Genomic DNA, 72,089 nt, shown 5'->3' with positions numbered 1-72,089 from the left:
AGTCAGCTGCAGACACCACACCATACGGTGACTGCCCCACAATTCACATTGAGTCTACCACCACCTACTTCTTGAAAATTGCCTGTGTCAGTGGCCCCAAAAAGAGTAAAATCTAGGCTACTGTTATGGGCATGTTTTGGGAGAAGGGGGCCCTATGTCCACAATCACTCAACAGCATGTATGTGCAGTGGGATGCTGGCACAAATGTTAGCACTGGGTCTTCTCACTTTTCCCGTTGTGGAAAGAGTGAGATTCATAGAATTTGTGGCAGCCATCTGCCCGAAATGGAAGGCTCCAATTTGGATCTATTTTGCCAGAGTTGCTGTTCCAGCACTGCATCACGATGTGCTGCAATTGGCTGGACAAGCTTTGCAGAAAAGTGATGTCCACACTATCCACTAGATGAGCTACATGTGGACCAGTTCTTAGGTGACTGATTACATGTGCATCACTGCACACTAGATCTCTTTTGCAGGGGTAAAGCAAAAGCTATCTTCAGGTCTTGGCCATTAAGAAGTTTTTAGGAGCATTCAGCGGAAACCCAATAGGAGTCATGTTCACCATGGAGAAATCATATACAGCTGCAAACACCTTAGACAAATTTAATAGCAACGTGTCAGAATGGTTGTAGCCCGGAGGTCTCCAAATTGAATTTTTTGCCACAGACAATGCCAGTGACATTGTCAAGGCCATGTCAGACGGTGGCTATTTCAAAGTCCTGTGTTTGGGGCACTGCATCAACCTAGTTTTTCAAGAGTTTCTCAAGAAAGAGGACATAGTCAGCAACATACGGACCACCTGCAGCTGAATCTGCACTCATTTCAGCCATTCTTTTAAAGCCCCGAAGCAGTTGCAGATTATTCAGCATGCTAATAAAGTAGCAGTTAAAGCCCTGATACAAGTGGTGCCAACACATTGGAACTCAAACTATTATATGTTGCAACATCTGTCTGGGCAGTACAGACAGACCAACCACTGTCATTCAAAGAGGAGGGGATGCAATTGAGAAAGCTATGACCGTGGGTACAGACAAATGGGGCCTAGTCAAATGCCTGACAAATATGCTGCTCCCTTTTGAGGGAAGGAGGACAGTATGATGGACCAAGCTATCCTGTTGTTGCATCTGCTACAGGACCAGCTAAAGAAGGTGTCTGAAAGGTTCACATTCAGAGTTGTACAAGAAAACCCAGAAGTGCATGCCTTGGTTGAGAGCCTTAGCCATCACTTGACTTGTAATGCAAAGATGTAAAATGACATTATCAAGTTCAAAGAGTACATCTTTGCCACCCGACTTGATCCATGCTACAAAACATTCTTCCCAATTTAATTACTTTTTCTGAAGGGGATGTTTCAAAATACAAGAGGTGATTGTTGAGCATGCAGGAGAACTGGAAGAAGAACGACTGGAACTTAGAGTCCCACTTCACAGTTCTAGAGTGCACCTTCAACTTCCAGGACCTGATTCACAAAGGTAAACTTAAACCAAAAGTCTAACTTTACTTTTAGTAAAGTTAGACTTTTGATCTAAACTTAGACTTTACTCATGAGACTTTTGGTCTAAATTTAGATCAAAAGTCTAAACTTAGACCAAAAGTCTAACCTTACTCTAAGTAAAGTTAGACTTTAGGTTTACACTTAGACCTTTGGTCTTAACTTATAGTTTTGGTCTAAGATAACCTTTGTGAATCAGACCCCTCAAAAGGGCAGTCTTATTTCATAGCAGCCCACAGCAGCAACAAAATACCTGGCAACAACCGCAACAGAATAATCTGACCCAACCTCTGCATTGGCTTGGTTTTAAGTGCCAGGTCTTAAGTCCAGTGCAGAGGCAAAGGCAAAAGAGGTTGAGCAAGTTGCAGCATCAATGACCATTCAGAGGATGGTCCAGGAGTGTCTGGATGACCCAAAAGAGGTGTGTGTGGATCAAAACCCATTGGTTCCATGAGTATCTAGATGACCCAAAAGAGGTGTATGTAGATTAAAACCCATTGGTGTATTGGTATGGGAAGATGTGCCAATGGTTAGAGCTCAGCAGACTGGCAATAAAGTATTTGTCTTGTCCTGTAGCCAGCTATCTGGGGAACATGTGTTCAGTGCAGCTCGCACCCTTGTTACAGTGAGAAAGACCAGTCTCTCACCTCAAGAGAATAACTATGATCAAAATGAACCAGAATTTTATACCAACTGATTACACCTGTCATGAAATACCACATTAGGAGGAATAAGAATATTGGTCAGAATCAACTCTGATCAACGTCTGGGTGAACCACTTGAGTTTGAGGACAAACTCTACTTCCCGGACTGATTTTGCCAGTGCCACCATAGAACCTTTTAATTATTTATTATTTTACTTCTTTCTATCTTTTTTTGAAAAAAAATACCTAGAGGAACATTATGTTTGTGTTGGAGTTATACTGCCTTACAATTTTTTTAGTCCCACTCACATATATGGATGGATTGGAGTTGGACCCATGTGCAGTTAAAAAGCCCTCCACATTCCCTTCATGACAATGGAGACAATGCCTGACTCCCTCACATGCCATTTTCTGTCTTTTTTTTACATCACCTAGCAGGGCTGCCCCTGAAGGTCATTGATTAAAAGACTACCAGTGACAATGCCAAATTCCAATCTGTTGCGACCATCAAAGAGGAGATATTATTTTGTATCAACCACCATGCTTGGATTGGAAGAGGTAACTATTAACTATTGCACCAATACGTGGTGATATATTGAGTGATTGTGAGTGATGATTGATGATGTATTTGGTGGCTGACAGTGAGGGGGGAGTTCAACAAATTTGTAATCTTGATTTTGATGATTTGCAGTGTTTGGGGGCTGATGGGTGATCAATTTTTTCCTGAAAGTGATTGGCCTTTTAAGCTTAGGGAAATTTACCTGCAGTGTCCACTCCTTTTTTCTGGTTCCACTCAGACCAGACCAGTCACTTTAGTTAACAAACATAAAAGTACACAAAATACTCTTTCTGTTTCTCTATTTGTTCTTCAACAACAGTGCACTACACAGGTCTACCTCGCTCAGTTTGGGACTGGGCGGAGCTACTCAGAATCAGGAGGAGGAGAGTGGAAGGACTCAGGGTGGGACTACCTCAACAGCTAGAAGGAGAAAGTTATTGACTTCAAAGAGAAACCATGATGATGGCAAAGACTCTGAGACCTAGTACTCACTCAGCTCTGTCGCCTGGACAGAGGTGCATTGATTTGGGAAATTCTGCTTAGTGTGTGTTTGTTGCATTGCTGGCTCAAATATGAAACTCCTCTTTATGTTCTTGCTCTGCCTCTAAGTCTTTGGGTACACTCCTAATGAAGCTTATCTTGCTTCCTTTTGTCCTTCTCCTTAACTCTATAATGCAGTTACTGTTTTTCAATATGCAGGCCTTCTCCTAGAAGGAATTTCCTAAGTTTAGTTTTCATTAAATACTACCTCCCCATTGCTCAGAAGAAGTTTATATTGCTAGTTCTTAGTACCATATCAAGTATTCTTTGTTGTGTGTCAAATACTGTCATTGTGGTAGCCTGGTGTCAGTCTTCCTAAAGCTATGACATAATATATGACCCACAAACTCTCTATTTTCTTTCAATCTAGCCGACAGTGATGGATAACCCTTAGATTCATTCTGCAGTTGGAGTTTACATAGGTGAGAGTGGCACCCTGTGTCTTCCTTTTTAGAACGCTAGCCTTCCCTTCTGATACTACTACTACTACTACTACTAATACCACCCTCTTAAGAACAAATGCCAGCTTGGGAAACCCTGCAGTAAGAAGGCTGAGGTATCAGCTCTTGTTTCTTCTATTCAGGTAAGAGAAGAACTGTGGATTGCAGTGAACTTGTTTAGTTAGTAATTAACTTCTCTTGACGAAGATGTTGTTTGTGTGTATCTAGGTTTTTGTAGGCAAAATAGGCAATGGCAATATAGTTACACAGGACAGTAGGACAAGTGTATAAGTAAATGACATACACTTGTTTAGTAGATTTAAAAAATAGCCTAAACTAAAAGACAGCAGTGCAAACTAAAATACCAAAACAAACATTTGAGGCATAAATGAAGAAAATTGTCCCCTTTTACTTTTTGACAAATTGTAAATCCACCCTTTCCAACCACAACAGGCCCCGTCCCCCAAAAGTTCAACAAAAGTCCAAAGTGAAAATAACTTACTCCGAAATCCCTTCCTACCCTCTCACCAAAACAAAAAATTAAAAAAGGGCTCAGAAGAGGGCACTGTCTTTTTGGGTCCAAATCTGGTCCAAGCTCTACTCTATCCTGCCGAGCCAGCTTTCCTTACTGTCCATCCACTGCAGGATGTGGTTCAGCAATGGCCTGTCAGAGAGGGAGGGGGACAGCAGTTGTAGTCAGGGCCCCTGACAGGGTGGCTGGGGACTGAGGCTGGTGTGCTGAACTGGGGCCTCGGTCTGAGGCTGCTATTCCTGCCTCTTCATCCTCCTGGACTACCAGCCACCAATATCTTGTCTGGATGACCTCCTGCCCCGCTGCCACAGATCAGCCGCTATCTCTTGCCTGGTGGGTGGTGCTGGTGGACCAGCAGGAGTAGCTATAGTGAGAAAAAAAAAAAAAAGACAAATTCTAAAAAATGCTGTGTACAAACAGTTGTTTAAAATTGTAGTAGGTGGCACAGTAGCAGTACATTACTAGTCCCAGAGGGACAATGGAATTTGATGTGATTATGATTAGGAGAGTCACAGGGCCAATTTTATTTGTTTACCCACACGTCTCACATAAAAAGCACTGACTGTCTGGCAGAAAACAATTAAGGCAGAATAACACCAGATTAAAAAACAGAATTTGATTTGTTTCTTTTAAATGCTTTTCTAGTAACTAAACACACTTTGAGTGGAAAAATAAAAATAAATGACCTCTCATTTATGAGCAAGGCATTATGCACTATGTTGTACACTTTTTTTGCTAAATTAATGGAGGCATGGTAGCAAGCGCTTCAGGTACTTTGCTACTGTCTGCAACTGGGGCAGCTATAGTTTACGATCATCTATTTTTACTTCCAATGGCCCTGATCTTCTCCAAATGCCTTTCACTTTCTACCCTGACTCCAGAGAGTCAGATGAATAATCAATAAGTTACTACATCACACACGTCACATATAAAATGGGGATCACATATAAAATGGGGATATAATTATCCTGTCTGCTGTAAGTAGATTGTGGGGAAAGCGATGCACTGCACTACAGGGAAAGGAAAGAGCTATATAGATTGTATTTGGAACGTTTGTCACAGAGTATCCCTTATGCCAAACTTGAAATCACATCAGGCACTTAGGGGCTCATTCTGAGCCCGGCGGGCGGCGGGAGCCGCCCGCCTGGAGGGAGCCGCCAAATGGCCGCTCTGCGGTCGAAAGACCGCGGAGGCCATTCTGGCTTTCCCGCTGGGCTGGCGGGCGACCGCCAGAGGGCCGCCCACCAGCCCAGCGGGAAACCCCTCCCCACGAGGAAGCCGGCTCCGAATGGAGCCGGCGGAGTGGGTATGTGCGACGGGTGCAGTGGCACCCGTCGCGTATTTCAGTGTCTGCAAAGCAGACACTGAAATACAAAGTGGGGCCCTCTTACGGGGGCCCCTGCAGTGCCCATGCCAGTGGCATGGGCACTGCAGGGGCCCCCAGGGGCCCCACGACACCCCTCACCGCCATCCTGTTCCTGGCGGTCGGAGCCGCCAGGAACAGGATGGCGGTGAGGGGGTCAGAATCCCCCATGGGGGATTCCCAGGGCAGCGGAAAACCGGCGGGAGACCGCCGGTTTTCCTTGTCTGACCGCGGCCAAACCGCCGCGGTCAGAATGCCCTGCGGGGCACCGCCAGCCTGTTGGCGGTGCTCCCGCATCCCCGGCCCCGGCGGTCTTTGACCGCCGGGGTCGGAATGACCCCCTTAGTCCTACTTTACTCACGGGCCTCGCTGACCACCACAAATTATTCCCAACAAATTCATTCACTGGGCAGTAAGGAAAGGAACCTTGACTTACTCTACTGCAGGGTGAGGTAGAGGGATTAGGCGGGTAGGTAGAGCTTTTGCTATGGAATAGAGTGGTATCACTGCTCACCGATTTGCCATGTGCATAAGCTTTGGCTAATTCAGTCACCATAATAAACAAAAGTTAAGAGGAAAAAATCTGAAGAGGCGCAAAATAAATGTGTTATGGAAAACCATTAAATATATTTTGGAATCACTTCACGTTGCCATAAAAATGTTGCACATGCGCAGAATGCATTTTTTGCTTTTTTTGGTAGGCTGGGTTGAAATAATTTAGGAAAGAATAAAGGAGTGAAGTACTAAGAGGTGACTAAGTGGGCAAAAGGAAACAAACCTTGTGCGTTCGGTTTGCAATGCATTGAAAACTTTGTAAATGCTGTTTTATTATGAAGCAGACGCACATTGCACAGCCAACACTGCAGTCACGAATTGAACCATACTGCACTTCGGTCATGAGTGGTGAAATGCCATGGGCAGGGAGGATGTTGATGAATGATGATGGGTGTTATACATATCAGCCTTGCTTAACAAATAAAATTAGTTAAGGGATTAGAACAAAAATTAAAATGCCTCCACTTTGAACCATAGCTTTGATAACCATAAAACAAAGTAATTGAAGAAAGTGAGCAGCATGACCCTCTACAGAAGAGCTCCCTTGTTTATTCATCCAAGCAATTATTCAATTATCCTTTCATTCTTTCTATTACAGTCACCCATAGCCACCATGATTTAAGCTTTACTTTCTCTCATCCAGTCTTTCACCAAAATATCCAATCCATCATTCATCCATTTAGTATCCACCCTTTCTTTCAATCATCCTTTCACCCATCCATCCATTTACACAATACCTACCCATGCATCCTTTCACCCATCCACACATCCTTTCCTTTCACTCATTTCACCCATTCTTTCTCTTAATCTTCTGTTCTTTCCCATTTCAGTCATCATTTCTAGGGTACGTTATGTGAGCTTTTGCTGAGTGCAGATAGAAGAGGCCATAACTCAGCCACCGCTGTAGCTGGTGAAACTGGGGGTTCACGATCACGAGTCACGACGACGCTCTTGTAGCTAATGAGTATAATAGTAATTGTCAATAAGCATGCATTGTGATTTACTACCGCCTGTCCCTGCAGCTGCTTCTCCTTCTCCAACTGAATCTCCACTTGCAGCGGCACTTGAACCAGTGGCACTGTGTGTGGCTAGAAGAAAATTACACATTTTTTAAATGCCAGATACACCGCCTCTTAATTGTTTTGATTTAAAAAAAACACAACCACAATGTGTCCCTATAGCTCGGTTAGCACTGCAGTATCTTCTATCAAAAATATCACACTGGGCATTTTGTTGATTCACAATGTTAGAAATGGCAGTTAGACAAGCCTACCAAAACCTTTCTGTAATTGAGGGGCAGAGCTATAGCCTTTGATGATGATGACTCTAACTCATTGAAGGTCAATGAAGCTTTGTAATAATAATTGTCAGTGAAAGACATATAGTGCAGGTTGCAATTGCAATGGGGCCTCATACTTTCCAGCCATGCTGCACTGTCATTGAAACTGCTGGCATACTGTATAAATAAATTACACAGCACAGCATAGAGAGCTGGGGGTGGTCCATGACCATGGACACTCTCTTGTTAACTGTTAGAGCATGAGCAAGAAAAAGAAAGCCTTCTCAACAAACATTCATGTTGAATATTCTTTATAATACTAGCTTACTTGGGTCTGCAATCTTCACAGTAGACAGTTGAGTACCAAAAGTCTGTTACAGATTATAGACCGGAAAAAGTCAGCTACCAAATAAAAACATGATAAAGGAAAAATAAATGCAGGGATAACAGGAATTAAACAAAAATTTGATAAAGGAAGTTAGAAAAAAAGGAGACAGCATAAAATAAATTAAATAAGGCAAAATTAAAAGTAGTATAACAGTGGGCAGAAGGTAAAGTTAGGGAAATAATAAGAGGACTTACTGGGGTGGGAATAGCCCCCAGCAGTGGCTTTGGTGGTCGGCACCTCCTCCCCAGCCCTTCCCAGACCCTCGTCAGCGCTGCCCCCTTTTTGCCCTTGGGTGCTAATGTAAGAAATACAGAAGATAAAAAAATAGATCAGTGGTACAGTTAATCTCCACAAAATTATTAGAACAGGCTAACACAGAAACATTGTATTTATCTAAATCAGATCGCCTATGGTACCAGTATAGATTATCATTGAGTTGGCTATACTAATCCTAAAATCCTTATTTCAAATGTCCTTAACAGAAAGTACATTAGGAACTCATGCAATGCAATATCCCCCTTGATGGACCAGCTCAGTCTCGTTTATTGCAATGCATAGATGCATAATAGTACTACACATTATTGTGAAATTGCTTGGGACTGTAAGAGCTACCTGAAGAAAGTCACAGAGAATGCTGACTCACTGATATCACTAATTCACTATGGTGACAGGAGCACAGAGGAGACTGCAATGACTTCTTAAATAATCAGCTAAAGCAAGCGCTGATGAGCATGATTAGGAAAACCCGAGCATCTGCCTAGCTTAAACTGTATCACATCATAATATTCTAAATATAAACTCAATGTAACTTATCTCTGAGTGTGAGCAGCATGCTATTCCAAAAAAAAGTTAGCATTGTAGAACACAAACACAGCAAATAATATAATGAATACTGAGCAAGTCCCAGAACCTCGACACCTAGCAGGTTGAGCAGGCCCTGCTCTAGGTCTAGGATGTCCTCCCAGGGGTGGCTCAGCTGCAAGGTAGTGCACTGGACCTGGCTGGGGCACCACACACATCTGTGCACCTTCCCCTAATGCAGCTGACGCTCCAGCAAGGGGTACCCACTGTTAGGCCTGCCACCTGCTGCCAACATGAAGGGGAGGTGGTGCTGCACATAAAAAAACAGTGATGCCACCTCACAAAACATTGGCCGGGTCTGCACCCCTTTGAGGCGTCACCATCCACAAGGTAGGTGGCTGCTGGCTGTTTGGGGGGTCCTGATGCTGCCGCTCTCCTGGTCGCTACCCTGCTCTGCCATGGCGCTGGGTGGGGTAAAGAAAAGAAATGGAAGAAGGATGGAAGGATAGAAGGGTGATATAAGGAAGTAATTGTAAAAATAAACAAAAATACAAAAAGCCACAAAAAATGAAAAAAATGTAAAATACACAAACGCAAAAACACACACTAATACAATAAATAAAAGTGAGAGGTAGATTAATTAGAAGGGCAGAGAAATGAAAACTGCAACTGTATGGTGATTTGTGAGCCCAGGTAGTTCAGAAATAGAGAAAATGTATTCACTTATGAGCCATTGACCTCTACACGCATATCAAATCCAACTACACTGACAAGTCGGACAGGAATTACTCCTGAAGTGAGGTTTCCTCAGAGATCCTCACCATATTTTGAGCCCAGACCAGAGCATACCCTGAAAATTGGTTGTAGAACTCCACATAAGAGGTTACCCTTTAACACTCCAGAAGATATTTCAATTGCGAAAAACCTAGATCAAGTAGTTGCAGGTTCTTCAATGAGAGAAGCATTGTCAAATACTACAATACGTTTGCGAGTTTGCAAGGTTTTACTGCTCAGCAATTGAATGATAGGCTGAATGATTTGAGTCTTGCAGGTGCAATAGGAGGAACGAGTTGCAGTACAAGAGCATGAACACCTCAGAGAGAGATAGACCACTAGCTATACCTATATTGAAACTAGAATTAAATAGGAAAATGCTGGGAAATGTAGATGTTCAATTAGATGTTTGCACTGAAGATGAACTGTGGTTTATGTGCAAACATATTACAACACACGCAGTTCAAGCTTATGACAGACTAGTTGAAATTTCCCAGAGATATGATGTTGATTTAGAGAAATCAAAACCGTTGGAGAGAAATTGCAGAGTAGACTTTAATGACAAGGATATATTGAACATGAGACCTCCTGGAATGAGACTGCAGATTAGAGAATTGATTTGCTAGATTCAGAAATGGGGAGCTTTAGGCAAGCAGGAAGGAAGATGAGCAAAGAAAAGAGATCAAAGGAAAGCGAAAACAAATTTGTCTCTATCTGGAGAAAGTCAAGCTGAAGGAAATGTGAAGATGCTTCCTAAGAGAGAAACTCTTGATGGTGGATTTGCACATGTACCTTGGAGTAGGAGTGACATATTGTCCTTTACAAATGATTACCCGAAATTGAGAAAGAAATCAGTGTAGTGGTATAGGCAGATAGAACGATTTGTAAAGCTTTCGAAATACCTATGGGAAGATGTGAATATATTGTTTGACAGTGTGGTTCCGAATGATTTGTGGGCTGAGTGTGAAGTTGCTGTTGATTGGCTTGATAGTGAACCTCCAAAAGATCCAGTGAAAAATGTGCCTTCTGAAGAGGTGATGAAAAGGTATCAGAAAATAATTCGCTTTTTGAAAGACAAAGGGCCTGATTACGACCTTGGCGAATAGGAGAATCCATCCCAAATGCAAGTGATATCCCGTCCCCCATATTACAAGTTCCATTATATCCTATGAAACTTGTAAAAAGGTCTTAATCAGGCCCTTAGTGTCCCCTCAAGACATTGATTGGCTGAGAATTGACAGAACAACTCAGGAAACTAAACTAAGGAGTCAATTCATTCCTATTATGAGAGATTGTTGCAGGCTTTCAAGCATTTCCGTGGTACTGAGACCATAGAGGATAAAGATATGGATCATTTTTAGGGGTGGGTGGTAAGCTCCGCTCAGCTGGCAAAGTTAACTGAGTTTTTGGCACTCTGCGCTCCACTTGGAGCATGGAGTTCAGCCAAACACTCCACTAGCCCAGCAGTGGAGCTGAACCCATTGGCATGCGCACCGCGCTTGCGCTGTGTGGCCAATAACCCGGCTGCATTTTACACTAGGCCCAAAATGAAGACAACCTTTGCCCTACCACAAGCAAGGAGACCCCGAGCTAAAGCTTTGCTTTCTGCCAGACGGCGTGGAGCTGCTGCTGAGGGACTCCACCAATGCCAGCTTCTGATCTAGGCCCCCCTCCTTTCACTGTCCTCAGCAGCCCAGGCGCAGAAGGCAGAGGGAGGCAGACAGCCAGGCCCTTGGCAATGGTGACCCTGGACCCAGAGAGAATTCAGGTCAGACCCTTGTTTTGCTTTCTCTTCTATGTGCACAAGGGTGCAAGCACTGGGCATGGACAGTAGTTGCATGTGAGGGGGGTTTGTGCTTGGAATAAAGGAAACTTGTATTCAGCGCTCCACTTGGAAAGAACCTGTCTCACCAGCAGGGGTGTAACAAAGGCCCCCAAGCCCACTGAGGTGCAGGTGGGCCCCCAAGGTGGGCCCCCGAGCTCCAGGGGCCCCCTCAGCACAGTACACTGTGCACAAGTGGCAGGCCCCTCACTGGGTCCAGGTGAGAGGGGACCCCTCAAGATACTTTGCAGGGGGCCCCCTCAGGTTTTGTTAGTCCACTGCTTCCCAGAGTCCCTGGGAAAGGAAGTGGAGTTATGGGGTAAGGTGCTGAGGCCAGCAGGGAGAGTTGGAGACCAGGGAGCATCAGCTGCTGAGTGGTAGTTCGGCAGCCCTTGCCATATAGAGATGTGTGTGGCCTGAGAGAGTGCCTTAGAGCCCAGTGGCAATCAAGGCTATGCACTTTGTGAAAATGCCAGGCTGCTGATAGTGAGCTGGTTTGCTGCTGCTAGTGCTAAAGAAAGGGAAGTCTGAGGCTGTGTGTAAGTGCAGAGGAAGCAAATGCAAGGATGGTGCAAGACAGTGGGTGTGATTGACCCCACGTAGCAAGTTTGTGAAGGAGGGCAATTGGTGAAGGGAAGTGTGTAGGTGTGGTTGAGAGTAGCAGGCTCCAGACCGGTGGGCTGTGTCAGAAAAAGAGCCACCCTGAATGTACCCGATCTTGGAAGCACTAAGCAGGGTCATGCCTTAGTACTAGGGCAGGTGGCATTCCATTGACCGCAGAACTCTGCTGAATTTCACAGAGTTTTTAGCTAACTCTGCGGAATTCCACAGAGTAGAACTCCGTGAGCTCTGCCTACCCTCAGTCATTTTGTGTTCAAATTTGCACAGGGATTGAAGACAGGCATAAGTAACAAGATTCAGCAGCATTTGATTTATTGGCAGAACAAACCAATTGATGAGATCCTGCGGTAAGCAAAACACTGTAGTGAGGAAGTGGAATTAAAGCAGAAAAAGTTGAAGGAGAAGGTACTTATGATGCAATTGAAAGCTGCCCAGAAAGCTAGTCAGAATCCACAATTTGTAGGGAATATTGGTAGAATGAAAGGAGTTCATCAACAGGGAGGTATTGATTTCCAGCATCAAGGTAGAGGACGTGGTATTCCTTCAGATCAGAATGGAGTTGTGGATGTGGCGACTTTGAAAAGAACTAACCCATGTCACAGGTGTGGCCAGTTGAGCAATTAGATGAGGGACAGCCCCCTTAATGGTACAAATAATCATATGCAGAATGATGGAATGATACTAGTGCAAGACAATAATCAGGTTCAAATGCAAAGAATACAGAAACCCCAAATGCAAAATTCAAATGTGTCCCAGAGACAACAGAAGCAGGTTCTACAAGCTAGGATATGCCAACAACAGACAAATGTTTACTGACAAAATATAAATCAGGTGACTAGTGTAGATGCAAATTGAGTGATGAGGAGTTTTCAGACATTTTTCAGTTAAGATGCCCCAAAGTAGAAGAGGAGTGCATGCTTGGTGCTTCCTTTGATGTGGATCAGTGTGGTCCATATATAAATGGTAATGTTAATAATCCCCAGGTGTCTTTCTAGTTGGTACAGATGCCACACGCTCTACTGCAAGAACAGCAGCCGTACTGAACTAGCCACTTTCAGGAACGAGAATTAAAGTTGTAGGAGTTTCAACTAAGCAATTGTTCCGCCCAGTAACAGAAGCTGTCCCCGTAAAAATTGGTTTCTTTGAGGATGAGCACCAATTTTTGGTGTGTGATTTGAGTCCTATAAGTCTGCTTGGATGTAACTTGCTATGCAAGTTGAATTGTTTCATTGGTTATATAACACGTGGTATTGATATCCATATGAATGATGAAGATGCACCATTAAAATTGTAAATCAAACCCTGAGTATCTCATTGTGTCCAATGTTGACTTGTAATGATTTACCCGAGGATTTAAAAGATATTGGGGGTCATTCTGACCCCGGCGGGCGGCGGGAGCTGCCCGCCTGGAGGGAACCGCCAGAATACCGCTGCACGGTCAAAAGACCGCCGCGGGTATTCTGGGTTTCCCACTAGGCTGGCGGGCGACCGCCAAAAGGCCGCCCGCCAGCCCAGTGGGAAACACCCCTCCATGAGGATGCCGGCTCCGAATGGAGCCGGCGGAGTGGAGGATGTGCGACGGGTGAATTTCAGTGTCTGCTGAGCAGACACTGAAATTCAAAGTGGGGCCCTCTTACGGGGGCCCCTGCAGTGCCCATGCCATTGGCATGGGCACTGCAGGGGCCCCCAGGGGCCCCACGACACCCCTCACCGCCATCCTGTTCCTGGCGGTCGGAACCGCCAGGAACAGGATGGCGGTGAGGGGGTCGGAATCCCCATGGCGGCGCAGCAAGCTGCGCCACCATGGCGGATTCCCATGGGCAGCGGAAAGTCGGCGGTACACCGCCGACTTTCTGTTTCTGGCCGCGGCTGTACCGCTGCGGTCAGAATGCCCGGCGGAGCACCGCCAGCCTGTTGGCGGTGCTACCGCCGACCCCGGCCCCGGCGGTCCTTGACCGCCGGGGTCAGAATGACCCCCATTGTGTCCCATGGAGTTTGGGGTTTTTCAGGAAAGGAGATAGGACTCATCAAAGGTGTTGAGCCTATTAAGATAACTGTGAAACCAAATACTGTATACCTGAAAATACCTCCATATAACATGACACCGGAAACAATTGCAGGACTCATCCCAATGATTGATTCATTGATACAGCAAGGAATTTTAAGAGAGATAATGGGAAGTCCATGTAGTTATCCCATTATGGGACTGCAAAAGCCCAGTGGAAAATATTGCATAGTTCAGGACCTAAGAAGAATAAATGAAATTGTTGTTCCATGTTGTCCCATAGTACTGAATCCAGCAGTCATTTTAGTCCAAATTCCATGTGAAGCAGAGTGATTCACCATGATTGACTTGTACCAAACATTTTTTTTCATACCGTTGCATGAGGAGAGCCAGATTCTCTTTGCATTTTGGTTTGGCAGTCGTATTTTGGCATGGTGCCCACTCCCACATGGGTATACCAAGAGTCTGTCCATTTTTAGGAAGATCATGAAAAAGAATCTGGTGTCGCTTTAAATGTCCTACTATTCAGTCCTAGTTCAATACTTTGATGACTTACTACAAATACCGAGAAAGCTTGCAGGAGAGACATGATTGTCTTGTTGAGCCACTTAGCTGAGAATGGACATACGGTTTCCCTATCTAAATTGCAATACTGTAGGAAAGCAGTCTTGTACTTAGGACACCATATTGAGAAAGGTGCAAGGAAGATGTCACAAGAAAGACTCTCAGCAATTCTGAAAATGAATCCCCCAAAGACGCAGAAAGAAGTCAGGATGTTTTTGGGAATGGTTGGTGACTGTTGCCAGAGGATTCCAAACTTTTCTCTTTTGGCTAAGCCTTTACAGAGGCTGACACACAAAGATGTGTCTGATCAAGTACCAGTACAATTGCAAACTTGCCTTCACAGAGCTTAGAGAAAATCTCTGCAGTGCCCCTGCTCTGGAAATGCCTGATTATAATAAATGTTTTACCTGGTACTGCTGTGAGAGGGAAGGATGCGCTCCCTCAGTTTTGACTCAAATGGATGGAAATGGCAACAGATCTATGGCATAGTTTTCTGCAACCCTTGATCCTGTGGCTTTGCCCAATTGCCTTAAAGCCATAGCAGCTGTGAGCATCAGCACTGAACAGCAAAAGCATTGTTAAGGGTCACTCTTTGAATGTTTTTGTTCCCTACTCCATAGAACTTTTGTTAATCTATACATAGACACAGCAAATGACTAGTGCTCCTCTTACATGCAATGAGCAGGTCATACTAGCTGGTCAGAAAGTCTCTCTTGAATGTTGTAATACTTTGAATTGAGCAAATCTTTTGCCCTAGCCTGTGACCAATAAACGTGTAAATTATATTGATGAAATTAAGCATGACAGTCTAGATGTCACTAAATTATGCATCAAGCATGATATTCAAGATATTCCACTTTCGAATCTGATTATGCGATGTTTGTTGATGGCTCTTGTTTAAGAGACAATGATGGTACCCTGAGAATTGGTATTGCAGTTTGCACAGTCTCAGGTGTAGTTGAAGTCTCCTGGCTTCAAGGAGTCTTTTCTGCCCAGGTATCTGAATTAGTTCCTCTTACAAGAGCATGCTGTGTTTCTGAACAGCTGAACGTGACAATTTTCACTGATGGTCAGTATGTCTATGGCATTGTTCATGATTTCAGACAGTTGTGATCCCTGAGAGGTTTTATGACCTCTTCTTGATCACCTATTCAGAATGGAGACAAAGGGCCTTATTTTGAGTTTGGCAGATGGGAAATACCATCCTCAAACTCCAGACAGGGTAGCCACCGCCTTCGTGGTGACAACTTTGCCGGACCTTTTAGGAGATTCCTGCTGGGCCAGCAGGCAAAATCCTCAGTTTCCGCCCACCAACCAAGCAGTAAACAGGCTATAGGATTGTCTCTGGCTCCTAATCGAGCTGGTGGAAGTGTTTAGCCCGCATGGTGCACCAGCACCCTCGCAATGTTCACTGCCTGCAAAAAAAGATATTGCATTGTACTGCCTTTAATGGAGAGTACTCTAATGAGTCAAATGATGAGACATGTCACAATCTTTTGTTAACTGCTACAGATACCTAGGAGGAAGTTAGGAGTTTGCAGGAAGAAGTGTCAGAGGAAGAACAGCAAAGTAGTGTTAGAGCAGGTTGTGTCAAAAGAGATGAAGATGATGTTTGGTTTTCAAGTGATTAATGGGTTGCGATGCCTAATAGTTTGTAATCACCTATGGCTAGGTATTACCATGGTCCAGCTCATGTTGGCTGTGATACCATAGTTAGGACATTCAGGCAAACCTGGTTTACCCCCAGGTTCAGATTGATGGCAGAGGCTCTATATCACACATGTATTACATGCCATCAGACGAATGTAGGCAACTGTACAGCAGTAACACTGTGTCACATAGTCAGGTCAGGAGGGCCTTTCAACAGAATGCAGCTTGATTTTGCTGTAATGAACTGAAATAAATCTTGGTCATTGTATGTGTTTTCTCTCGTTGGGTTGAGGCTTACTCCACAAGGAGAAATGACAGTTTCACAGTTGCAAAACTGTTACTTAAGGAGTTGATAACTAGGTTTGGTTTCCAGAGTTCTCTAAAGTCAGACTGAGGGACACACTTCAACAGTGAGGTCCTGAAATTATGACGTGTGGCATTACAAGTTGAGCAAAGGCTACATTGCAGTTACAGGCCCAAGGCTTCCAGACTGGTGTAGCAGGTTAAAGGAACTTTGAACTCCAGATTGGTGAAAGTGTGTGCTTGCACCTCAGTGAAATGGCCTGATGCATTGCCTCTTGTTCTGATGAGTTTGTACAGTACTCCAGACAGAAAAACTGGCCTGTCCCCACATGAGATTATCATGGGGAGAGCTGTACAATTGAGAGCTCTACCTTCAAATGAGCTAGTGAACATCACAGATGACGTGGTACTGGATTATCGCAAAGGACTAGCTGACGTGGGTCATTCTGTGTCTCATCAGTTTGGAGAAGTTATCATCCAGTCGCAGCAAGATCCCTGCCATGACTTGTGTCCATGTCATGGTGAAGAGACATGAATGGAAGTCCTGCTTAGAACCGCATTGGAAGGGGCCACACCAGGTTGTGCTTGTGACTATGACAGCTGTGAAGCGTGCTGGTCTCTCTAATTAGGTACATGCAAGTCATACTCACAAAGTGGCAGGTTCCCTTGATGATACAGCACCTGTCCCTAAGGAGTCTGTTATAATGAGTCTAAGGGAACATTTTAGTTAAGCTGTTGTGAATGCACAAGTAACTGGTACAGCACAATTATGGTCTGAGGGGAGTCTGAGTGAGTCAACAGCAGCAGTTGGTACAAAAGGGTTAAAACAGAAACAGTTGACACAGAAAAGCTCTGATGTTGACGAATGACCTAGTGCTGTAGCAAAAAGAGTGGTATCCAGAGACAAATGGCTAAATGAACAAACTGTGCCAGTAGTGCAAGTGCTCCCACCTGTTCTAAAAGGAACATAAGAGTCTGGTCAGAGTGATAGTGATACATACAAACACAGAGATCAAAGAGTAAGAGTGTTCTTTGTCAAATTTACACAGCACTTTAATGGACATATTTTGCATCAAGTGACTGGAAGAAGGAATTTGCAACTTCTTGCTTTAACAATAGGTATCCAGTTGAACCTTCTTGAGTTCATTTTGTGGCGAAGCTGAACTTTGAAATTTCATTGCCACCTGAGAGACTAAGATATACTTTGTATTTGATTATTAGTGATTTTGATAAGTGCAAATTATTAGAGACATTTGAACTTTTAATAGAAGCATTTGAAAGACGTTGTAGCAATCTGAAGATGTTTGCGAATTTAATACCTAAAGTTTGGGAAAAATAGTTTTATTTTTCTTGAAATTTGCTTTGTTCACAAATAAAAAAAGACTTAAAGAGACAGTTGATATTTTTGCTGCCCCAATTTGCATTTTTGATTTTTGATCCTTGGTCTGAAATTAGAGAACTCATGGAGTCTAATAGAAATAAGAGTAGAAAGCTTAAATACTTATGTGTATGAGTGATCGTTGTGACAGTTATAATGACAGCATTGTTGCTTATGGGATTGAGTTTGCCCACACCAATTGAGTCTGAAAAGGGTAAATCCACAAGTGCTCTGAGTTTTGCAAGTCCTACAGGAAATAAAAAGTCATTGTTTAATGAGAAAGATTTACATGTAGATGGGTCCAGAGGTGATTTGTCTGCAAATGTAGATTATAAATTGTTATACAAATATGTATAGATACAATGAAAGTTAAAAATTGCTATGTCTGCATCCAGTTGTCTTCATCGGTTATTGAGGGAACTACTTATCACAGCATCCCCTAGACTTATGGAATCTCCTGTAGTTTGTTGCTGACTCTTTTGTATCAGCAAGAGTATTTCCAATATTATTATTCAAACTATGATCTGGTTTCCTCAATTGCTCCCATCATGAAACACTTGAGCGGCATTGCCAAAGCTAAAAACATTGACACAGTGGAAGGTTTCTTTGAACCTACATTGCCATTTGTTACAGTCTATGCTCATAGAACCAACCTGACCTATATTCTCATCCCAGGAGAAAAGGAATTTATAGAACAAGTCGAAGACAGTAGAAAAGCAATAAAAGCTAAGATTGAGAAAGGAGTGTTGCTACAGAGTTGGGGTAAAGACGAAGAAGACCATTCACTAGCAGGATGCCTGGCCTTAGATTGGCAACATATAGGGAAGCTGTGTTTATATAGACCTGTGTCAAAACCTGACACATAATTTGTAGGGACTAGTGAATGTAGGCATGTGTTGTTGTTTAAGAGTGTTTGGACATTCATATTAGCTGTACGAAACCCCACCATACCAGGAGTTTATATCATCTGTGGAACAAATGCTTTTTATAAAGGATGGTATGCAACATATTATCTAGGAGAGGTCTTTCCAAAGATTTATCATGTGAAGCATTTCAATGATCCTGTTTGGGGTGAGAAGTCATACACCCCAGTCGATTCGATTTGAAAACTTTATTCAGTACATACAAAATATGACCATGAAAGCACATAAAATAACACTAAACCAAATGTGCAACAAACCCACCCGAACGATGTTGATGGAGGGGTTTCTTCCCTTCACAAATGTGACGGATATCCCATCTGCAGTATTAGGTTCTTCATTGAATATAATAGGATCGTATAAGTCACATTTGGTAATGAGAAAACCCCTCAGTTCAAGTCGTAATAAGGCCCATAGTGTTATCATATACGATTTGTGCTTCGTTCTAAGCTTGGCAGCAAATCTAAAAATAGCCTCATTATTCCTGATCATGTTAGTAACAATGATCTCTTTATGCATTTTCCAATCCCCTTTGTCTGAAATTCTATGGTCAAGGTAAATAAATTGCTTAGTGCTTGAAATCCTTCCTCTCCCTAAATAAAAGGGATAAGATCTCCCTTTTTTGGTAGTGCATAACATTGTAAAAGTCTTGCCCTGATTAATCTTCAAGTCCATTCCTTTCATAAAATCACTAAAAGAATTAATAAGCGCTTGGAGGCTGGCTGGAATTAAGGCTAGAAGTACAGCATCATCTGTCTATTACAAAATTGGAACCGATCCATCCCCTGCTATGGGGGCATCTATGCCATTATTATGGATCGCAAAAAGAACCGGGGCCAAACACACCTCTGTCTTACTCCTCTGCTTATGTAAATGGAGTCAGTGACTTCTCCCTGTGTACTAGATCGAATCCTGGAAGAAACATTTCTGTACATGTGAGCGAGTAGTGCAATGATCTCTTTTGGGGCCCCCAAATCAGAGATACACCTTCATAGCTTACTGTGGTTCACCAGATTGAAAGCACTAGTTAAATCCATGAAACACATATATAAATTACTAGAACTCGCATTAAGATATTTCCCTAATAAAAGACTTCAATTAAGGCATTGATTGGTCATACCTAGGCCCCTTCTAAAGCCATACTGTGAGCTTGAGAGTATGCTATCGGACTCAGCCCATTCCTCCAGTCTCTAATAAAACTCTTCCTGGTAATTTTACTGAGACGTCCAACAGTGAAATAGGGCTATAATATTTGTGGTCCTGTTTTGAGCTTTTTTTAAATATGGGGATGATGATTGACTTGGACAAGGTGGATAGTATATATTCCTTTCCAGATGCACAACACACCTGAGTTAAACAGGGCATCCAAAAGTCAGGGAGTTGTATGTATGCATCTGACGGTACTCCAACGGATCCAGGAGCCTTCCCTTGTGCAAATTTTCATGATCCTCTCTTAATCTCCTCCATATTAAATGTAATGTCAAAATCTATGATATTTGATGGTGGACAGACCACCCCTGAACTGTCAGTTGTGGATGCAAACATGGTGGAAAGTGATCTACCCATGCCTCTGCCCCTAAAGAGTTTACTGCTCTCCAGAAGAGATTATTGTCTTTGGTGCCTGTTGCATGAGTCAGATTAGCCTAGACCATGTCCTGTAAGTTCTGTTTTCTTAGCAGTATGGCCTGTTTATATCTAGTTCCATTCTCTATGGTGGCATAAGATCAATGGCTTTGCAAAATAGACTTGCTTTAGAATGCTTTGTGCGAAACAGGGAGGAGTTTGCAAGATGTTGCAGGTTGAACAATGTTGTACATACATACCAGACAATAATAAGGAGCTCAGAAAGTATATTGCGAACATGACAAACCTGAGAAAAGGCCTGAAGGAGTTAGAGATGACAGATGTCTGGGAATCAATAGTGAATGTGCAGTTGGAAAGTGGTTTGGAAGTTTAGGAAGAGGAATTGTTGGCAGTATCCTGAGACATATACTTTTAATAGCTTTGTGTGCCTTAGTTATATTTGGTTTCTATAAATGTATACAAGAAGCTGAAAGTGAAGAGAGCAGGGAAATGGAGAAAAAAGGAAGAAATTGAACTGGAGGCTAGAGGTTTTATCTATTAAAATGACATAAAGCAGTTAGAGGAGTACAAAAGCTTGTTCCTGGATTGAACTCAAAGATTATAACCTGATGTGATGGCTTGACTCACCATCAGAGGGGGGATTATTGTAGCGGAAATGTGATTGCTACCTTTGATGTCACAGTAGTCATCTATATGTGACATTCATTGCATTATGTTATTTGAAGTCCTAACATATTAATTGTAAAGTGGTAACCCAAAAGACTATAGTAATATGCATTCACTGTAGAATAGTGTTAGACCTGACAGCCTCAGGTTAGTCATCCCCAAACTTTTTACCTGCCTCCCTCCACTTTTCAGACACTGTTTTGTGGTTTTAGGACTCTGCACACTTTACCACTGCTAACCAGTGCTAAAGTGCATATGCTCTCTTCCTTAAACATGGTAACAATGGTTATTTCCCAATTGGCATATTGGATGTACTTGTAAGTCCCTAGTAAAGTGCAATACAAGTGCCCAGGGCCTGTCAATTGAATGCTACTAGTGGGCCTGTAGCACTGGTTGTGCCACCCATATAAGTAGCCCCTTAACTATGTCTCAGGCCTGCCATTGCAAGGCCTGTGTGTGCAGTTTCACTGCCACTTCGACTTGGCAATTAAAAGTACTTGCCAAGCCTTAAGCCCCCTTTTTCTATATATGTCACCCCTACGATAGCCCCTAGGTAACCGATAGGGCAGGGTGCTATGAAGGTAAAAGGCAGGAGAGGTACATGTGTGTTTTATCTTTCCTGGTAGTGGAAAACTCCTATATTTGTTTCCACTGCTGTGAGGCTTGCTCCTTTCATTGCATAACATTAGGCCTACCCTCACATACTGTTTGAGTGATAGATTCTGATCAGAAAGGGGTAACCAGGTCATATGTAGTATGGCCAGAATGGTAATAGAAAAGCCTGCTTATTGGTGAGGTTGGATTTTATAGTACTATTTTTGAAATGCCACTTTTAGAGAGTGAGCATTTCTGCACTTAAAATCCATTTGTGCCCTACTGCCTGTCTCCAATCAATGTCTGGGCTGGGCTCGTGAACAATTTCCTTGTGCATTTCACCCAGACAACCACAAACACAGAAGACTCAGTCACACCTGCACTCATCTGCATACTGAATGGGTCTTCCTGGGCTGGAAGGGTGGAGGGCCTGACACTTACATTTCAGAGGCTAGTAGCCTGCCCTCACACGATGGACTGCCAAACCCCCTACTGTGACCCTGGCAGACAGACCTGTACTGAAAGAGGAACTTGTGCACTTCAAAATCATTCTTTGAAGTCTCCCCCACTTCAAAGGTATTTATGGGTATATAAACTGGGTCCCTGACCCCACCAGATTAGATACTTCTGGACCTGAACCTGCAACCTGTCAAGAGGAACTGCCTGACGGCCCAAAGGATTCATCTGGACTGCTTTGCTGAGAAGGACTACTGCCATCTGACTTTGATGAGAAGTGCTCTTCAAGGGCTTGGATTGAGCTTGGCTCCTGTTTTCTGAAGTCTCAGGGCCAAAAAGACTTCATCTCTTCAAGGAACTCCTTGTACGCTGAAAATCGACGCACAGTTTGCTGGATATGACACACAGCCAGCCTTACAACGAGAACATTTCCATACAATCAAACTGGAACGACTCGGCCTGTTAGAAATGGGGTCTTTGGTTCACAGTCAGGTTACCCCCTGTTCAAGCAAGGACCCTCACTCTAGTCTGGGTAAAAGAGAATCACCCTCAGCTAACCCCTACTTACCCCCTTGGCAGCTTGGCAGAGGAGTAGGCTTAACTTCAGAGTGCTAGGTGTAAAGTATTTGTACCATCACACACAGTAACTTAATGAAAACACTACAAAATGACACAACACATGTTTAGAAAATAGGAAATATTTATCTAAACAAAACAAGACCAAAACTACAAAAATCCACAATACACAAGTCGAGTTATCAATTAAAAGGCAAAAAGAGTCTTTATGTAGTTTACAACACACACTAACACTGTTAATGTGAAAATGTAGTTTGGGTGCATCAAAAATAGCCCTGCATGGGCGAGTATGCATCAAAAAAGTGCTTGTGATGCGTCCATTTCACTCACGAGCGAGACACTGCGTTGTTTCTCCTTTCGTCGGGTCGGGCACGTCGTTTCTTCTCTCTGCAAGAGAGCGATGCGTCGATCCGGTCAGCACTCTCGGGTCTAGGCAGGCCTTGCGTTGTTTCTACACGCCCAGCGGTGCTTGCATCGGAAATCCAGCCGCACGATGATTCAAAAACCATGCAGCACGGGTTTCAATCTCCGACTCTGTCAGCCATGCTGTGCCTCGTTTCTCCAGTTCCGTGTGTCGACCCTTCATTCACATTTACGCCGAGCACTGATTTTCACCTGCAGAGCCGGCGGTGCTTCGTTTCTTCAGCCGCAGATCGGAGTTGCATCGATCTTTTCCCCGCACGGCACTCTGTGCGTGGATTTCTTCCTCTTAGGATGCCAGCTTCTCCTTTCAGGGTCCCAGGAACTGGATGGCCACCACTTGGCAGAGAGAAGTCATTGCTGTCCCTGAGACTTCAAACAACAGGAGGCAAGCTCTAAATCAAGGCACACAAAGTCCAGTCTTTGCCCTCTTACTCTGGCAGAAGCAGCAACTGCAGGATAGCTCCACAAAGCACAGTCACAGGCAGGGCAGCTCTTCTGTAGGAAAGTACCATCTTGCCTGGCATGTTGCTCTTCCTCAGCTATTCAGCTTTTCTCCAGGCAAAGGTTCCTCTGGTTTCCAGAAGTGTTCTACAGTCTGTGGTTTTGTGTGCCCTTCTTATACCCAATTTATCCTTTGAAGTAGGCCTACTTCAAAGTAAAGTCTCTTTTGAATGTGAAATCCTGCCTTGCCCAGGCCAGGCCCCAGATACTCACCCGGTGGTCGGAGACTGCATTGTCTGAGGGCATGCACAGCCCTTCAGGTGTGAGTGACCACTCCTCCCCTCCCTCTTAGCACAGATGGCTCATCAGGATATGCAGGCTACACCCCAGCTCCCTTTGTGTCACTGTCTAGTGTTAGGTGCAACCAGCCCAATTGTCAAACTGACCCAGATAGGGAATCCACAAACAGGCAGAGTCACAGAAATAGTATAAGCAAGAAAATGCTCACTTTCTAAAATGTGGCATTTTTAAACACACAATCTCAAAATCAACTTTACTAAAAGGAGTATTTTTAAATTGTGAGCTCAGAGACCCCAATCTCCACATGTCCATCTGCTCCCAAGGGGAATCTACACTTTAATTAGATTTAAATGTAGCCCCCATGTTAACTATGAGAGGGAAAGGCCTTGCAACAGTGAAAAACAAATTTAGCACTACTTCACTGTCAGGACATATAAAACACATTACTATATGTTGTACCTTAAGTATACACTGAACCCTGCCCTCGGGCTACCTAGGGCCTCCCTTAGGGGTGTCTTACATGTAAGAAAAGGGAAGCTTGAGGCCTGGCAAGTGGGTACACTTGCCAAGTCGAATTTACAGTTAAAACTGCACACACAGACACTGCAATGGCAGGTTTGAGACATGATTACAGAGCTACTTATGTGGGTGGCACAACCAGTGCTGCAGGCCCGCTAATAGCATTTGATTTACAGGCCCTGGGCACCTCTAGTGCACTGTACAAGGGATTTACTAATAAACCAAATATGCCAATCATGGATAAACCAATTACATGCACATTTTGTAAAGGAGCACTTGCACTTTAGCACTGGTTAGCAGTGATAAAGTGCCCAGAGTAACAAAACAGCAAAACCAGAGTCCAGCACACATCAACAACCTGGGGAACAGAAACAAAAAGTTAAGGAAGACCAGGCCAAGGATGAAAAGTCTAACACAGCCCGACTTCCCAAGTGAAGATTTGATGCAGCGCCTGCCTTGCGACCGGAAATTCAACGCACAGCCCTACCGGATCAACTCACAGCTGAACCCTATTGACACACAGCTGACCCGGAACGACGCAGCCTGACTTCTCGAGTAAAGAATCGACGCAGGACCTGCCATGCGACAGAAAATTCGATGCACTGATATACCAAATCGGCACAACACCTGTGGCTTCATCCCACACACCTAGAATTTCCACGCATCGTCCCTGGGCATCAAAAAGATCACTGCATCGCAGTAGGGAACCAAGACTGCATGCCGGAAATCAATGCAAAGCTCCTTGCAGCATGGAAAAAAACGATTCAATGCCTGTGCCATCCCGGAAATTCCACCGCACACACTAATTTTCCACGCATGTCCTCCTCTGCGGTCTCCTTGCATGTTATTTTTGACGGAGACCAGGTACTTTGTGAAACCAAGAGACAACTGTTGATTTCTAAGATTTAAGACCCTTTTTAATCTTGCAAAAGTAATATCTCAACTTGTGCTTAATGAATCTTTTTCGTTTTGACCTTAATTTAGCCAGATAAATATCCTATATTTTTCTAAATCTGTGCGGTGTATTTTTGTGGTGTTTTCACTGTGTTACTGCATGATTTATTGCACAAATACTTTACACATTGCCTTCTAAGTTAAGCCTGACTGCTCAGTGCCAAGCTACCAGAGGGTGAACACAAGATAATTTAGATTGTGTGTGACTTACCCTGACTATGATTGTGGTCCCTAATTGGACAATGGTATATTCGTCTGTCAACTAGAGACCTCATTTCTAACAAATAGCAATTTAAGTGATGTGGCATAGCCCTAGAAATTAATGTATAGCTAATTAATTTGATTTCATATGTTTCTTTATGATGTTAATTAATGGTTTTCACTAAAATGACAATGAGTTTCTAAAGAGAAGTGTTTTAAATCTTACATGGAAATGTGACAAATGCACTTCTGCATTATAGCTAATGAAATATATTAACATAGTTATTTTGTTTTAAATCTACTGTAACATGAACACTGACAAGATTTAATAATAATTTGATCATTTTGAATGTTAAATGTGCCTTACTTGATTTAAATGAATGTGCCATTTTAATTCACATTAGTTAGCCTATGTGAGGATCTGTTTCATAAAATGTGATAATAGTGTTGTTCTTGATAACGTGTCATTCTTTTCAGACTTTGATCCCATGAAATGTTAGCTTGGAAATAGATGTTCTATGGTTTTACACATAGTAAGTCTGAGAAAGTAATCTTCAAGCTGGTACATTGAGGAAATGTGGAAATTGACTGTGTACAATTGTTTTAACTCATAAAGATGAGCTAAGATGGATGCCTTTCCCATGTCGGTAATGGAAATCTTTTGTAATGTTTCAAATGAGTGTTGCATGATGGACTTTGATTGGACAGTTACACCTGATTCATGTGGAATGATGGATGAGTGAATCATCTTGCACTTTGGACTTTAATATGCCCTTTCCCAGTTGGATAAGCAGTATTCCTCTTTCCTTTCCCTTTAGGAGCAGATTCCCTTGAACTCTAAGAAGTACAGCCCTCTCTGCCCTTACCCTTTATTTCCAATGCTTTGCTGAGACTTAGAATGTTTCCCCTGACACAATGAGAAGACTCTTGACTGAGCTCCTTAAATGCTGACCCCTTCCCTTTTTACTAACTTTTTGCCAAGCCTGGTTAGTCTTCTTTTGCCCCACATGTCGTTTTTCCAAAAAAAAAAATTATATTTTCGCTTTTTTTTTGTCCCTATGTGTTTTAGCCCAGCACATGCTAATTTGAAACCTAATAACTTGTAGGGTTTTCCCATTGTTCTAGCCTGCTAAGATGATTTAAAATTGCCTTAACGCTTTAAATAACTTAACAGTTTGTTTTCTAGTCATCAAATTATTCTATTGATGTTTTGTATCGCTGTTGTTGAATGTTAAGTCAGTTTGATGTTAGTTCGCATGAATCTTTTCCGTCGCCTTGGTCAACCCATGGTGATTTAGTATCTTTAGAATTTTGTTCTGAGAATCACTTACATAAAGTTGAGCCTGAATCTGTAATAAAACCCTTAACTTTATTTCAGAATGGAGTTTTCTTTGTATGGCCAAATGGGTCATACTGTCATTTTGAATAGGTTGTTTGAGTTTTATGCCTCATATTTTATTTCCACTTATGTTGGGTGAAAAGACTCACTGACCTTGTTAGAAGCATAACCTGAGAGAGATGCTTTAACACCCTCACCACAATTCCAAAGTGAAGCATGGCACAAAGTAAGTCTTCCAGGCAGTTGACATCTTGCACACGAGTGAGGAACATGCAAATTACACACTTTATGACCTTCCCTTAGAATGAGCAGGACCACTGGAATTATTCCCCAGAAGATTAACAATTTATGTACCAAAGTTAAAGTACACTGCAAGAAAAGAAAAATTATGCTGCATAATGCAGAACATTTTGTGGTGATAATACTTCATTCTTTGGTGTTTTTCACAATGTTAGCACTACTCAGGCAGAGGTTGACCCTAATAATTTTCATGTTACCACCTAAATTCAGTGATCAAAATATCAATGTGACCTGTCACTCCATGATAAAGGGCCTGTCATTGAGTGGCAATATTTGTGGCAGCGATTTTGGTAACTTTTGAAGTGCTTGATCTAGAAATATTTTTAGTTAAAATCTAAAAATTAGGCAGAAGATGATGGATGATTTTGGTACCGTGACAAATTGAAAATTATGCAGAAAATGTCACAGCTCCGGAACCACATACTTCCAGTGGCCCTGAAAAAGAGGCAGATTGGTTTCAAATGCGCCCGTTTACGCATAAAAGGAGGCCAGAGATAGGAAACTGTGGTTCTTCCTGTCTACCTAGCTTAGCCGAATGGTGTTCGTTGAAGGCACGTCAAATGACATAAACATAGGGGGCAAAGACTCTAAAATGGCTTTCATCAATTTTTATTCAAGATATTTACACTTGTTATTATAAAAATATAAAATGATGTTACTTATTTGTACATTTACAATCTCAGATATACATTACACTCGTAGAGACTGTTTCACGTCACTGTAATTTGAGCTTAAAACATAACCGCTTGGCAAAATCTTGAAAATTCCCTGTAAAGCTTTAAACAAGAGGTACATTACATCAAGATGACGACCGAAATATTCATAAATATGAAACATGCTAGAGCACATGGTCGTTGTTTAGGGATAAGGAGAAGAGGAGGGAAAAGGGGAAGTGGAGGATGACTGATTGATGGCTGCTGTGGGAAAAAGGAAATTCTGCCAATAAACGACTTACAAAATAACTTAAAATGGCATTGAGTGAATAGCAAGGGACGTGTTCCACCGTGTGCGGCGTTCCGTTGTAGTCTGCAATAGCATCCGATTTGTTACCTCAAAGTCATAAAAAAGTGGACACTTCTCAGCTTTATAGTGCTTTCAGAAAATGTTAAGCGTTTAACATCGCTAATGTCGCACGCAATTAACACATCTGTTTGACGAGCAGTCCGAGAGCCCAGCCGTGGAACCTAAGACGAGGAGGCTGGGATTGAAAGTCCATGCACGAGGTTGATGGCTTCCTGCGTTTTCATAATTGAACCGGAAGATTTTCTGTTCATTGCTAATGCTGGAGAGAAGAAAATAGAGAGTCAGACATGGGCAACAACAGCACGCAAACAGAAACAGAAGCACATAGGGAGGCCTGCGTTCACTGGAACAGGGACAGTGCACGTGTTCTGCGAGGCCTGGAAACATTTTGGACAACAAAGCCTCTGTTTTTTCTTCTGTACAGAATTAAACGCGCGTGTAAGAACCACGCATATTGGCACAATAACGACGTTTTTATGCCCAATCGGCTCTCTTAATAGATACCTGATTACATCTGTGTTCTTTGAAACCTGAGCATGTTACACTGAGGCCGGGAGCCAACGGGGAGTAGTTCACTACTGCTTAGCTATCATGAAACAAACGCAAAGCAAGAATACATTGAACAACAGCCATTGTAATTAATGGTGACTTATTTCTGAGGATTGCACATGTATGGTACATTTTGAACGTGAAACTAATTGCGTAAAGTGGCGTAATTTGGGGGGGTTTGTGTAACAAGCATTCCACGAAATTCCTGAAATATCAGAAAGTTCGCTACTGTAATTTAATATTTGCACAGGAGTAATAAACTTCCAAAACAAATTCACATATGGTTTGCTGCTATCTCCTAACACGCTGATAGCACAATATTAGGCGCTATTGATGGCAATCAGAATTTGACGTTGGCAGGATGAACAAAGCTTTCTGGCAGAGGAAATCATCCAACCAGCTGCTATTTTATTAGTGCTTCAGAACGAATGCATCGCTGATAGGGCTGGATCGACAAGACCCTCGTTTAAAACTGGCAACAAAACCAAAATCATTAGGAAACTGGGTACAAAGCAAATTTTAAGTCTTGCTTACAGACAGCTTTAGTTATAAGTTAATACGACCTATCGTGACTAATACATTAAAATATATACATATAGTGGGCTTTGGGTCAGTGCGTTACTCCTAATTGGAAAGCTCTCTTGTCTATATTACTTTCTTGCTTCTTATTTAGTGACTTTGCTCCCTGTTGTTTGTCCTTAACTGGCGCATTTCTTCATTACTCTGATCTGTTTGGCTCACTAGAAACTTTTCACTGCTTGCATTCAAGGAAATATTTTTTCTATTACTATCAGCACTCAGTGAGTGCATGTGTTTTCTTAATCTCTTCCATTTGTGCTTTCTCCTCAAATATCTGCCCTCACACACCCTGTGTTGTTCCCTATTTTCACTCCCAGCTTGGAAGTTGTATTCCTTACTCCTCCATGCCTAGCTTTTTTTGTCTCTTCCCTCCCCACTTCAAGTTCTTCTGTTGCCCTCATCTCCTTTTCACAAAATGCGCTTTCATGTACATTTGTCATATTTTTTACATTTATTGCTCAAAGACTGGTGGTTGCCACCTTACAACATCAAATGTAAAAAAATGGCTGCATGGTGATAAACGCATGCCTATAAATCATCAAGATGGGCCTCCACAGGGTCCTGACATACATGTCCATGCATTATGATGCATGTGTTCGTACAAGTCATTGCACTTTTCATTTTTGCTGATGCTGCACAGCATTGGCAACAAGTATTTATTTTCTCTTTTTGCTGGTGCTGAACAGCACTGGAATTTTTTTTTTTACAAAGGCGATATGCCAATGCTAATTCGTAATGCAGTATTTACAAACTTGCAGTAATTACCAAGTGGTGTAACAGTATTGGTGTATGGGGCAGATTTTTGAAAAGTGGTGTTGCAACTAGTGCAGTGCCACTTTTCTTGCACCCCTTAGCGCCCCCCTAATGCCACCATGTGTGTGCCGTATTTGAGATTCGGCACACCATGGCGGTAGTTAGGGAACTAGCGTCATGATTTTTGACACTAGTTCGGCGCTTTGCAGGATTAGAATTACTAATTACTACATTACTATTTGCAGCGCCGTCCATACCACGCCGAAAGAAACGCTTGGAGACATCTGAGGCTTACCATGGTCCTCTAGCCTCTTCTTACTCGACCTCCTTCTCAAAACATAAGACATCAATTTGTCTCTGGTACTTTGGAATATTGAGCTATTTATCTGCATCATAGCCTTGATAAAGTCTACCCAGACGAAACACGTGTCGGCTGTTGTCTATTTGGGCTGATGTTCATTTGAAAAAGATTTCTGTTGTCATCTCTTGACTCTGGCTCCAAGATGTTACACCTTGGGCCACAGATTATTGTTTCATCTAAAGACATCACGAGGAATAAACTGGAACATTATAACCGCTTGGGATGTGCCGTGGTTTTTCTTCTTTGCATATCATAACTGCAACCCTCTCTTGGGGCAACAGTTTCCGCACTCTGTGGCTGGGTGCATACCACTTCGAGCACTCCCCCCATCGTTCTACGTCATCATGGACTTTGTAAACAAACAATAGCTTATATTTGGAAAGTGCGCTCTCTCCTTTACACAGCCACCTTTTTTCTTATTAGAATAAAAAATGTTGACATTAATCCTACAAAGCAACAAGAGGCCCACTGAAAACAATGGGAGCCTCTTTTTAACCTCAGCTCTGAGCAGGCGTTAAAAATGGCAATAAAAGTGACGCAAAGAAATCTCTTAGATTTCTGTGCACTATTTTTTCGGCCCCCCTAATGGGGAACACCCCTCCCTTGCATACATTATGCCTGGTGCAGACATAATGTGGCGCAAGGGGATACAAAGTGGCGCAATGCAAGCACTGTGCCACTTTGTAAATATGGTGCCGTGTTTTTGGCCATCTCACTCCATACTAGTGTAAAAAAAATGACGCTAATGTGTTGTTAGGATGGTGTTAGGCCCTCTTAAATCTATGTCTCCTAGTAATTATCACAAATGAGTCTAGCAGGTAAAGTCTGCAATAAGGAAGCAGTAGGTTATGCTCCAGTTTTAGAGTCATCATCAAAATACGTCGATCAGGTTGTGAGTGATGTAAAACCATCAAAGGCCTTCATTCCGAGTGGTCATTTAATTTAAATGGGGCCAAAACCAGTAGTCAGTCCCACTGGAACTAATGGATCTGCAGCAGCACCACAGATCTGTTCACTTTTATACGGAGATTTCACCTGCTGAAAGCAGCCAAAATCTTCAGGCGAAAATGAGGAATTATTTGTGGAATAAGATGCAGAATACCGATTGCCCCCAGTAGTTGCTCAATTTTTAGTGGAACCTCAGAGTCCAACTCAAGATGAACCAGATTTTCCCACCCCAGAGTTACTAGTATCTCTTGGTGAAGTAACTCATATGGTCGGGAAAAAACAGCTCATTTCCAGGGTCACTTTAGTAAGAGCCTAAGCCATTACCAGTGTATGTACTGATAGGTTCCTAAGGAGAGTCCAAGAATGCATTGGCATCAATCCAATTTGAACTGACATATGTGCTGCCATGCAAGTGAAAATGTGGCATTTCCTTATCCTTCCCCAAAGTCCGGGACAAAAGAAGTTAAAAATGGTTAAAAAAAATACAAAAAAATAAATCACAGTCAAATCAAAAGATATGTCAAATATGTACATGAAAGTGTGCAAAAAGTAATAACACTAGGAGCAGAGTGCACCGAAAGAAATAGGAGTAGGAGAAGAGTGCAGAGGATGAGAGGGGAGTGCCAGAATTTAGGTATAACAGGACAAAGAACAAGAATGGGCACATGAGAGTATGGGAGTAAGGATGACAAAGTGTTAGGATGGAAGTCAAACGACAACCCGAGGGTGTCGAACAAAATAGGCATGGAGAAGCAAGAGGAGGATGGACCATGAATTAATGTAAATGTGGAACAAAGAATATCAACAATATCACAAAAGCGAAAGGGAGCCATTGAGGGAGCAAAGGAAGGAGATATGTAAGCAGTGGGAGTGAGACAAAAGGGAAGACGAAAACAGAACTGAAAATAGACTGCAGAGGAGCTCAAGTTTGTGTGGGGAGTAAAGATGGGTAGCAAACCTTTATAGGGGTGGAGTGTAAATACTTTCTTTGATTTTGACTGAGTGAGCAAGTGAAGTGAATGAGCCCACTTCCCTTTAGGAGGGATCAGTGAGTACTACCCCAAATTGTTTTGAAAAAAAAACAGTCATATTGTGCATTTTACATTAACATTCATAAATTGACAAAGAATATCCAGAAGTAATGGAGGGGCACAAATACAATACTTCTATACTGTTGTTATCTGCCAGGCAAACACGTCAAGGGTCCTGGGATTCACTAAGAATTATTGGAATACCTATGCATTTACAGCCCCATACTCCCGCTTGTTATTTTCACTAAGCATTCACATTTATCCATTCATTAATCATATATAGACACAATGTGCCGTTCAAACAGAATCTCTCTCTCCATCGCACTCTCTGTCTCTCTTTCTCAAGTGCCTTCACACACCCCCCTCTATCCCCATCCTCCTCCCTACTAATCAGGACAATACATTCTTTGGAATGCACTGACAACACATAGATACACCGTAAGGCTTAAGAAGAATAAAGCCAGCATGGTCAATTAAATCAGTTTAAATTCCCAGATTTGGGCATGGCCCTCCTGCCAACATACAATCTGAGGCAGACCATCTATTCCTTAAATAGGAACGGAGAATGATGGGTAGTGGTGGTTCGACTGGGTGCCCTTCCCAAATCTGGTATGTGTACAGTCAATAATAGTTCATGTTGATGGGAGCTGTGGTGAAATGCAGTGAAATAAGCTCCACTACCCCAGAGCGTAATGGTGTTCGAATGAAACACCAAGCAAGTTTTATCCCAGACACTGCAGCACTCGAGAGAAAGTTCATAAATAAACAAGTCCTCTAGTTAAGTTTAGTTGTAGTGGGTTCTTTAAATGGAAGACATGGACATCATATACATAGGATGGTCGGCGTTCCATAATCACAGCCATCATGGTCATAAGATGAGCATTATTCCATACACACAGCCAACACGTGTTTCGTCACAACATGTGACTTTTTCAAGGCTCTAGAAGTAAATACAGTGTAAGTAGTGCCAAAAAGTATCAAAAGTAGGAGCAGTATGGGTGAGGGTATGTGGGGTCACTAACTTATAATAGGGTGCAAAGAGGACCCTATTGTATGAGACATTTTCCCTCAATGGTATACATTGTTCATACTATGTATGTGGTGTACGCCCAGCCCTTGCCTGATGTACAGATGTATGAAATAAAAACTTTTGAATAACAAATATTTTTCAGCAGGGGTAAGCATTAACTCCCTGCCTACACCCTCCCCATCCCTCCCTGGCCTGGTCACCTCCATTAAAGTGGTACTGGCATGTCCAATGAGGACAATCCATCACTGTAAACCTCTCTACTCTTCACCGTCCCTGCCTCCCTTGGGCCAAGGGCAACATGAACTGGGTATTGAATAATAAGCTAAAACTAAAAGCAGCCTAATGAAAATCTTTTTTGTACAACAACACTAAAAACACCTTACAGGAAGATAGAAAGTGAGGCATCCAAAAAATCATTTCTGCAAGGCTGCTAAAAATGAGTGCAAAGGCCTACAACTTAGTAGGGCCAGTTGGCGCCTCACATCAGGGATTTTAAAAAAAGTGCAATTGACCTTCTTTGCCTAAATCAGACAAAATAAACGGGTTACTTATTAGGTCCACTAGCATTTCACTTTACCAATTTTGTATCTGAACATGTATTATTTAACAGGTAAAGTATCCTGAGATTCTGTTTAAGGGGTGATTTCATTTTGAGTCGTCAGCGTGCAGATTGTAAGTGGCCTGTTCTTGGCTCACGTCAATCACAATTGAGTTGGTTTTATAAGGTAATTACCAGCAGCAAAATCATGCTTTCTCACAGAACATGCACCATCAATAGCTGCCCACAATTACCTTCACTTTACCTAAATTGTCTCCTAGTTTTTTTTCATGCTTTCTTGTTCAACTTGATGTGTACTTTGGAATACGACAGGCGTTTCAGACCCTAGGCCCACATGTAAGAAGCTTTTGAGGTTGCAAATGGCCCAATTCACAGATTTGGGCTGGTTGTGACTGCAAAAATGTTTTTTTTGATGTACAAATACCAAACTGCGACTGTACAGAATTACAATTTCTGTTTGTGATTTCGTATTTGGAAGGGGCGTGTGTAGGGTGTCCCTTCCAAATACCAAATTGTAGTGGCATGTATTAATGTTTTGCAACCAAAAAGTAGTAGTAAAACATTAATATTTTACCAACTCAAAGTAGGAGGTGGTAACTTTTCTCAAATGAGCAGTCACCAAAGGGTGCCTTCCCCTTTGAGAATGCAAAAGAAATATATTTTTAAGAGTAGGCAGTGGTTCCATGGACCACTGCCTTATCTTAAAAAATGAATTTTAAAATTTTATTTTTTTTATTTGAAAAACATCCCTTTTTCCTTTAAGAAAAATGGGTTGCATTTAAAAACATTTAAAAAAGAGTACTTTATTTAAAAGCAATCCCAGTCATGGTCTGTAATGTCTCCCATTGCTATTGGATTGCAAACTGCGACCTTCCTTATTAATATTGCTGAGGTAGGTCGATTTGCAAGCCACTAGGAATTGTAATTATAAAAATAAAAGATTGATACATTGGTAATAGCGATTTCCTCATAGCGATTTGGAAACAATATCACTATTGGAAATCGTTATTCTAAATGTTCGTACATCTGTTCGCAAACTGGTTAAAATTAAAGGGTGGCAAGATGGCTTGCTTTCAAACTGCATAGACGCATTCCTATGTTGAAATACGTTGAAAATATAATTTATCTGGGGAAGTTAATTTTGGCATGAGCTTGTATGCTCTTCCTCTCCCAGACAGCATACTAGAACCAAGTCAGGAGGTTCTACTCAATCATAAGCTGGCCTAGGAATACAAGATGACCCTTCTTCTCTATTCCGGATTATGCTAGAGCATAAGGTGCATGAATAACAAGCCCACAAGGTCCTTGCAAGACAAGCTGAACTGGCTGAGGCTAGTGTAGCATATAATCGATTTGTTGTAAATGTGTGAGGCCAGAATGCACACCCATCATCTACACACATGCACAATACAGTCAGTAGAGCCCGCTTCTGCTATTAAGGTGGTAGTACAGCAATTACATGCAAACAAATGATTGATGAGATTGTTGTATTCATGTAAAAGCAGTAACATGTCAAGCAATTAGGTGCCCAGTTGGCATTACATGTTGCATCCTGGCGCCTGCTATGGACAAGATGCCAATAGTGGGGTTAAGGTGAGGATAGTAATCTTTCTAGCAGGGGTAGTTAGTAAATGGCACATTTTGTGGATGTCATGATGCTCATATCAGCATATGTGATGATAAGTGGCATGGCTAAGAAAGAAATGGAAGTCTTTAAGTGAATGCCAAGATTGTGAGAGAAATAGAAAGAGGCCAGGAAGCAGGAAGGAAATGCTATGGATACGGGTGTAAGGCAGGTGAGAGAGGAGGAGGATGAAGGAAGGAAAAAGGATTCTGTCCTATAAAACTTCAGCTAGAATGTGATGACAAGAGAAGATAAAGAAGTAATGACCTGGGAGTCAAATGTGAATAGCAAAGATCTTCAAAATATGGGGGGCGTCCCATGGGGGTCCATTCCCAAGGAGGCATAAATAGGCCTACAATCACTTTGAAATGAAGACAGCCTGGAAGAGCTACTTTCGTGTTCCCAGGTTATCTTCATTTACATGCAGTAGCTGAAGTGCATAAAAAAGTGTGGGAACTGTAATACCAACTGGCAGGGGGTGGGGCAGTGAGTATGGAGTCGGGGTCAAAGACAAGGCTAAAAAGCATAAAATGTTCTGCATCTTGTTGTTTCTTTCACTTTCAAGTAACTGCACATAAACAAATGAAAAATAAATGCATGTTAAACTAACCTGTAGGATGTCCTCCTTTATGTTATGAAACCTGGATTGGCTAACGTGATCAATGCAGGTGTCTGGGTGTGTGTGTATGTAAACAAGGAGTCATGTAATTAAACCCTGATTGGTGCAGTGAGAAATAGTGACTTCTATATTTATAGTGCTACGAGGTCCAGACTGTGATAGAAAGCACATGAATATGTCATTATTTTAAAACTGTATTACACCATATAAAATAGGCTGCCGAAACATGACGTAGTGTTTAAGATCAAACAAGCACTCTGAAAATATAAATTTTTGTAATTAGTAACCAGACTGTGTTTAAAGCAAATATTTTTGCAAGTGTACATTAGAAGGACATAATCCAGAACTCGGCTGATACCAACCTTATTTTACCACTCAGAAAGAATACATTGTTGTCACTATGAAGCTTCAAGGGTGCTTTTGTGTAAAGATGAGTCAAGGTAGGGGCAGGGAGAAGGCAAGCAGGGTTGCATTCAGGTTCGTTTATCCTCCTGACCCTTAGAGACTCAACATAATGGCGCAGGAGAAAAAGGACAAGAGGGAGATCCAATGATTATACCCAAGATATGGTACATTGGAAGGAGCACTATGTAGAGCCTCATTTTTTGTTTAGAAATGGACGGTGATAGCTTCCTCAAAGAACTGCACCTGGGAAAGAAGATGACAAATAGGGCTCTTTTTATTTTTTAAAGGGTAATCACTACCATTAGTTGCGCAGGTGCTGTATCATTGGTGTCAGTCGTGTAATTTGTCACTAGGAACCTGTTATGGCTGTCCTACCATAAAAATGGGTTTTCCTTGCTAGCATTAGGGCCCAGTCACCCTTGCTGCGCACACAAGAGGGACAAGCAATAGGGGAGAGAGCTAGACTTTTTTAAAGCAAAGTATCAGAACGCCTGCTTTGGGCACTAGGCCCAGGAATGATATCCCTGTGGAATAGTCAGAGTAGACAACCTACTTCGCAGATCTGTACATTTTGGAGCTGCAGCTGCGAGATTATGACAGTTTTGCTATCCTTCCTTTCTTTCATTAGGGGACCAGTGCATACTTGTTGTGGAGTTTTGCTTTGGACTTCCGAGCAATGACCATGAGAGGGGAAAATATAAGCAGAAGCGACACCTTGGTTTATGCATCAGAGAGATGGAAGGGAGGGGGATGGATTGAGATGGGAGCTCATGTCATTAAGAAAGGGCAGAGGAGGCAACCTGCGTCACACGACAGTAGCTATCATTAGCAAAGCAGGTGCAGTGGCACTGGGGGGACCAGGAGCCCAAAGGGCCCAGAGGGCCCATGCCATTAAAATTATAAATGTCCTACTGCATGGGGGCTCATTTTCCTTGCTAGTAATATGACAAAGGGCACGTTGCAGAAGAAATGGAGTAAGGGGAAAGATGCAGGAGCTTATTTTCTCTAAAAAGGACAGAGCTTCTTTCAAACTTGAACTGATGGTCAGGAATGGTGGGGAAGGGTTCAAAGAAGAAGATGAGCTGGCCTGCTTCCCAGGGCTGTAGCTATCACTAGTGCATCAGGTGCAGTTGCACTCGGCCCTAGGAATGCAAGTGGCCCACAGCAGCACCCCAACTTTGGGAAATAGTGTTTAGGGCTATTCTATTTTGTCTGATACATTTGTTCTTTTATAAACTCCGCATCTACTGTGATTTATGAGATACACAAAAGCACACCTGAAATTATCTCAAAGTGCCTGCCCCCTGAGATTAGCCACGTCCCCTTCGTTTCCCAAACCTTGCTGTAAAGTTTTGGAGGGGAGCCCGATATTCAAATCATTTTGCTTACTGGGCCTCGGTGTAAAGCAGTACGAAAACCTCTGGTATAGAGCGAGAGGATAGACCAAACAGGGACACAATGAGGTCAAGAGCATTGAAAATAGAGAAAATTCCACATATACACGAATTTGAAAGTATATTTTGCACTGGTTAGCCTGTCCAAGTATCTATGCAAATCTATGTAACTGAAACCACAACACGTATGTGCCTGGGGCACACCTTTACTTTTAGTGATACCTGTTACTTGTGACATTTGGGTGTAGACCCATTAGCTTTGCAAATGTTTTTGTTCCCAGACTGTCGTTGTGTGTGTGCATGCACAGATAGCCATCCTGTGATAGTTCTCCATAAAGTTTAAGCATCCCAAAATGGCTGCAGAGGAGCACACACATGCTCATGCATGCACACATATGTGGGCCAAGAAGGAATGCTTTTATTTATGCGTGTCTGAAACACCATTCCAAGGTGTCTGCTATTTGTGCGTTCACACAGGTGGTGATCTAAGAATTGTTTTAAAGCATTCAAAATTGCTGCCTGTTTATGCACATGCATAGCAGGAATGGCGTTTCATAAAGCATATGAAAAAACATTATTTGCGCATGTGCACGTCTGCCTGAAAGATCATGCTATGGTTGCTAAAAAATGCAAAAATTACTGCCCACCATTGCACTAGTGGTGGTCAGCAGCAGACTATGCTGGAGTAAGCAGGTACTCACAGCAACTATTTATTTCCGGTTGCATTGAAAAATATTTAAAAATACTGAAGTTAGCCTGAAGTTAGCCTATCACATGTCATGCTTTCCATCCACTGGTCATTGCCTCTCATATGACATCACAGATGGCATCAAAAATTGCATGATCATAGCTATTTATGATTACATCTCATATAACCTCTCTGATTAGATCTGTGACGTCACAGATGCTATCAATATCACCAGAAATTACAAAAGTGGCTTCTTCTGGAAAAACATATGATCATAGCAAAGAAATATACTGTTATTTAGAAAAATATTATCAAATGACTTTTGGACTGAATATTTATAAGGCGTAATAGCCAACATACTGTATCCACCGACAAAGTTCACAAAGTTTGATGCCACCATGAATATCATTATTTTCATAGCACCTCCTTCCAGGTTTGGCATGAGTGCATACTAAGGGGGTCATTCCGACCCTGGCGGCCGGCGGTATGTTGGCGGTAACACCGCCAACAGGCTGGCGGTGTTCCGCCAGCAATTCTGACCGTGATGGAAAAGCCACGGTCAGACCGCCGGTCCCTCCACTTTCCCGCCAGGCTTCCGCCTGGCGGGCATAATCCCCAGGGCAGCGGTGCAAGCACCGCTGCCCTGGGGATTATGAGTCCCCGACCGCCAGCCTGTCCGTGGCGGTAAACACCGCCATTGAAAGGCTGGCGGTAAGGGGACTGGGAGTGCCCCTGGGGGCCCCTGCACTGCCCATGCACTTGGCATGGGCAGTGCAGGGGCCCCCAGGCATAGCCCCATCGCGCATTTCACTGCCCGAATTTCGGGCAGTGAAATGCACGACGGGTGCTACTGCACCCGCTGCACATCAACATTGCCGCCGGCTCTATTACGAGCTGGCGGCAATGTTGATGTACCATTTCCGCTGGGCCAGCGGAAATGTCGGAATAGGGAGGAATGAATACCGCTGGCAATGGTGGTATTCTGTCTCCCCCGGCCTCGGCGGTCTGAAGAAAAGACCACCGAGGTCGGAATGACCCCCTAAGTCTTTTAACCGTGTGTTTAGAACAAACAAATACACTATAAAGTATAACTTGAATGGTTCAAAGGCACATGAAAACTTATTTTGACTGTGGCATACAGCAGAGGTGCACACCAATACACTTTATAACATACTTATTTTTGTAGAGCGGTGCGACTTATATGTTAGCAAAAAAGATCTATTGACATCAACGAGCCCAAAATGATGGATGTAAAAGAGCGTTTACAGTTAAGGAATCATATTTTGAAATTGCCTGATTTCTAAATGTACACGTTTGCCTAAACAGAGAAAAAATACCTTCATAACCACTTATTGTACAAAAAGGTAATGGTATGAAATTATTTACTTTGGGTTCTATAGGCACTTTTCTGACACACATTTAGATTTTACAGCGTAAAATATGTATCCCCAAAACAGAAAGCAACAATATGTTTTACTATTTATAAAGCTTTACTTACATTTCAAACCCATCTATATCAAGCACACATTTAAACTCATAACTCAATAAATAGTTCAGAAAATGTTAATAGACAACAGTACAAAAGAACTACAAATGCGTTGCTCGCCAGATTTTGCAAGTAATCATAGAAAACCACTGCATGTGCTGTCTTTCGGTGGATCTTAGTGATATTATAAATTCTGTATGGGTAATGTGGAAAGACCCTTGTTGTGGAACACAATGTGTGTTAAACAGCCTGATGTCTTCATAAAACTGCCATGTTTAGATTCCATAAGGAATTTTCCCCACCTATTGCCCACGACACATGCCCAAATCATGTTCATATAAAATATTTCCTCTTTTCAGGATCACTGTTTGGGTCACATATTGCAAGAGAATACTTATTGTTGCATGACACTGAAATGTGGCAGGCTTTCAATTCAAAGTGAGCAAATTGTCTCTGAAGGATAACTTCAGTTATCTCCTGGAAGGTGAACTAAGCAATATCTGATTACCCATTGCATCACTAACACACAATTGTAATTCACAGTCTTCAGCCAGACATTCCAAATACCAAAATATTGGGAGCATGGACCAATTTTCAATTTACTAAGTTTGACTTTCCTTCAAATTTCTATTGTATCAGGTGAAAAGAAAATGGCCAAATGTTACCTTCAAGTCATATACACAGCTAATACCCAACTCGACACAAAATTATTTGGGATTGCTTTAACTTTGTTTGGGATATCTGTCCTTGTTCCCAACAACTGCAGCATTCTGAGACTTTGAAAGGGTTGTTCACTTTTGTAAATGCTGGGAAGCATATTAGGGATCTGGAGAATATTGTTGGCATAAATTAGGTGGTATGAACTTTAAACAACAGCCTATATGAGCACCCACCATATCTCTTGTGTAATCTATAGAGTGCATTGGATTGTGCAGTAAAGATTAATTTCTACAATCAGAAAGTGAGACCAATAATGACTTTCAATTGAATGAGATTCCTCGATATCTATTTTTAGCCACCAAATTCAGGCAGATTTATCAAGTGATCAACAACCTTAAAATAATGTTTTTCCACACATGATCATCTGGCTTTTCTCAAAATTGCTTTTCAACTTATTTTCATTAACTTTCCAGGCAATGGTGGAGCTTCTCATACTTTTGCACAACTGGCAGTGAAAGATGGCACCACTGCATTGTATTCCATGAGAAGCCATTTCTAAAGCATCTCTGGGATTAATGATATTATTGCTGTCCAAGCAGTCGGATAATTTTTCAAGGAGAAACAGCCAATATTTTCAGTGGGTGACTTAGTATAGAAAAGAGGCAACAGGTGGCTGGGTTTAATTTTGTGTTCTTCTTATAGATTGGTACTATTCTAGTTCTTGAGCCCTTCTACATGTTCAAGATTACCCCAGATGCAAGTGTCTATTGGAATTGGTGCTCAAAAGTCATGCCCACTCATGAGCTTCCTGCTTAAGAACATTGGTCCACCATTCGCTTGGGTCAATAGCATTAGAGAATCTCTCAGAAGTCTACTCATGTAAACATTTCTGGCTTATGAGGTGTTAACTTTAAGGTCTTCAATATATGAGACCTTCAATACGAGATGAAATTAATTATCTTATAAAAGTCAGCTAAAAAACGACCAGAAATTAATTACCTTATAAAAGTCAGCTAAAAAATAACCAGGTAACTGTGTCAATTTGAATCTTTCTAACTTTACCGCCTGTGATTGTTTGAGTGAATGACCTTCTGTATTTTTACATAGTGATTAAAATAGACACATCCAGCACTGAACAACATTGAGGCTTCGGGCGAACTGTACTTAAATGGCATCCTTCCTTCCTTGCAGAACGGCATCTTCAGGTAAAAATTGGAGACTAGACATCTACTCCTAGCAGAGTACCGTGTGTAGTGCCCCATATTTCGATCCAAGCTCAAACTCTCTTCAACATTTACACAGAGCTTTCTAGTTTAGTAATGAAAACCTACACCAATTTGCTCATGATATTCAACTGTTTCAAAAAAACATCGAACACAGCCTCAACACCCTAAGACTCTGCTTCCTTCATTCCAATCATAGATGAAAAATTATTTCCTCCTCTTAAACACAGAAAAGAACAACATTCCTCCTTCTTTCTTCCTCAGCAAAAATGATGGACCTGACACTTTTGAACCTACTAAATTTGAACAGCTTCACCACAACTTCTGTGTTACAGTCAAACTGCTGGGTTTTACCTGTGATCCTTTCATACACAATCAGATTAAAGCTAAAAAAAAGTGCATATTATTCTATGTATGTTAAAGAAAATGCAGGCACCTAATTCCTTCTAACTTTCTAAAGACAATTATAATATACAGATTAGACTTTGATAATACCTTATGAAATGAGGTTCCCCAAACACACCTGGTGCTAATCAAAGTTGTCTTTCAAGCGGCTGTCAGACCTGTACATGAAGTCATTCTCTGTGACCTCTACTGGCTTCTTTCACAAGCAAGAATCTGCTTCAAGTTATCTTTTCTTGTTCATAAGGTCATTCACGAAAAAAGCTCACCTTACCTTGCACAGAACCTCGCCATCTCAGGAGGATCTAGATAGCTCAGTAGAAAGGACTCTCTGCTGCATGAAGTCACAAAATGTAAGTTCTATTTAGATAGGAAACAGTCCTTCTCTGGGACATCAGTAGTTGTATGGAACGCTGTACCTAATAGCTATATAAAGCTCAAGCCTTGTTTTGCTTACAGAACATAGCTCAAAGTACAATTGTTTAAACTATTTCTATCCCAATTCTACCATACCCATGAAGGCTACCATCTCCCAGCAGAATCGTTGACTCTACTCTACAATTTTCCATTCATTAGTTACAGTCAACTTATCTGCCTCATTATCCCTCCAGGAGAAAACCACCGCACTCATACAGCGTATTGCTCATTTATAATCAATATGAATATTGCATGTCGTAGAGGGTAGGTGTCCCTGGTGGTGTACACAGGCGTGTAAAACCTCAGGCTCAGGAAGAGGGGCAGACCCTGGTAAGTCCGAGGGAAAGGAATGTTCAATAGTCAGTCAGTCCTGTGTAGCACCTACCCTTTTACCTACGGTTCGTCCGAAGACTCGGATATACACTTGACATTATTCACTACAGCCTTCCCCGGATACGTTTCACACGTACTCCTGGGAGTTACCGCTTAATTTACAGATTCTATAGCCTTGATAAAGTCACAGGTGTGATGAAACGTGTTGGCTGTACCTATTTGGACTGTACTGGCTGTACCTATTTGAATTTTACTGTGGATCGACGACTACAGTCCTATTAAAAGATCTACTCGAACTTAATGAAGGACTCTGTATTACTTGCTTTTGGATCTACGACATGCAATATTCATATTGATTGTAACTGAGCAATACGCTGTATGAGTGCGGTGGTTTTCTTTGTTCATTTCATGTTGTGTACTTGATACACTATATAGTGCCTTTTTGGCAGTAGGGCACCTGAACACACGCACCAACCATTTCTCCCATCTTTACAACTCACCACTGTGGACACCGTTCTTGATGTGCAATCGATTCCATTTACTACCTCCCTTTGTATTAATTATCCCTCCAGGAGGGTTCCCCAGCTTAGCCACATGCTGGACTGAAAGGTCACCATTATATTGGTTAGTTATGCTTTTATTATTATTGATTTTTCCATGTTTCATGTTTATTGATTAAATGTAAGCATATGTCTACGTGGTTGCACTATGTAATGTAAATGTTGAAATAAAATAAATAAATACAAGTTATTTGTTATCCGGTTCAAATATACATTACTATCCTCTTACACTCTGGAATTGTTAAATGTTTATTGACTGCATGAACTGCTTATACTCCTCACTTGATGCAAGCACTGCCACAAAATGTTTTACTAGTTCTTTAATGTGCAAAACTAACTTAAACCTTTATGGATTGCGGTCGCTTCGTGCATGGTGCTTGTATTGTAATCAATACAATATGCAAAGAACCCATCAGCTATGAGGTGCAATGCGTTAGGTATTACGATTTACCACTCCAACATAAAGAGCTGGCAATCTAATGGAAGGGAATCTACCAGTAAAATTGAGTTGATTCATACAAAGAGTGCACTTCAGCAAGCAAACAGCTTGTTTGTCTATCTCACTACACTGAACATCGGGTCGAAGACATACAATCATATGTCACTCTGGGAGATGACCTAATTTAAGTACTTTTTTGCCTTATGAGTCGCCATTAAAACGTTCAGGCAGGACAAAGCAAATGTCATGTTTTTTAGGACTATATATTTCATACATTCTGTGGTGATCCTTATTGAAAATTCAATCAGTTAAGCTGTCTGGAGAAAAATATCTATTCATGAGTAAATGAGGGGTTGTTTTTTCATGTTTATTGAAGAGTGAGGCGTCTGACTACTAGGGAAGTGGGAGTGTGATACAGCAATCCACATTAGGACTTTGCTCCACAATCACAAACAGGCATCATCGAAGCACTAGTACTTGCAGGACTGACAAATATTGTATACTCAAATAAATTAATTTTGATATATCTAGGACAATCCCCTCTTAAACCCAGAAAAACAGAACTCCTTCTTTCTTCATCAGCTAAAAACATAAGACCTGATGTTTCTGAACCTTCCAAATATCAGCGACTTTGCCGTAAATCCTGTGTCACCAAATAGTTGTGATTCGCCTGTGATCTTATAAGAACATTCCAGTACAGGGTATACAACTGGAACTACACCTATGCATACGACAGGACCATCAGAGCTGTGGCTTAATGGCCATATTATTTGTATATTGACTCCACTCCTGATTCTTGGAGATTTCATGTTCATCATGTATGATATTCAAATAATGGCTTAAAGCTAGATGCTATAAAAAACACGTAGCTTCACAGCAACTTGTTTAAATTCAGTTGAGAATCCGATAAAGGCCATATTGCAGTAATGTCCTATTTTTTAGTATATCAGCGGAGTAGCTGTGTAGAATAAATTACAGACATCTGGAACTACTTCCAGAGGATTGATTGAGGACGTTTTATTCCAGTCTGCGTAGTGGGAGGTTACATTTGAAAAGTGTAAAAGGGATTTGGCAAGATTTAAGTAGTTCTACTTGAATTTGTGATGTATGCAACTCAAGGGTATAAAATGTTCAGCATGGATTATTTGTTTGTCGAACTTTGACTTACGCACATAGGCGGCATTTAAAACTTATGTTTTCGAGATTTGTTGAGTTTATGAAAAAAGCTTTTAATTATATTTTAGCGACCGTACTTTTGCTAAGTGCTACAACATATTTAAATATTTTATAGGGGTATAATCTATTGACTGTAATTTTTCCTGTACAACTTAATTTTGCTTATATGTTATTTTTGTATGGATTTGTAGAGCTCAAATGAAAGTCCATGTCAAATTATTAAAAGTTGTATATACTTTTATAAATGCATAAAAAATGACATTCATTGAAGCACAAGATGCAGTGATGCTCTAAAATGTTGCTTAACATAATATATTATCAGTAGGTCTGGGTTACATTTTAATTATGTTGTGAAGTTCGCATAATTCTCAATTTTTTGTGACATTAAAATTGCAAAATTGCTTGACATTTCACCCTGCGCAATTGTGTGCAACTGTTGCACGCAGGACACTCATTCATGAAGAAAAATCTCACTGCGAGATATTTTGTTATGTGAGGTTATCAACAAACCACGTACCTCTAAAATTTATAGGCGTTCTTGAATAACTGTGAAAAATATGTGATTTCAAACGCCCCTGTCAGTCACCCCTCTTTTAAAATCATTTCAGCTAATGGATTCATCTTTGCCAAGAGCTTTTGTGTTCACCTTCATCAGAATTAATGATTCTGCCAGTTCATTAACTGGATAGGCTTGAAGAGCTTGCTCCCACTCTACTTGGAGCTTTGCCTTTTCACTCGGTATGCTGGCATAAACATAAATTCTATCTTGGTGAAGTTGAAGATGAAAGCTCTTGGCAAGGCTGGCAGCATTAGCTAAAATGATTTGAAAAGAGGGATTGCTGACAAATTATGTCAGGCAACTTCTTGGAGTGTGACTGCGTCCTGTGCCACTCTAAGCTGCTATTTGTTTTATATCCAAGTTTTGCCTCTGCAGTACTGCACGGGAGGAAGCTCTCCAATATAAACATCTTAATGCTGGAAACCCTGTACAGAATGTGGTTTCTTAATGTAGATAACTCTGGCAGACGTATCAGGGTAAGAATACTGATTATTGCGCTATCAATACCGAGCAAAACATGACCACTTGCAGCAATAGGATGTGTTTGAAGGTGCACAAAACTGAATCAAGTGAAAGGGCTGAAGGTGGAAAAACACTATTGATAAACAATGTAGATTACAGAGACCAGCATGCTCTTTTTGCCTACTTAGAAGAATGTGTCCCACTCTGCCTGCACACCTGTCTTACATTTGCAGTTGGTCCACTGAAAAGGTGATGAGCTCTGTCCTGACGAAGCATAAGGAATTTGCAGATTTTTACACAAAAGAAAACGTGTTTCTAGCTCAAATGAATCAAAAGTTACAAAAAATATGGCGACTTTGGTTTCTGCACACACAAAGCTTTATGCAGAGTGTGACTGGCCATCTTTCAGTTGCTGATTGTTGCATTTAAGTGTTAAATTGGCACTCATTAAGGTGTACTCTTTTGTCAGACACTGTTATCTGTTGTAAAACTGACAATATTACAAAGTAATACTGTCACAAAATGTGTTGCATTATGCCATATAATTTGCCTTTTCTTGCATATAATTTAGCCAACCTTGCTGGATAATTTGGTTCTGCTCTGACACAATGCCAGTGGCCCTGCTTATGGTTCAGAAAATAAAAAACTGTAAACGCCATGAAATTTGCCTGTTATAGTATGCAACTCACAAAGGACGCTATAACTCATGCCCCACCAAGATCTAGTGGTGATTTTTCAATGAATTACTGGGGGTGGGAGCTGGTTTGTGTATTGCATTCACTTGCCATGTACCTGTTCTGTACAGTGAATTGCTCTGGCTGTCCTTAGTGTGGGTTGGCCTTAAAGTGAGGCAGAAAGTTAAATAGGCAACTATAGATTTGGATACAGATGACCAAGGTGCACACTATGATAAGCTATTTATTACCACTGTTGAGTGTGAAGAGGGGTCATTACTCAAGAGAGGCATTTTACATTACATTAATAAAGATTTACTAGCATGTGTATGCCAGATACCACACACATGCTAACTACAAACTGTTCTTTCATTGATCATAAGAGGTCCCTTCACACAAAATAAAAAAATGACTAGATAAAGACGCACATCCACTGTCTATGGAGAAACCCAGGCAGGGAAGAAAGTTCAATGAGAATTATAACTAAGTGGATAGCCCCAACCCTTAACACGCGTTTCATTCTGTTGCTGGACTTTCTCCCTGATATTTATATATATATACATATATATATATATATATATATTGTTTTTTATGTGGTGTACCTAGACGTCAAAATCGTGAATTACACTCACCAGTATTTTCCTGCCCACCCAGTAAAAACAAATACAGTTGGCAGGGACGAGTTTTTTGTATTCATTTTCATTTAAGTAAATGTTTTCTTTTGTTACATCTGTGCTTTTTGGTGGTGCTTGTCTAATGTAACTTATTTGTATCCGCATCTTGAACCTATTAATTTTCCAACACTGTCATTTATGTATATTGACCATCGGCGTTTTCTTATTTTGGCCTGCTATGAACCAGGAAATATTTTCCTAGAGTTAATAAATGAGGCCTAGATTGTTCTCGATTATGAAGATGTTTGGTTATTGAGGTTGATCTGACGGTCACATCTCATCATGTTCTCACCTATTTGAGGGATGGGGCAGTATTCATACATCTCATTTCATACAATTTCCTCCATATTTCGCAGTGGAATGGTTCGAAATATGACACAAATACTCTATCGCCGCAGGGCCCCTGCGCTGCTTTATTAGGCCAATCTTCCCCGGTGGAGCTTGCTGCGTCAAACAACAATTACAACACATTGATATCATTTGATCAAATATACAAATGAACTGCGCTGGTGAATAACTGTGGCACTCCCAGACCTGGAATGCTGTGTGTATAAGTGTGCCTCAGTGGCGGTGGAGCAACACGGTAATGGCTGCCTGGCAATTTTCCAGTGAGGGTGGGGGACAAGAGCCCCGCAACTCCACTGGAAATGACGCAAAGGATGAACAAAGGGGGGTGCACTGATGCAGTCCAAGGCGGGTCTTTGTTTAAACACCTGTGTTAAGGCCTGAGCAGAGGTCAGCTGGCCTCTTGTGTTCTGGACAACACAGCTGCCTCCTGCCCCTTGGCTCCTGATTAAAGGTGGGCAACCCCATGCAAGATCCAGCCTGACTCAGTTCGAGCTCCTCTTCGACCCCGAACCCAAACTGAGTAAAGTCTAATCCCACCCACTGTGACCCTTAACCCCTGGGTTCTTGAAATAATACTTCTTTGCACAGGGTTGCTACATTACATCAGCAGCACAATGGCCATTTCGTACCCTATTTTTCCTTTTTTCTGAAAGGTAACACATGTTATTGTCGCCAATAGATGCAAGATACATTTCAGACAAAGGGAAACACAGTTTGCATCTTGAGTTGCTTCCAGTTTCCATACTTTGGGACTAAGGCGCTCTACATACTTTGATTCTGGGCAAACCTCCTAATCTCCCAGTGCCTATAAAATCAATGTGACCTTGTGTAAGGTAACTGCTGCTCTTGTAGAGCGAACCAATAACTTTGGGCGAGCTTTCATTCTATAAAACTGCTTAAACAGTTTTAAAGACGTCTTGAACATGTACTGCCCCTTCCAGACCTGAGAAATCAGACTTCAGAAATTCCAATCATGCGGTATGTGTGCCTCCCTGGGATCGAGTCTCCAGGTGGCTCCTGACCTCTCGGCCACTTCAGGCTCTGTGGGTGCAGGGGGAATGCACGCGGAGCTGGCCTCTGCTAAAATTGCGTCTTGGGGTTCCTGAGTGGGAAGTGGAGTGGGGCGTTCATTTTTACAGGTCAGGTCGATTCCTAGAGGTGAGAAGCCAGCAGAGCAATGGCAAAGGGGTACGGGAAGGGAGGTAGATGAAAACATTCCGGTACTTTGTCAAGTAATGCAGTGAACTGTGCACTTTAAAAACTCTGAAGACAGGTTTTTTTTGTTCGAGCGCTCTCATGGGTTGATAGTAACGTGTCTTCCTTAACGCGGGAAATGCTGCTGTTTGCACTTAGTAACTTGTTTTTTTTTTTTTCTAATTTAACAGTGGTCTTTTTGTTGGAATTTGAAAGGTGTGAAAAGCTGAGATGGCATGTGTTCCTTTCCCATCTCAAACCCGTGTAATGTAAGGTGGATTTGTAGAACTGGTTGGGCAACCAGGCGCTTTGTGCACCAGTGGCATAGTCGTCAGGGAACGGGACATCAATGTTTCCACTAACAAATATCACTTTTAATAAATGCAGTGATATAATCTGCTGCACTAGGGTGAAATTCTTCGCAGTTAAATAAATGTAGTTAATTAAATTTTGAAGGGACATAATGTTTGCTGTATGATTTACAAGCCAAATAAGTATAGGGCTTGACTCGTGCTCGGGCTCCTAGAGCCCAGACACGCCATTGGCTCGGCTCCGGCTTGGCTCGCCCTGTTAATTTCTTGGCTGGGACGCCTCTACTCCTAATGGATGACTGCCTGTCATTCCAGCCACCCAACTCTGTTCTTGCTGCTGTAAGAATGTTGTCTCTCTGGGTGGACTTACATTTAGGAGTTGGGGATTTCGCTTCACTAATGTAACACTGTCATATTTTGGGCAAGTGTGGGCTCGTGGTTGCTATGGACACGTTTAGCTTCTTTCATCAAAACATTTAAAAACTGATTGGCTTCACTCTGGGTGGGGGTTCTTGGTGCCGGGGGCTAGACTCGTGTTTACACTGCTGTCCGTTACTCCCATGGGGAGAGAGGAGATGGGCCTGCCCCAGGGGAACAAGTTATGCTCCGAGGCTCTTCTAACAAGGACACTTTTGGCATGTTTTTCAGGCCAGCATAAGAGCTGTCTTTGCTCACCAGCCGGGAAGATGAGGGTCTCAAAATCTGGTTTGGGTCCCTCCGTCCTTGGCTAAACAAAGGGCTGGGTCTGATGATGCGAAGATCTGCTGATTGTCCAACCATGAGTTTACAAAATTAGTGTGGATGCTTGTTCAGGGATGGAATTGTTGCCCTTGATTTCCACTGTACAAATGATTTCTGCACAACGTGCTTGTTTTGAAAGTATGTTAATGTTTCTTTAGATAATGGTTTGTGTAAATAAAATAATGCCCGAGTTGGCCTTTCTCGAAGCCAGAACTTAAAATTTCCGGCCTTCTCGTCTGTGTTTCTTTAGCTCTGAGGCTCTATCCACTTGACCCCCGTCCACACACAAAAAAAGACCTGGCTAAAATATGGGACCATATCCTTGAACAACATGCACACAAATCTAAGGGCTGCAAGGGCTTCAGTCAAATTTCGCACATTTTGATTCACCGTTTGAATTATCCAAAATGAAAATGTCTATTTAATATGCATACTTCAAACAATGTAAATGGCTGTTTTAGCAAACATTATCACCTCAGTGTGTTATTAGCACGTGCTCATGGAACAACAGAGGCTGCTGAAAAGATCCTAAATACTAAATAAATGCTAAATACTGTTACCAGTATGTGGCGTTATTGGGTCAGAAATAACACCTCATTCGACATATCGGGCACTCAGAAACGGCGGAACTGCGCTGTTGTGAAGTTAGAAGGGATTACCTGTTTTCTTTCCATACGTATATTTTCACAGTCGAGACTAAAGGATTGGCTTGCCCCTCTTTGCACGGTAAAAAGGTGCATTCAGATTATGAAACTGAGTTTCTGAGGGGAATACATGCCTCATGGAGCACCATGATGCCATACTTGTAGTAACTGTGCGCTTTACACGATACGTAGAAAATATTTACATAGCTGAAACCAAAAGGGGAAGAAAGACCATGGTGCACGAAAATTAGGAAACGTTACCCTCTACTGCACTGAGTCGTCAACGAGAATAATAGCGCTTCATAGAGCAGCAGCGCTATTTTACATGGGGGAGGCGGGTTTAATATTGCACACAGTGGGGGGTGTATTACATTATGCACTATTCAAGTAAGCTTCACGCTCACCATAGGGGGCATGGAGATGGTAACTAGAATTATGCGATTCTGCGTTCTTGACGATTTCCACCTAATTATAGATTTGCTGGACTTGTCAAGCAATCCATCATTTTCTTCTTAATTTGCAGATGGTAACAATTAAAAAAAATCTAGCTCAAACGGATGAAAGGTTCATAAAAACATGCCGTCAAGCCTTTGCCTTTTCTGACTGCATAGTTCAGTCAACGCTGTTGCATAATTTGGTCCTCCCCTGCTGCATAATTCAATTTGCCGTACGCAGCTGTGTCGTGGAAACCATACAGGCCAAACAGAAGGATGTGAGCGGAAAGGTGAGAGAGAAGAGAGGTGTAGGGAGAAGGGCATAAAGATAGAGGGACGGGGCGAGACAGAATAACAAAGAGCGTCCGAAAGTGGAGAGGGGGAACACTGCAGAGAGAGGCATGACAGGGCCAGAGAAGGGGGAGTGTGCGAGAAGGTCATAGATATAAAGACAAACACAAAGCAAGAGCACAGATAGACAGACAGAGATAGAGAAAATAAACAGAGATAGATAGATAGATAGATAGATAGATAGATAGATAGATAGATAGATAGATAGATAGATAGATAGATAGATAGATAGATGAGAGTGCGAACAAGTGACAGGGGAGAAGTACAAGAGATGGGGAGGAGCTGTGGGAAGAGAACGGACTGAGAGGGGAAGCGGGAAGAAGGGAAGCAGAGAACAGAGAGAAGCTGGAAAAGAAAGTATTCAGAGGAAAGGGGGAGTTTGTTGAGAAAAGTGAAAAGACAAGAGGAGTTAGAAGGGAAGGAGAGGCGATGGAGAAAAAGAGAAGGACGGGCAGAAACCTAAAGCGTGGAGGTTGTATGAGAGAACGGGGGTCCTGGGAGAGCAGCAACTCAGCACTAGGTGATAGTGGTGTGTGAACAGTAGAGAGTGTTAACAGATCGCGCCTCTTCACTGCTGGCGGGAGTATTTTATTTCATGCCTTGCCTAACTGTTTAGAGCTGGCTGCTGAGCTCATAAAGTAGCCAGACGCTGCTCTCCCCGGACAGCCCACCTCAGACATCTGTAACAGGTCACGCCGTGGAGGTACCTTTCCGGGCAGAGCCGGGGTGGCCCGTGAGCTGTCAATGCGGCCTCGCCTTGGGCTCTTAAAACGCAGGCGGAGGGTTTACGAGCCCTTGTAAAGCGCGGCCATTAGCGCCAGCTGCGTGTAAACCTTAAAACCTCCGCGAGGCCGGAGCGTTGCTTCCTCGTGACCCACGCGCGTGCTGACCGGAGAGGCCTATCACGGGGGCGCGCGCACCGTCTCACCGCGCCCGCACTGTGGGGCTAGGGCACGTGACGTGACCGGCGCGGGGGGCGGCAGAGGACGGGAGAAAGAAGGGAAAGCACCGGGAAACGAGTGAACAGTGGAGGAAGAAGCTGCGTGAGAAAGAGATGGAGTCAGCGAGAGGAGAGGGAGACAGTAAGACAGTCAAAGAGGGCATAGGACAGAGAAAAACGCAGAGTAAAGGAGGAAGTGATGGGTAATGTATAGAAGTAGTGTGGGAGATGGTGGGGCGGAGACAAGAAAAGACTTGAAAGAGAAAGGAGGCGAGAGACAAACGAGAGAAACACAGTCAGATAGAGAACAAAAGCCTAGACGATGGATGGACAGAAGGACGGTTGGTTAGTTGGATGGTTGGATGGATGATGGATGGGTGGGTGGGTAGATGATTGGGCGGGTGCATTGCTGTACTGAGGACAGAAGGACCGGCTGGTGGAGAAGCGTTTCAGCTTCAAAGGTCTCAAATTAAAATGTTTTCATCCAATAAACAATCTTCTCTCTTCCACTGTAGTTGATAATTAGTAACACATTCGAGAAGCAGATACATCAAATCACTATGGCTGACACGTTTTGGAATGTAGGAGGCCGAATCACTATAGATATAGTATTCTATATACACCTGTAAGATCTGCGCTACTATTCTCCACGCAAAACCAGTAGTTTTTAATGTTGATTTAATTTTTACAGTACATATGTCGTTAACTTTGACTTTGTGGAAGATCTTAAAGACATGTCGGCCATATCTGGACCAGAAGTCCGGCATTAATCAAAGCTCGACCGAAATCCTCTCGTCCTTGACTTATGAACTGTGGTCTACGGTCGGCGGGTGGGCGGAGGTAGGATAGCTTAGTGCGTTAGGACCTTCACTGCAGCATTCTGTCTATATAAACCTGAAGCCCCAGTCCAGCTCGGCTTCTCATACTTATGAGGTTGATAACATGGACATTCTGTTCATAAACAGCTTCATTCTGGACCGGGAACACCACATAAAAAAATACAAAATATTTCTGGAATTTCCTGCATCGAATTGATTTTTTTTTTCATAAAAATATTTGGTATTCTCAAACGTTTATTTTTTGTTCCGTGATCCCATTCATGTGGTATCTGTTTCAGAAAGTTAGTAAAACTCTCGATAATAAATTGTCCTTTGGCTAAGGGTCGATACGCTAAGTTATGAGAAACTGATTTCATGTTTTTCAGCACACCCTTGGAAGCTGGAACTGGCTTCGATCGTCCCTCCTTTTATTAGAAACATGCCGTGTAATGTAATAAAAACGGATTCCGTTCGCCAATAAATACTGCACAATACTAAAGCTGTACAAAGCAATCAAAATATGGACGTTTATGAGAGAATAAATCTGTCTGCCCGGTAAACTCTGAGACCAGGCCCGACAGCGTCAAATAGCTGCAGCGAATTTCAGGAGAGGTTCTCCGTGTTGGCACACGTTGTTTTTATCTAGAACAGACGGGCTTAGACAGGTGTCGCACATGACACGTGTCTTTCAGGGTGCATTTATAACCCCGCTACGCAGATTATATGGGTTTGGGCAAGAATCTATTTCCATGACAACACTTTTATTAACCTGCGGAGGGCCGACACCTTTACTGTCTTTTGTGACTAATTATTCACTTAACTAAAAATTAACAATTGTATTATAATGGCTGTTGATATTTTTGCAGAAAGCTACTCAATTGATAATCTAACAATTTAAAAATAGCCCCACTGAGGCTAAGTTCGAAAAGCGGAATTCACGGTGCTTTTGAGTCTTAGCTCGTTCCTTTGTGTGATTCTGTGGGTATGTGTAGTTTAACTGGTGTATATTGTGTACGCAGCTCGGTGGTATGAATGGTTTCCATCCAAAAAAATGAAAACCCCGGAAGGGATTTTTTTTTACCTAAACAAAATATCAGCTCCGTCGTCTAAAATAGAATACTACCAAACAAGGTGGTCTGAGGGGATGATTTGATAATTTAACTTCCACAATAAATGCAAAGGGCGAGAATGGTGAGGCCCGCTAATGGCAGAAAGGGACTTTAAAATAAAAAGCTTTACAAATAAGTATTCTTAACTGACGTGTATAACCCACCGCTCGTTTCATGCACAGTGTGGCTCCCTCACTTCTAGGGCCTGGTGATCGCTTACCTCGTTTGCACCCGTCATCACCCCGCCCAGCCCCACACACACCACACCACCTCCCGCATTTGTCAGGAAACTCACATACCTTCTCTCCCCGGGTGCTTGAACGCCATGGAGGCTGTGATGTCTCCCCCATGGATGGGTCCGTGGTGAGCCAGCGGGCTACTCTGGGACTGCCAATGGTGCCCCGGGGGCACGTAGCCCCCGCCCGGCCCCCCGTACACCCCGTACTGGTTGGCGGACGTGTAGGCGCAGGCTGGGACGAAGCCACTGACGGCGGACAGGCTTGAGGCGGGCTGTGAAGAAAGAAAGAGAGGTTTCAAACTACCTGCATGCATGGCACACACCGTCCCCACACCTCCCCAGGTGCGCTTGTTTAACGTGAGATGAGGGCCGGCCTGGGCAGTGACAGCTCTGCCCCCTCTCCCCGCACTCCCAGGAGAAGGCTGGGAGGCTCCGGACAGTTAATGAATGCGGGCTGTTAACATGTCACTGTCATGCGGAGCTCCAATGTGGGCCCTTCGTCCCCTCGGGAGCCCAGAGTTCAGAAGGGCAGGAGCGGATGACAAAATGTGGTGTCTGAGCATCACCAGCAGAGGGGTGGGTTCTGCTTGTGAGGGAGCCAGAATGAACAGGTCTAACTCATTTGTCAAGGGGGTAGTGGATTTGGGGCACCAAGAAGTTAGAGCCCCTATTGTACTGCTTGCAATTTCAGTGGACCACGATTCTGTGATTAGATCAATCTAACCCCAAACAATATATATATATGTGTGTGTTACAGAGGTTTGTTTTAAAAAAAGATAATGTTAATGTATGACGGCCACTGCGACGATAGTTAACCACCTGATGTTACTTCCTGTGATGCGCTTGGCATCACTGCTCCTTACCCTGTGTTTTAATGGTTTCAGTGAAATGGCGCTATTGGTGAAAACTAGGAATGACAGAACTGTTGCCCATATGCCTAGCCGTATGCCTCATTCGCCTTCCGGGTTTTATGCACAGCAGCATTCCAGCTTTACAGTCTGCCTCCTGTCCCTCACCACTTTAAAAAAAGAATCTTGGGCCACCACAGAAAAAACCTAAACTACGGAAACAACTGTGATGTATGCACGAGCTTTGCCCGCGGTTTCACGGGGCGGCAGAGATCAGATACTGGGAAGGTGCTTCCCTGAAACCCACACCACTTCTCGGAAAATGTCAGTTTAAACATCACTCCCTCCCTTACTCTCAACAGGAGATACGTGAGAATTAGGCATAGTGCGGTGAGTGCATACGTGTGACTTTCTACGGCCATGTTTTATAAGAAAGCAAATCGGTGTGATCCTGGTGCACAGTTGCGTAGCCAGTGTGTCGCGGGCCTAAGTGCTGGGAAGGAAATTCTCCCTGACTACTGTTTAAAGTTAAAAAAATATATATACAGCAGTAATCAGGGTGTAGTGTCACTCTGGACCCCGAAACTCGGTGCCACTGCACCTGCTACACCAGTGGAAGGGAGACAAACTATAGACTTACCCCCACCCACACGGTCCCACAAGGGGCTTACCTGGGGGTACTTGATGTCCGCCTCCATTACCCCCTTCTCGAGGCCGTTCAGGTTCTGGCTGCTGGAGAAGCCGCTTCTGTTGACGCAGGCCCAGTCCTCCATCTTGTGGGGGTAGACAGAGCCCTCAGAGCCGGCCAGAGCCCCTGTCAAGTTTCAGAGCAACAGTATACAATGTGACCACAACTTACAACAGCATCAACCATAACACAAATGATGACGACGTCAATACGTGTTTACTTGTCTGCACGGCTATTCGTCGACCTCTCCACTGAATCAAAATGCAGATCCCATCCCCTCGTGCCTTATTTGCAAGATACAGGACGTTAGGGTGCTCGCTTGTGGGCCACGGACTTCAATAAGGCTTGGTTGAATTCTGAGGGCGCACTCTCACAACTAAAATGGCCGCTATGGGTTTGCATGTGTATGTGTGTGTGGGTGAGGAGGGTAGTCATATTTTTCTCACAATAAAAAGAGCCTAAAGCCCTCCCTTAACAGTAAAATATGCATACAAAGGAGATATATAATTTCATCGTCATATATCAGCCGTATTATGTAGAGCTGCGTGTGTTGTGCTACCTTGTCTAACAGCATACCATTACACATTATGCTATGTTATGATACTATAGGATGTTGTTATATAAGGACCGTGTCTCGCGCTAGTTGCATGGACCTCCAAGAGACCCGAGTCCTTTATTCACACTTGAGAATTAATTTCAAGTGCACAGCTTTGTTGAATTCACTCTATTACACGTATAAATTCTCTTACAACATCACACTCCGGAATGTATTCATTATGTGAGCATGTAAACATATACACTGGTAACAACTCCGAAAATCTCAAAATGTCTGCCACCTCCACTCTACCTGCTGCGCAGTTTTCACGCTCGGCCACGATGACCACAAACCCGCCATTTCCCAAATGTTTATTCAGTGCGTTTCCCCGACAAATGCTCAACTAGGAGTTTCATATTCGAGCGCGGCTATATTTATTGCTACAGTTACATTCAGGAAAGTGTCTGAGTGCAGTGACTGTGGTGGCCGGGAGATAACAGGACGCTTGCAAACTCAACTCTTAAAAAGGTTAATATGCAATGAATGGTGCATAATCTTGCGCTCCTTTTCTATTTAAAAAGCAGCAACAGCATTAAATGCAGGACTCCCGGCCGAGTAAGGGGCCCGCGGGACCCCCAAGTGTATGTAGCAGCCGAATGTCCGTGTGACCCGAACCGGAGCAATGTTCTGCGCAGTTTTCAGCTTTGGATTCCCTCTCACTGACACAGTTCCCCGCCTACAGTTCATATGAGTTCTCTGTTGAGACCGCAGCCCAGACACCCCGGTAAAACGTTGTGTGTATTTACTATCATGTGACGTGACTTAAACGGTGGTATGGCACGCTGCCTCACCCACAAAGTCCGGGTTCACCGCACCTATTTCACAGAAAGTCCCGGGTCCGGGCTCTGCAGAGCCACGGGGAGGAGATATCGGTCAGTAATTTAAACCCACCGTCCCCAGTGTGCGTGCGCTTCGTGGGGTCGAAGAGACCCCCTTTATGCGCCTGCGGTGTCCTTGCTGCGCTGACGCTCGGCGATGTGATCACTGCAGAAGTACCGCTCTTGTTACGAAACCCCGGGTTCCATGATTAATGTTCCTGCGACGAAATTCGCCACAGGTCCCTCACACTCGGAAATAAACTCACAATGTGCCGTGTCTTGCAAACCCGCGGGAGCCAAGAACGCGTTGCGTTGTCGAAAATCACAAAACACTAGTACATGTTCCTGTAATTGCTCCAAAACCTGTTAAGTCTGTGGGAACGTTTAGGGCAGTTAAGTGGTGTTGTACAGGTCGCCAATCGTCAAAAACAAACAAAAAAATCTAAACGCTTTCAACTTCAAAATAATTATTTTTTTATAAAGGAACTTTTCGGCTTTACGTGTTCTAACATCTGTATTTCTGTATTGTTTGAAACCAAATGTATCTAATTAATTATAGTAAAAACGTTTATTGTGTTTTTTTTAAGGCTGCTGGCTTAATGCCAGCAGCCTTAAAAAAAACACAATAAACGTTTTTACTATAATTAATTAGATCTGTTTTGCTTATGTCACTGTAAATCGATTATATATATATATATATATATATATATATATATAAAATATAAAATTGGAGGGTACAACAGATCCGTCGCACAATATATGTCCTGTTACGATATCATACACCGAAACCAGACATTAAACACCACGTTAAAAGCAGCAACGCGCAATTTCAATATAATAAAACGGCTAGTGAGTTTCGTGCCGAGCAGTTGTACGTAGGAGGATTAAGGGTGGTGCCAAATGTAGGTGCATTCGTGCTATCTCCGAGTATTTGGACATTACACTGACTAGAGGTGCAGACTCCAGCCAGGTGCAGGTATGTGCTACAATTAAGGTGGAATGTCTGTGAGGCCTTAATCTAAGCCATGCTTCAAGAGAGCCGGGTCCGACCACCGTCCATGTACATACTCGATGACGGGAAGGCGCCGGCTCAGGCAGCGTGGGAGACCTGCGCCCCTCAGAGGATGCGCCTCTGACCCCACAACCGGACTCTGGCCAGCCGCCAGTCTGGGCTGCAATGGCCCAAGTTCCGGGACAAACTCCACGGGCCGTAGAGTCTTCCTCCTGGGAATAAACCTGGCTTGAAGGCAATGCACCACAAAGGGCTCAGAGTGGAGCGCGTTACTGCAGCGGAATAGGCAAATGCCACAATACACATCCACAAAAGGGCGTTGGGCACAGTACGGCAGCACAGGCAGGCTGGCCTTGTGCTGCAGACGTGTCTGACTTGGGACATGTCTGTCCACCACAGTGCCTGGCATGTTAGTCACCAGCAGACATCTAGCTGAAGACAGTATGGGATGTCGGGGCTTGGTTTCAGAAGACGCCATCCCTGCCATATTACAGGAAATGCTGTGTGTAGAAGGCCCTGTTGGCTTCTACCCATTAGTGTTATGGCCCAGTTGAGCTGAAGGGCACAGACAGCTTGTGCTACCTCTAAATAGGCCAAGGGTTATTTAAATATCTTTGGTAATGTATTACAGAATTTACATAGTGCTTCATACGCCTGATGAGGCCACAGAGCACTGTGATTAGAATCGGGTTCTTGGCACCCTTCTAGAAAGCGCTACTGGACAGGGTGGCGAATGTATTATGGCCTACATTAGAGTCAGTGGGTGAGCTGTATGATGTTCAAATATGTACTTCAAACATGCTGCAGAGATAAACTTTACACATATAATTGGGTGTTACAGGGAGTGCGAGAATAATCGGAGCCACCAACATCCACACTTTTTCGTTCATCTGTATGATGCAATTATGTGAGCAGGTAGGGCAACTTTTTAGTGGCCTACTTGTTCATGGAATCCTATTGCAGGTATTAGCATTTTACCAAAGAATACGTTTGCCTCAGCTCCTGGTTCTTTAAAGGACTGGTGGTCTTAGTGGGCGCCAGCTTAGAGGTCTTTCTTGATACATGTGGAGTTCATCTTGAAGGAAGAGTGGTCCGATTCCCTGGACTAAACCATGTGCAATGAACAGTGTTTTAAGGGTGATATGTTAGCCACAGGCCATCTGGGCTAGAGTAGAGCAACAACCTGTTTGTGATTGTACAAGCAAGCTAAAACCTGATGCCATTGAGAACATCTAGAGGACACACAAGTGGTTCATATTAATTTAAGTATTGTTACTTATCACTTTGTTGATGACTATGTCACGTGGTTGTAATTCACACTATGTTTGGTAATATAAGGTTTTACTTTGTAAGTCGTCGTTATTTTCAGCCCTCCTCCTTCATACATATTATGTTATATGCTGTTATGTGCGTTGTGTTACTTTATTTCTATTTTATTACTTAGAGTTGCATCATGTTATGTCTTTTCAAGTCCAGTTGTGACATGTAGCTGGGTCGTATTAACTCCAAAATGCAAGTACCTAGGTCCTGAGGACTACGTGCCCCACAGAAACACGTATCAGGATAATAAGTCATGAAAATGTAAAAATGCTGAGGTTTTAAATTCTTAAACCCAGTGAAATAGTGTTTGTTGCTGAGATTTCAAACTTTAGGGTGAGTGACAAGAGTGCCTTGTTAGACAAAAAAAATGACAAAATAATGGGATCAGCATAACGATTCCAAGCAAGATATTACTTTTACGAATAAGGGTCTAAAGGTCAAAACAGTTGTGTGGGAGGGCATGAGGCCTACTGGATAATATATGGACCAGGGATTCAGACGTCCACAGTCTCAAACCTTGCCTGCCCGCAATCCTTGTCGACACTGGTAGGACTTTCAATGGTACAGAACATATAGAATATTTTGTCTCATTATGGACACATATATAATTATTGCAGCAAGTATCAACTACACCCTTATCATGGCTGTTTTTTTTATTATGCAACAAAGAAGGAAGAGGCCCATTTTGCTTGCTTGCCTTCGGCCTCATTGCACTCTTGACACACCGCTGTAGCTAAGAATTTTTGCTGTGTATTCACACCTGCCACAACGTATTATAAAAATGACCCAGTAAACTTCTGTATCCTTTTTATTTTTAAGACATTTCATTATTATTTACGTATTCAGAAAAAAAACACTGAGCATCTTAAGGTAGAGTTCTTTAGCTCTTCCCAAGTTAAAAGGTTCAGTAGAGTAATATGTGTGTGTCTATGTTTATATATACATATCTACATATATATATACATGTATACATACCCATTTACACACATATATATGCAGCATATAACAGTAGCATTTATTGTCTTTTTCATTATTCTTGCCTATACTGAGTTTTACAATGATAGATAGATAGATAGATAGATAGATAGATAGATAGATAGATAGATAGATAGACAGATAGATAGATAGATATGGCAGACATACATAATGGATAGCAATTTTAGCAGTATACCATAGCCCAATATTGCCATTGAGGGGCCCTGGGGATATAAAAAACCACATGTTCGAATGTAGAGTTGTTGTAAATGTCACCAGATCTCGTAAAAAACAGTATTAGACCACATTGCACATGCTACTTGATAACATATTTTTAATATTACACCTTTGTTTTTAGTTAGTTACCTTGACAAAGTTGTTTTCTTCAAAGCGAAGCTATCAGTGAGGACTGATTGGAATTAGAATGTTTAGGTTTTGTTTACCTTTTTTGAACAAATTGTTGGTAAAACAATGGAGCATTGTGATGGCAAGTGGACTTGTGTGAATCTGTGGCCACAGCATTTACTGTATATTTATGGATTTTGGGCATCTGCCACATAATTTACAACTTGCAAATTTCGCACAAATGTTTTTTTCTAAATCAAATGGATGAAAATAATACCGCCAGAAAATGTAGCGTGTGGTGTGGACTTTTTGCTGCATCATTTAAAACAATCTTACCAATTAAATGTGTCTTCTATGATAGCAACCCTAACAAAGCTAAAGCTCTGCAGAATGGTTTGGAGATTCAGATGGCGTAATCCATATTTCACAGGGAATCATGCAACATTTTCCATATTTCATGGTTCCTTGTGAAATATAGGTTTTCTACTGTTGAATTTTATGCAGTAAAAACATTAAAACATGTAATAGACACAACCATATATATGTATGTACATATGTGTATATAATATATATTTAGTTATATATGTAGAGCGACAGACAGGAAAAGAGATAGATAGATAGATAGATAGATAGATAGATAGATAGACAGATAAATAATCTCCTCATTATCATTTAGCAAATGGTAAATATAGGGCAGATACTCACCTGTCTGCTCCATGAAGGTGCGGATGCCCAGAATGTTTGTGACAGAGTGCGCTGAGGGCCAGTGCCTGGGGATGCTGACATGTCCTGCAGACACTCCTGGGTGGTGCCCACCAACTTTGGTTCCACCAGGAGACATTGGGCCCGTGTAAGGATATTGGTAGATGTGGTTGTAAGGCAATGTGGACTGTGGAGTAGATGCCTGCTTGCTGCCCTCATACTGTCCCCCAGGCTGTGATAGACTTCCAATCTTGTTCCTCAGGATCCGGCTGATGGAACTGACAGAGGGTACATTATATTTGTCACATACATTATCAGCCAGCAGTCGGTCCCGTATTTCCCAGGCGAAGATACCTGGGTCACCATGCTTGTATTCGCGGATGTGCTTTACTACATTGGGTGTGGTGACCCTGGGCTTACTTCCCCCAATGGCACCCGGCAGGATGGATCCTGTCTCATTGTAGCGGGCCAAGATCTTGCTCACGCAGCCATGTGAAACTCGCAACTGGCGGCTAATGTCACAAGGCCGGATGCCCAGCTGGGCCAGCTCCACGATCCGCAGACGGATGGCGTTGGGCAAGGGTCTGCCATTCACAAACACTCCACCAAGCTGGTTTACCTCTCCATATGCTTGCTCTGAAGGTTTGAGAAAGAAACAATAGGTAAATCACACTGTGTCAATACGTTAGGCAATACATAAGGAAAGTATTCATTGCATCTTTTTTCTTCCCCATTTTAAGACTTTATGGCTACTTTTAGGTGAGATATATGTTTGATCTATATAAGAGCAGTGCAGGTCAGCTAAGGAATGCCTACACCTAACCAACAGAATTTTAGTAGACTCTCCTGCTTTCTCTGGAAAAACACCGACAAGGTAAATTAGTTCCATCTAGACTCATTGCACGTAAATTGCAAATGACCACACATTTAACATGATATTTGTCCCTTTATGACTAAGAATAGTGGTCAATACCTACTTATATGTAGCTATAGGCACATTCGTTTAATGAGATCACAGATAGATGCATAGATTTAACCCATTCTGCTCTGGAGTTTATATGTAATGCCAATTCAGCAGAAGTGTATCTGGCATCTACCTGCATTGGGAACTATTTCTAAACTTCAGCTCTTATAGGCCTCTCTTACAAACCACTGAGATGGATCCTCTAAGCAGATCCAGTACTACTTTGCTTCCACACGAAAGCACCAGCCGTCTAGTACATATTGATATGGTGCAGAGACGTTTCAAGGTAAGGGAAAGTGGGCAAAGACCCAGGGCCCCCACCCTTGAAAGGACCGCCAAACTGAGTTCAAATATTTACACAAAATAACTGCAGCACGGGGGCAGGATGGACTATGTGCTCCTAGGTTAATGCGTTTTCACCATGGTGCAAAGTTGCAAACAATTGAAAAAAAGTTCGAAGTTCAATGCCATGGATTGCTATCAACTTGCAGTATTGCTTCGTGGTCAGTTTGGTGGCCTGGAGTGAACATATGTATGTGTTTTAATGTGCGTCTGTTCGTCAGTTCTAACGCAGATAGTTTCCTTTTAAGAGCTTGAATGGAAACCCCTTCATGACGTTGACACTTTGGAAAAATCTACTTCACAAAGTAGACACCTTATAAATTGATATGATTGCTTGGGCCTCCGCGTGCAACCTAGCTGCACAAATAAAAACTTTGCCAATGCGCAATGCTGTTATTATCTTGCTCAAGTGTCACACTCATCAATACCCCATAAAGTAAGCGATAATTGGGTCTCGTTTCCATATTGTATTTTTGCGGTGCAAAATTCGTACCCACATGTAATAAATCATGTCGACGCAACACTCCGTTACAGCTTTTACATTTTCGCTGCTGATTTCCACTTCGTAACTCAAACTACTTCTGGTATGTAAGATCGCAAGAGAGCATTGGAAACATATTTTAAAGTGAGGGTCTCGCTCTGTCTCTTGTTCAGAAATACCTTCAATTAACTGTTGAACTTTAAGTTCACTTTTCCGCATTTTGTTTAACACTGATGTAAAAGTGAAACTGCAGCCACACAGAGCCTCCCACGGGCACACACTCCCACAGACGGTTGATAACCTCTCTCCGGCGGCTTCCACCCTCCGACAGTCAGCTGAATACCGCGTGAAGTACCCCCACTTTCCCCACTTCAGGCGGCGCCGGGTCTTACCCATGTCCGGAGCAGGGTCCTGGAGCAGGCTCTCTCCTTGGGTGACGGCCGCGGTCCTCGGTTGTTCCGCACAGCTCCAGATACATAGACGGGGAGGGACGGGCGGGCACAGACAATCCAAGCCCTTCTCCGCGGGAATAAATCACGGCAGATACAGGGCCGCCCTTAACAGCCTGCGCTCCTCTCCAGCGGGCTCAGCGCAGCGCGCGGGGCAGGTGCAGGTCGCGTCCGCCGGGGGTGCACTCTGCGGCTCCCATCAGACGGTCTGTGCCTCTACGTCAGGCCTGGAGGTCAAGGAGGGCCTCCGGGCCTCCTATTGGTCCCCTCCTGGGCAGGAGGCTGGCGCGTGGGACCCCGCCCCTTCCTAGAGGTCCGAACCCTCCGGGTGACGCCCTGCCCAGCTGTAACCCAACCCGGGGCTGGGGCAAGCGCGCCTTAAAGGCACCCTGACGGAGTTTAGATGCGCCCCGTCTCCCCCTCTGCTGTCTGTCAAAAGTGTTAAACGGGGCGCCAAGCTGAAGCTTTCGCAACAATCTGGGTCATTTTAAAAAGCCGAATGGCAGGAGTGGGCGAGGATCGCAAGCTTCCTAATGCCGAAAGGTGTTCTGTGTGGCGACTTTGGCCTTTGTTATTCGTGGATCCGTTGTCAGTAGCCAGCCGTAGTGCAGCAGGTGCAGTGGCACCTAAACCTCGATTCGTAGGAGGCGCCTGCACCATAAATGTACTTTTTTTTTTTAACTACCAAACCACAGGACGAAGGTTTACTTCCATTGCTTGCATTACTGCCCCCCGGCACCCTCGCTACGTAATTGTCCCACGTGTACTTCTTCAGTTACGTTTGTTCTCATTTGGGTTTGCAACTAAAATATCTCCTCTTCGGTGTTCATTATAAATTACAAACTGAAACATTCCTGCCACAGAAGCACTGCAACGTTTACACCTCTGATCTGTGCAGGGACAGCAAGCAGCTTATGTGTGTCCACGAACTTAATAACTGCGCGGAGTGATACGTTCTCACTCACATTCTGCAAAGTGGTTATCTCTCATTCTGGTGACTGCGTCTTTCACATGTGATGCCTGCCTTTATGTGCAGAACTCGTATCTAACACTCTGACAAGTCTTCACACCAGTCCTGTGGATTTAATAGTGTCATGATTCCGCAACCTTAAAAATGGAAAGGAAATACATTCTCTTAAAGTTTTACCTGAGCTTGCCTAGTGGAAATTCCAATTGCTTAGTCAGAGGTTATTTCTGCTGGTTCAAGTTGTTAGCATATTGTACTTTTACAGCTATCAATCTACTGTGGCAAAAATCACAGTTACATATGTCAACTGGTTACTGCTTAGTGTCTAAATCAAATTTTGTTTTCCTAAAGGACAAAATTAGGACAGAGGCTTGGCAGTACTTAATGGTACCCTATAAGGAGGTTTTGGCATGGTTTTTAAAATGGAAGGGATGATATGACGGATAATTAGATAGAGAACAACACAGATATAAAGACACACATGCAGGGGACGTAAAACTGATAGGACAGTGTAGATGGTTGAATAGATGGATAGATGTCAGATGGATGGACGTGTGGACGGACAAAAGATAGATTAATAGAATAGATGATGCCGGATGGAAGTTCATGTGTTTTGGCTGAAGGATAGCTGGATGGATTGATGTAGGTCGGATGTATAGATAGACTGACGGACGAACGGATAGATCGAGCGATAGATAGATAGATAGATGATAGATAGATAGATAGATAATGTTGGTTATTTGGTCCAGTTAAAAATGATTATTTCCAATAAACTGATACAATTCTGCACCCGAATGTTCGGTTCCTCTAATGTTTCTGGCAGAATGTAACATCCGCCCTTCCATGCCGAAGTTACTACTTGCATAATCAGTTTCATTAAATATTACGTCATTTGATCAATGCGTTTCCCAATACATGCTGTACATGCGTTTGACTCTATGAAAGTATCAGGTTTATGTGAGGGTAGATCTAGGCTGGTGGGACGGAGAGATGGGCAGACAGACTCCCACGGTTGCTGATCCAATATCTGACACAGAGCTTCGTTCCCAGGGGAAGGAAAGAAAGGGCGGTCGTTGTATTCTCGAGTCTAAAGTGGGAGATAAGCGCAGCAGATCTTTCCAGGAAACGCGCAGAGTGCGGGCTCAGCACGGGGCTGGGGTGTCCATCACAAGTGACAACGTTTCTTTTAATGCGCTGACTCCCTGGTTCCACATTTTAAAATATTCTCCTGTGTAGTTGTAACAGCGCTGGCGAGGGACATTTAAGCGGACGAACCTCTTTTCAGGTCAAAACCTTTTGCAAACGTATCTTCACGGCCCACCGTAATGGCTATTGAGTCGGCGCGCACTTGAGACAGCCAGGCTTTATTTTACATTTACAAAAATCGAAAGAGCTTCACATTTCAAAATTGAAAAATACAAGCTACTAAGAGCGCATATCTAAAACGCAGAACATTTAACAACACCACATTCTGAGATTTATCTGTAAAAGTATGTGTCCGGTGCAGAGGAGGTACTGTCTGCGCAGTGTATGTAGCGAAGCTTCGATGGAGGCTGTTTTACAGTTGTGCCTGGCACGCAGGGTGGGACAGCTTTGAACAAGGCTGCAACCTTTGTAAGACCCTTAGAGATATTTTCTTTGCAGCTCCCTCCAATAAAACAGCTGGCGACGAGGACACCCTATGCACGTCCATAAATGCAATACTCTGCTGTTACACACGTTTATGCATAAGTGTAGAATAGAATCTATCTATCTATCTATCTATCTATCTATCTATCTATCTATCTATCTATCCCTACCAGTGTCCGAATATCTGAATATCTGTACATATATATGTACACGAGAGCTAACGAATAATCTGTTATGAGATGGGAGGGGACGGGTGGACTAGAACAAAATGCCCCTATGTATCGTGTGGCTGCTTTTGTGATTAATGAATTATATCCAGTAGAGTCAAACGCAATAGTTGTTTCGGTGACCTCCTAAAACAAACCACATAACACATACTGATATTTTAGAATAGCAGTCACGATATGCACACCTAGTTGCATTTGTTTAGCATAAACAATGTTGACGGTGCCGGCCGAGGTGAGGAACACTGCCTGTAATTTTTTTTTTATTTTAAAAAAAAATGTTTTGCAACAAACGCCATACAGATTATTAGGGGGTGGAAAAACAAAACCTATTCAAAATTTAATATATGAACCTGCAAGTGTGTTTCTACAAATTCTACTTAATGAGAAGCACAGAGTTCGACCCTATACTACTTGTCATATTTAAACCTTCCCGGTTCTCATTGTGCTAGAGCTCTGCTGTGAGGCTATAGAGTTCACGTCCAGTTATCACACGTCTGCACTACCCAGGTTGCATCATCTGAGGTCACACTCGGCCGGGGTGGGAGGAGGGGAGGATTGGTCTGAGGGAGGGCGGATGGACAAAGGGAACGCGGGTGTTGTTAAGAAGCAAGAATTGCCTTTATATATACGTTTGTTTTCTTACTGAACACATACATTTACGGGTTAAAAGTGTGTGTGTGGGTATATATATATATATATATATATATATATATATATTGCAATATACACAGAGAAGTACATAGTTACGAACATTTTCACAAAATAAATGCACACGATTTTACACGTGCATAGTGAGGACACCGCAAACCTCATAAACCGACAAAAAGGAGTTATAATGGTAACTGATAAATAACCCGAATTAAGCACCGTAAACACTGGTCTGTAGACATTTATGTGGGCTGTGAGTCCTCAACACGGTCCTCGGCTGGATTAACGAGATGTGGTCCCACAAGAGGTTTGTATGTAATCCCGTGCTGTGATAGATTAGTACATGTTGGATGCAGACATGAACCTGAATTAGACAACCGATGTGTCATTGGCAGACTCCGACACCCATGCCTGAAACATACGTACGTATGTCTTCTGTCGTTTCATGTACAGGCGCTGACTCCCTAGGGTTGAGTGCGCTGTAGCAGAATGAATGAATACATGAATCTGATATACGCATGCATGCCAGTGCCCCATGCCGTTCTACGCAGATGCATCTATACACGTGTAGGTACCGCCATACATATAAAGCCTTTCATACTGTAACATTGATGACTGAGATTAAACACGGCATGACAACTGATCAGTGTCTGAAAACGAACACACCGCCACCCTCGCAGCACTTTGGTGCAAGTCGGCGCTTTCCTCGTCTCGGAGGTAAAGAAGCGCGTGTCCCGCGAGGTTGAAAGGTCGGGTTACTCACGAGCACTGCGCCACCCGTGGGGCTTCACCAAGTGCCCACTCGTGCATGGGATGTTTATACTGGATGTCATGGGTCGGGACTTGTCAAATATACATGCATGCACTAATGCCTACATGCACATAGGAATGCCTATACACAAGCGAGAAAACATACATCTGTATGTAAAATACACTTGCATGTAAAAACACATATAAACACACACATGCATGTGCGCATACATTCGCACGTATGCGTAGACACAGGTATACCCATACTTTTACAGAAACACCCAAACGCTCGTAAAAGCACACTTAAATATACAGATATCCATACATTTATCTCTCTCTTTCTCTCAGACACACACACCTGTAAATACATCCGTATCTAGCTATATACAATTTAATATGTGTGGATCGGTGCGCAGGACGCCTTGGACCGACCTCAGTTGGTAGAAGGCAAGTTGAATAGGCCGCGGGGAATGTAGGCACTACAGCGTCCACGTGAACCCCCGCGTACGTGTGACATATCGTCTGCCTCTTTGTTCATTCTGCTCTGCGTCCAGTTCGCACGTTGTCCGTGCTCGACAGATGTGAAACCAATATAAAGCATTAGAAAAAGACATGGAAAGATGAGCATCGGACAAAGGAGTATCCGAATTAAATATAATAATTTAATAACACATATGACAGGCATAAATGAAGGGCCACGACAATTAAAAAACACTAAGCATATTGGCTAAAAAAGTGGGTAACACACCGTGATGCCACTCTTCGTGAAACGTCAATGGGGCCGGCAGGTTATACACATACTGTGTAGGAATTTACTACCGATCGCTAGCGCCAGGCCTAGACATTCTTGATTCGAGTATTGTTTTTTTTGTGTGCAACCCTATGTTTGCAGCCTTGTTAGGTCATTACTCCCAGGTTCCCTAACCCAACGAACATCCTACTGGGAAGGTCGGTGAGGACACGAGAGAGGAGACTCGCCTTCTGCTTCTGCACAAACAATTATAGCTCATTGTTCTAAATGCGACTTAAAGTACAAAGGGCCGATTCACACACACACAGTCTCCCTGTGACTCGCACAGAAAGTGCGTTCTTTCAAAAGGGAGCTTGGGCTCAACCTGCTGGTCATCTAGACAAGCCTGCTCCAACCATCCTTACGGAGTTGAAGCACTTCCGGTGTCACTGACAGCCACTTGGCTGGTCCATGATGGTGTTTGAGGAAGTGCAGGCGCCTGTCAGCAGGGCTTGACCTGTGTGCATAAAACCCCACGCAAGAAAGCCGCCGGTCTCAGTTTTTCAACATGACCATGTGACTGCGATCACCGCTAGTTGGCCGCTTCTTTTTGCTGGCAAACCCTTTCGCCTACTTCTAGGGGTTGGATAAGACATTTTGTGCAGGGGCAAGCAGTGGTGGCTATAAGCAACCTGAACAGGTACAGAATAAGGCTTGGATTTCAGAGCACGTACACGGGCATAAAAATGTTTGACTGCAATGTGTGTGTCTAACTTAGGAGCCTCTTTGGGCCCCTCCTGTGACACGTGTCTGACAAGTTTACACCGCCACAAATTACCACTTTTCAAAACCCAAGAATGAACATAAAGTCCAGCAGTTTAGAACTGATTCCACACTCTAGCTTAAAAAAAATAAAAACTATGAAATAATTTATGCAACCTTTACATTCCATTTCGAAATCATCCATGCACTGATTGCATTTTACAGTTCTGCAAGGACATCCTCGCTAAGGCCTCTGGTTGATACTTCCTCATTGTGGAACAGAAGTTTGTTTTGACAAGTACAAATCTGAAAAAAATGATCAATCAAAAACTGAAAACGTGGCAACATGAACGAGGAACATGTATTACAAAAGATAACATCTAAGGCTTGTCAATCAGTGAGGCCAGGAGTGTTTGAACATATCCCAGGGGCAAATAAGCCGGGGCTGTTGGAGTCCTCACCCACATAATGTGGCATGCTGCACCATGGGGCTCTCTATCTGTCACCGGGTTAAGCACTGCTACGGATATCCATGTGTCCAGTAACGAATCAGAAAGTTGATAGATAGAGAAAACCCCCCAGAGAAAAATAGGTGTCTAGCTCGGCTATCCTGTCTCCCTCCCAGTTGCAACTGATATATATATATATATATATATATATATATATATATATATATACACACACACACACACACACACACACACACACACAAGAGAAGCTTGCTGTCCTTCTGTAGCTTTTCCCTGAGGAATCTCCGTGCTTAATTTGAGATGGCAGTTTCCGGTGCTGGGCACCGTCACTTAATTAGCAACACCAGCACCTATGACAATCTGCCGAATGGTGGCACTGTTTGTCTAATTTAGAGGTGAGCACAACACCAGTTGTGTATTCATTTATACATGTAAAAATACTCGTATTGGCTGTCCAGGTCATTTTTATAGCTTGGGAACCTGAAACAGTCTGAATTGTCCCACTTGCCGGATTGTGAGAGTTAGTAGTTGTGTTGGTAGTGCCATTGGCAGGTGCAATGGGTGATGTAAGCTGCAGTGGCCTCCTGATGAGAGCCCTGGCAATTACTTTTTCACAATTGAAGTGCTGGTGCGGGTGGCACGCTTGCAGTACTGCAGCCCGATATATACCTGTTGTCATTTTCTACCTGTGGTGTGTGTGCTTGGACTTTGTGTGAACCAGAACGTTGTACTGTTTTTCCTGTTGATCTCACGTGCTTGGCAGCTGTCCGATATCTATTATTTAGGTCATAGAAGCTGGCACAGCTGCTTTTCTTCTATTACTCTTATGTGAGGATGGTAAGCTTGCAATAGTGAGGCCCTGTTGGCATTTGGTACCTGTGCTGTGCCTGTTCTGTGTGTGAGCTAGATCCATGTGCTGTTACTGCTGTTGCTGTCAGGTGCCTGGAAACTGTCCTGTACCTATTATTTAGATCAGGGAAGCTTGCGCTGCTGTTGCCCATACATGTCTGTGTTGTGAGTTAGTGAAGCATGTTATTAATCTTTTCACTCTCCAAAAGCCAAAATGAGTGGCACTGCTAATGCTCCTTTCAATGCATCATGTGCACAAAGGAGAGCTGCCTGAACACATGTGAACTCAGATCAGTGTTGGTGTTGCGTAGGAAGCAAGGCGTATGTCAATATGCACAGGGCCTCTTTGTAAAAATTGAAAACCCATCTGCAGAATGGCTCAGTGTCGAGTGTTTGCTGTCTTACACAGTCTGGAAGAGCGCCCCCCCAACATGGGGGGAGCGCGACCCCTTTGGGGTCGGGGTGCCGGGGCCAAGACCTCGCACTAGTTGTGCGCAGGCTGGCCGAGGCTTCCGCTCTCACGCCTCGCGAGACGTGGGAGCGGAAATTCCTCTGGGGAGATACGTTTGCCCGACGTGCGGGCCGAACCGGTCTGGGCCGCCGCGAGCCAGTGGGGGGCTTAAAAGCACCCCCACGGAAGGCTCGGCCTTCTTCTTGTTGGCGCGGCGGCCCGGACGTTCGGCCTCCATCTTCCCTGCATTCGAGGACGTTTTCGGCATCTTCTCGGCATTCGAGGACGTTTTTTGGCATCTCGGGGGAGCGGCAGGTCACGGACTACTT

General features: G+C 43.0%; 1 protein-coding gene across 1 annotated transcript; it reads right to left on the bottom strand.

Annotated features, from left to right (window-relative positions):
• Nucleotides 1-27,608: 27,608 nt before the first annotated feature.
• On the bottom strand, nucleotides 27,609-64,486 carry PAX1 (paired box 1). The gene is made up of 5 exons (XM_069234353.1): nucleotides 64,221-64,486; nucleotides 62,045-62,677; nucleotides 56,258-56,400; nucleotides 54,800-55,010; nucleotides 27,609-28,264 (listed from the first exon to the last, which is right to left on the bottom strand). Exons 1-5 carry the CDS (start codon nucleotides 64,222-64,224, stop codon nucleotides 28,167-28,169), a joined length of 1,089 nt encoding a protein of 362 aa, XP_069090454.1. The 5' UTR covers nucleotides 64,225-64,486; the 3' UTR covers nucleotides 27,609-28,166.
• Between the last annotated feature and the right edge of the window lie 7,603 nt (nucleotides 64,487-72,089).

This window comes from Pleurodeles waltl, chromosome 5 (assembly GCF_031143425.1).
Source record: "Pleurodeles waltl isolate 20211129_DDA chromosome 5, aPleWal1.hap1.20221129, whole genome shotgun sequence".
NCBI lineage: Eukaryota > Metazoa > Chordata > Amphibia > Caudata > Salamandridae > Pleurodeles > Pleurodeles waltl.
The sequence above is the reverse complement of the archived record's forward strand: the minus strand, read 5'-3'. Positions and strand labels throughout refer to the sequence as shown.

Bases quoted from the DNA above. Each gene is read 5' to 3' on its own strand.
- PAX1 (XM_069234353.1), bottom strand. The intron at 56,401-62,044 runs GTGAGTATCTGC...GAAACTTGACAG, and splicing joins CACCTTCATGGAGCAGACAG to GGGCTCTGGCCGGCTCTGAG. The intron at 55,011-56,257 runs GTAAGCCCCTTG...CTTTCTTCACAG, and splicing joins CGGACATCAAGTACCCCCAG to CCCGCCTCAAGCCTGTCCGC.